The following is a 72089-nucleotide window of genomic DNA, read 5'->3' on the forward strand; positions in this document are numbered from 1 at the left end:
CTGGAATGATGATGAACGATACACAGTCACAGGACACTACTAACACAGCACCCTACAGCAGCAAGATGCAGCACAAGAGAGACACTGTACTAGTAACTATTACTGAGCAGCACAAAAGCACTCTGGAATTGTCACCCCCCAGATACCACTGTGACTGGAATGATGATGAATGATACACAGTCACAGGACACTACTAACTCAGCACCCTACAGCAGCAAGATGCAGCACAAGAGAGACACACTACTAGTATTACTGAGCATCAATAAGCACTGATACTGAGCACTGATATTGAGATTTGCCACTGAGAGAACGTAGCCACGTCCTCTCTGTACCCTCTACAATGCACGAGTGAAAATTGCGGTGACGCGCGGCTCTTTATATGGAATCCGAATCTCGCGAGAATTCAACAGCGGGATGATGACGTTTTGCCTCGTTCAGGTTTTCCAAGTCAGGCCGGAACAACCGAGCCTTCCTCGGATCCATGTAAACCACTTGGAGTTCGGGGAGTTCGGTTCCTGAAGATCCGAACCCGCTCATCTCTAGAAAGAACTTTGGGTTCTTTTTCTTAGAAGCCTCAGCATGATAGCACCAATTGATATCTTTAGTAATAGGGTGTGCAGTCCAGGCCCCCCACCTCTTTCCACAATATTTGTGTATATATTGTATACTGGAAGGCTAGGCTTCCTTCCTCTTGTATTGGCACCCCTCCCATTCACCCTCAGGTGTTTTAACAATCTGGGTCCCTGCATTTCAGATCACACATTGATAAAGCCCTATTTAGAGGTAAGTCCTGGATACATTTATAGAATGTGATAGTATTAGGAATGTTAGGGACCCTTGTGATTAAGTGACCAGGCCACTGCACATGGGCCCGCATATTTGCGCAAATGTGTGATAAGAACTTCAATTATACTCCATGTTAATTGTGAGGGTTTATATAAATTATTTTTACTATCAGTGTTCTTAGTGCTAGGAGTTTGCATCTGCATCTCTCTTCCTTAAGCATAGTATTAGAAGCTTCAGCATGATAGCACCAGTTGATATATTTAGTAATAGGGTGTGCAGTCCAGACACCCCCACCTTTTTCCCACTATATTTGTGTATATATTTTACACTGGAAGGATAGGCTTCCTTCCTCTTGTATTGGCACCCCTCCTATTCACCCTCAAGTGTTTTAATTAGCTGGGTTCCTGCATTTCAGATCACACATTGATATGGCCCTATTTAGAGGTAAGTCCTTGTTAAATTTATAGAAAGTGATAGTATTAAGAATGTTAGGGACCCATGTGATGAAGTCACCTGGACGCGGTACATGGGCCCGCATATTAGCGGAAATGTGTGCTAAGAACTTCAATTATACTCCATGTTAATTGTGAGGGTCTATTTAAATTATTTTTACTATCAGTGTTCTTAGTGCTAGGAGTGTGCATCTGCATCTCTCTTCCTCCAGCAAGCTTTTCACAAAAGCCAGAGAAATCCTGATAATCCTCCATGATATGAAGCTTTCCATTGTAGGTATCCTAGATGATAAGAGGAAATTACCATCTTATTTTTATATCTTTTCATTTGACTTCCCCTGTGAGGGGGTAAATAATCCTTATTTGTTGTAGGGTCCTTCTGGAAAGGTCTGTAAGACCTGGATAGGTGGACCATTGAATTCTAGGTTCACAGTAGATCAGCCTTTTTAAGGATTTCCTTTTTATTTTTTAGTAGTGAAGGTTAAAGATGACATTTCAAGGCTTTTCAAAAGGGGAGGCACCAAGGTTGGAGGGCCCTATGCTTAATGTCAAAGTGTATTTGAGAATCTGGGTCAGCATCCAAGAGCTCGCTGAATATATTTATGAGAGTGTGATCAAGACTTCAAGATTGGACATTTTCTGGAATGCTCCAAACTTGAAGATTGTTTGGTGAACTAAATTATTGAAATGATCTAAATGCCTGTGAGTCTCAACTATTTGCTGTGCCTAGAGAATAAATAGTTCCTGCAGTTCATCAAGGCACATACCTTGATGAACATAGTTCTTGTAGTTCATCAAGGTGGATACCTATTCTCTATGGTCCTCCAGGGAAACCACTAAATCCGCAATTTGAGAAAGAACAATTTGGAGTGAATAAAAATCTGTACTACAGAGTCTGTACTACCTCTTGTACATGTTTCTCTAAGGTCTAGAGCTCTATTGGATATTATGTCTTGTTAGGGGAGAGCAAAGTTGGTGCATAATTGCTACCAGGTCCTCCTCCCTGTCCACAGAGGGGGAGAAGGGTGCTGGAGACTAAGGTATGGGGTGTCTCTCAATACCACCAGTGGTCCTTAGCAATGTCTGTAAGGGTTTATCAGGTGAAATAAAGGGAGAGAGGGTACAAAACATGGATTTAAAGGCCTTGTTGGAGGGGTTTCTTATTTGTCAGTGAGCTTCTTGGAGATCACCTTTTTAATTAGTAGAGAGCAGACCTAGTCATAGAAATCAATCAAGTTGAATTAGTGCTCAGATCATGTAGATATCATGTTACATTCTCTCTGAGGATGTTTATGCTAAAACGTAGAGAAAAACAGTCACAGAAGCATGACCAGTAGTGTTAGAGGTTTGTGTAGGGCTTGACGTCAGTGGCAACAAAGAAACAAAGATAGCATTAGCAGTGTAGGAGACCCCAATTCACATGAAGAAGTATGGCTTCAGCAGAGGCTATATGTCCAAGAAGGTAATACTGTATGTCCTATTGAGTATAGTTGCCCAATATTCAAAGGTATGGTGGGGATACAGTGCACAACAGCAGGTGGGCAAGACATCAGGGGTAGTGCAAAATGAGCTACTAGAGGAAAACTACTTAACCCCTATGCCAGAATAGGTCTTTTATTCCAGTTCAGGGATGTGGGCAGTGATGCTGGCAGCAGCTGGAGTGCAACTTGAGTGGACTTCCTGAGCAGCAGGAGGCTGAAGTGGACCATAGGATCCTTGATGGACCTCTGCAGGAGAGGACCAGGGTGGAAAGACTGGTAAATGACTGCCCATAGCTACTTTGGCTGAGAGATGCAAGGGGCCATGTTTCCACAGGCAGATGATTTCAGATTCACCCACTAAGAAAGACATGTATAAAGTCATGGAGAGAGACAAAGGGAAGAAGTTGCCTAAATAATCTGCTTCTGTCATTTACTGTGTCTAGCACAGTCTATGAAATGACAGAAGCTGATTTTTTGCTTTGGGCAACTACTCCATTTTATCTCACTCAGAGGCTTAATACATCTCCCCCTGTTTGAGGCCATGGTTCTGGACTATGTGCAGACCGCTACTGGGGAGATGCAGGAGTATGTTCCATCAGCGTGAAGCACAACTGCCAGGTTCCTCAGGAATGCTGGTATTCAGGATGCTAGCGGTCACATGACCGACCAAGGTATCCTGATACTGAAAATCCCTATATCAGAGGGGGTAATTCTTTTTACTCCCCCTGTCCCCTAGCCCTTCCCCTCAGGGGATGGCAGCTAGGGCTAACCCTCTGGGGTATCAGTTAAGGCTAACCCTTGGAGGGGGGGTGTCTTTGGTTAACCCCCCTAGTGCCTAACCCTAACCCCCCTTGTGTCTTACCCTAACCCTACCCCCCAGGCCATACTACTCTGAACCCCAATACTCACCTTCGGGATATCCTGACAGCTGGGATGCTAAATTCATCCCTTCAGGAATGAGAGGCAGCTGGATAGATCATCAGGAGAACCCGGTTAGGGTCCTTAAGTGACAAAAGGGCTTTGGCAAGCAGGAGCTCTACAGAGAATAACTGTCATATTTGGCTTTTAAACCCTGCCCTACATTAGGTGTGAATGTTTCAGTTATAGTACATTGCTTGAAATGTACCTTTCCACAAACAGCTAACTGCAACTATAGGGATGAGGTTTTCTAGACAGAAATTTGCAGTCCATACCCAGTTATAAAAAGCTGTATACAGTATCTACAGTACCAGTGGTGGTTCTAGAGGTTTGGCTGTAGCACAGTCCAAGATTCAAGTAGGGAAGCCGCACCAACTGCCACTCCAAAGACTGTCAAACATTGCCATCCGGTACTTAATGCAAGTTGGTGTGGCTCATCTATTTAAATTTTTAACTGCACTGCTGCTCTACCTCTGGAGCTGCCACTGGTAACTTCCAATATATCAGGGAACATAACCTTAAAAGCACCATCTTCACTCCTGCCAGCTCACTTAAGTAGCCCAGTAAATGAAAATTAAATCGCATTTTCACACCTAAATGTGAAAGTGGGTGAACTCATGCAAACAAATTAAAAATAGCAAGGAATGCAGATGATCTGGTCTGTGTCTTCCATTAGATACTGTATGCAAATGCATGTGCTTAGCAATAACAATATGTGCATTTCTGAAAAAGCTGGTGCATGATATCACAAGATAACATTTCCATTGCGCTACAATATTACAGTTTTATAATGTGCAAAGTGTTTATAAAAACCAGTCTTAGCAAGAAGAAATAAAATTGACCAATAACTGCCCTATTATCGCTTTTAATTTTGCTCTAGATTTTGCTGTTATGTCTGCAAATGGCATTGATATTTGTCATTTCATTTTCATCTCTAATGCAATTTTTAGAAGAATGACAGTCTCTGGAATTTTACACTGATTGATATGCAAATGTACCAGTTCTAATAAAATGAAATATAAAATAGTTTATGCATAAATCTCGATTAACATTTCTACTTTGACTTATGAAAAAATAATTGAATCTGACCGATCTTTATAAAAATTGAAAATTGAGATTGTGCCTGAGAACTGCAACCTGATCCCCATTGTGTCTGAAATGATTGTGGCTTCTTGAACAAGATTATTCAATTAAACCATACAATACATTAATATTTTATGATGACTGAAAGAATGGAACTTTAATATAGCATAATGTGACCTAGAAAATAAGTAGGTCTAGTTTTTAAATTACAGGACTAGCTCCTCTGAACCCAACTTGTTACACATATCATTAGCACATTAGTGGAGTCAAAAGGTTTTTAAGCCATTGCATTGCATATCACTTCAGCAGACACATCAAGTTCTCTTGAGGACTTATTACAACAGTACTCTATATGAAGTAATGAAAGGTGAAGTTTCTGAGAAAATAACTTTATAAGCTAGGTTAATTCCATGTATAACTACATTAACAATAATGAGGCTGAGATCAAGTACACTTTATATCTCCCTATAGCATTTTAATACATGACCCACATACTTAAACCTGTCATATCGATAAAAAATATTTTTAAAATGATTCCACTGTAGCAAAAAAAGTATATTAGATTAAAGAAAAACAGGATTTTAAATAAATAAATATATATATATACATATATATATATATCTCCAACGGCGGCACTCAGGACTAAATTCAGGAATAAATCACTGACGCATAAAGTAGCTATTTTAACGTTTCAGTGCTTGCGCACTTTTATCAAGATGTATCACAATAACCATACAAACAACACTTACCCCCTAAATAGACCCAGTGTACGGGTGTCTCTGAAGCCGTTTCCCGCCACGCCTTCCGAAACTCAGGCAGCGCTGGAGAGTGACGTCAGACAAACCAAACATGTTGCATAGTAACCACAAACCAATCAACTTTGTAGCTCATATCCCCGCACAAACAGCAATGAAAAAATGCATTTTCGTGACACTTAATGCAGCACAGATAATATAGTAAAAATGAGTATCATACACCACCGCATATTATAAAGCATATATAAACAAACAGCACATACCGGCTTGCTGAAAGTTAATGACATAAATTAAAGCGTTTCAATCTAAATACGTTTTTACCATAAAGAACAGACATTGGCCATATTAACAACCCTGACAAGCAGTAGATAAAGACAGGAAATGTAACAGAAACAGCATTAATCAAAACATCTAAATAAAGCAACTTAAGCCTAGCATTTCATTTAGTCCCCTTGGGGACAAAGTACCTAACCTATCAATCCATTGAACCTCACGCTGTAATAACATTTTCTTCCTATCACCTCCTCTAGGGGGCATTGGGATGTGATCAATAATACGGTATCTAATGGATGTAAGGCTATGTCTAGCAGCTGCAAAATGCCGCGCCAGTGGCTGATCACTGGAACCTTTAAGGATGGCAGCTTTTACAGCAGAGCGATGTAATGCCATCCTCTCCTTTAATTGACGCTCCGTCTTCCACACATACTGCAGAGAACATGGACACGTGATGACATAAATCACATATTGGCTTGTACAGGTGAGGTGATGTTTTATAAAAAAACTTTTTTCCTGAAAAGGGATGAGAAAAGGTCGCTCCAGATTGCATGAACCCACAAGTTGTACAATTTGGGCAACGAAAACATCCAGGTTTAGAGTTACCCAAAAATGTAAAAGCCTTATCTTTACCCATATTGGTAATGTCTGTTTTTACCAGATGGTTTCTCAAACTTCTACCTCTACGAAAATAGGGCATCAGTGCAGTATCACTCAAATGTAGATCAGTGTCAGTGCGTATTAGAGGCCAGAATTTTTTATCCGTCTTAATAATCTGAGGATTTATGTGTGTATAAGCATTCGGTCAAGCAAATTTGTTCCCCTTATCTTTAGATTTATGGCTCACTAATAACTGGTCAATAGGAACAGATAATGATTTATCCTTCATAAGGTTTAGTTGTTTAACACAATACCCCCTTTCCACAAATTTCTTAAACATCTGGTCCACTTTAACCAATGCCTCTGATCATTTGCTGGTTACTCTCAGCGCTCTTAAAAACTGACTGTACGGTAGTGAATCCTTTAAGGCCTTACGATGTGCACTAGAGGCTAACAGCAAATTATTTTTGTCAGTCAATTTGGTGAACAACTAAGTCTCTAATCTAGTACCTGCCCTAGTTATGGTAACATCAAGAAAATTGACGCTTTGTTTACTCAAAGTATATGTAAACTTTACAGGGCTGTCAGTGTTATTATGAGACTCTATCAAAGAAATTAAATCGTTGTCTTCACCAGACCAAAACAATAGCACATCATCTATATAGCGAAAATATGCAATTACATGTTTGGAAACCACTGGAATAGAAAAATACAGATCCTCCTCAACCATAAACATAAAACAATTTGCTACACATGGTGCTACAGAAGAACCCATAGCAACTCCATCCATTTGCAGGCAGTATCGCCCATCGAAAAATAAATAATTTTTAGACAAGGTAAGCTCCAACAATGTCATAAAAATTTCAATATTCGGCCCATCATAATTAGCATTGGCCCTCATTCCGAGTTGTTGGCTCACAAGCTGCTTTTAGCAGCATTGCACACGCTTAGCCGCCGCCTACTGGGAGTGAATCTTAGCTTAGCAAAATTGTGAACGAAAGAGTCTCAAAATTGCGAATAGAGATTTCTAAGCAGTTTCTGAGTAGCTCGATACTTACTCTGCCACTGCGATCAGTTCAGTCAGTTTCGTTCCTGGTTTGACATCTCAAACACACCCAGCGTTCGCCCAGACACTCCCCCGTTTCTCCAGCCACTCCCGCGTTTTTCCCAGAAACGGTACACTCCCATAAAATGGACAGTTTCCGCCCAGAAACACCCACTTCCTGTCAATCACACTACGATCACCAGAACGAAGAAAAAACCTTGTAATGCCGTGAGTAAAATACCAAACTTCTTAGCAAATTTACTTGGCGCAGTCGCAGTACGAACATTGCGCATGCGCAATTAGCGGAAAATCGCTGCGAAAAAGAAACGAGCAAACAACTTGGAATGAGGGCCATTGTTGGATATCAGCCTCCTTACTGATTGCAAACCTAAGTCATGGGGTATACAAGTGTAAAGGCTGCATACATCAACCGTGCTGCATTAAGTGTCACGAAAATGCATTTTTTCATTGCTGTTTGTGCGGGGATATGAGCTACAAAGTTGATTGGTTTGTGGTTACTATGCAACATGTTTGGCTTGTCTGACGTCACTCTCCAGCGCTGCCTGAGTTTCGGACGGCGTGGCGGGAAGCGGCTTCAGAGACGCCCATCCACTGGGTCTATTTAGGGAGTAAGTACTGTCTGTATGGTTATTGTGACACACTTGATAAAAGTGCGCAAGCACTGAAACATTGAAAAAGCTACTTTATGCGTCAGTGATTTATTCCTGAATTTAGTCCTGAGTGCCGCCGTTGGAGATACATGTATGGAGCTGTATGCAAAGTGCAGCTTATTACGGAGGGCACCAGGCAAGTTATCCGTGGAGATGATCTGAGTGCCGGATATTTGCATTCTATATATATATATTAGAGATGTGCGGCGGACACTATTCGGGTTTTGTGTTTTGGTTTTGGATCTGGATCCCCGCTCTTGTTTTGAATCTGGATTGGTTTTGACAAAACCACCCCTTCGGGTTTGGTTTTGGATCTTGTTTAGTTTTTAAAAAAAACATAAAAACAGCTAAAATCACAGTATTTGGGGGTAAATTTGATCCTACGGTATTATTAACCTCAATAACATTAATTTCCACTCATTTCCAGTATATTCTGAACACCTCACAATCTTGTTTTTAGGCCAAAGGTTGCACAGAGGTAGCTGGATGACTAAGATAAGCAAAACAAGTGGGCAGCACCAACACGTGGCCCATCTAAGAGTGGCACTGCAGTGGCAGACAGGATGGCAGTTTTAAAAACTAGGCCCCAAAGAGCACATAATGCAAAGAAAAAAAGAGGTGCAAAATGGAATTGTCTTGTGCCCTCCCACCCACCCTTATTTTGTTTACACAGGACATGCACAGTTTAATAAACCTCATCATTTCAGTGACAGGTGTCCCCTTGGAAAAAGCTTGCCAAGTTCTCGGAATCATAGCTAGCTACAAACATACCACCTCCATATTTGATGACTTTTCACATTTTGAGAAGAAGCAAGAGGAAGAGGACAGTGTCAAGAAGGTGAATAAAAATTGAAGAGGCACATGCAATCAGGAACAACACACAGGCTTTCACCTCCACTCCTATATTGTTGTGGAACAGAAAGGACTTCAATCAAGCAAATATTAAATTTTTAATTACCACATTACTGGACAAACTGAAAAACTAGGGGACAAAGCCTCCTTCTCAATTTTCAGGGATTAAGATAATCTCGGATTTAATGATGGGATGCAAATAAACTGGATCAAGATTGGATATTTTCCCCACCCCGTAGTCTGCAGACTTACAGTATTTTGTGAAAATCTTGAGGGGTTTCCTTTTTTCCATTTTTTATTGCATTTTTATTTACATATTTTGTGGTAGATGCCTTATTTTTGTTTTTCACAGCTCCCAGTTACACGTATGTGAGCATAGCTGTGTGTCCCAGTTACACGCATGTGAGCATATCTGTGTGTCTTGTTTATTTTTTTCAAATTAAGTACTAAGCACGACTGTGCAGTAAATATTTTGTTACTGAGCCCCTGCCTTAGTGGATCATACCACTTTACAGTCCAAACTCATTTCATTCTATGTATAGGACTGTGGGAGAAAATGCTAACCTCCATGCCCACAGCATGCCTCAACCTGGCAAACCAGACATCTTCCTGGCTGTAGCCACCATGAGACTCCATACTGGGCCTTATTCAGTAACTGTTTGTGCCTCACAGGAGCTCCTGGCCCATATAGTGCTGCAGAGCAATGGAAAACTGATGCAATGCTAGATCACTGAAACTCTGTACTTCTAACACCACAAGGTCTTGCGATAATCCTACGCAGCCTTTATGAAAACAAGATCCCTGTACAACAAATGTGCATCTTCTAAATAAATTATCCCACAATGTGGATCATCAATAATAAATCAAAATTAAGGTTGACTAATTGGAGCCATTCATTTGAGTGAGTCCCTAACATGAAATAATTGAGAAGAACCTCTCTCTAATGCTTAGGCAGAAAACATCATGTTTACATCTTCGGCAGTTGCGCTGGATTATGACTCAGTCTCTTCTGAGTCACACTGATTTTGGCCACAAATGTGGTCTCTCCCCACTTTATTTAAAAACACTTCAGCAATTTCCATTTCCACCTTTGTGGCTAGTTTTCACAAATCTATTTGTGATGTTTAAGCTTGTTTCATATCTGCTCTAGGATTGCATTTAAACCTAGGATCAAGTACAGCAGCACCCCTGGAGAACTACACAGCACAACAGACAAACAACATCACCCATGGACTTAAATGGCAGTGGGGCAGCAACCCTGGACTGATAGGGCAGAGGGGCAGCACATACTGTACAATGATTTTCACTGCACCCTAGAATTATTACAGCATACAAGACAGGGCCATGGTACATTGATTTTCACTGCACCCTAGAATTATTATAACATACAAGACAGTGCCAGTGTACATTGATTATCATTGCACCCTAGAATTATTACAGCATACAAGACAGGGTAAGTGTACATTGATTTTCACTGCACCCCTGAATTTTTATAGCATACAGGGCCAGTGTAATGTTATTTGAATAGTAGCACCCCTATATTTTACAGCATACAGCAGTTGCTATTAATTTTTAACAACTGCACCCTTGAATTTTTATAGCATACAGAGCCAGTGTAATGTTAGTTGAACAGCACCACCCCTAAATTTTACAGCATACAGCAGTGTGAATTATTTTTTAACAACTGCACCACTGAATTTGTATAACATACAGGGCCAGTGTAATGTTATTTGAACAGCAACTCCCCTATACTTTACAGCATACAGCAGTGTCCTTTTAATTTTTAACAACTGCACCCCTGAATTTTTACAACATACAGGGCCAGCAGCACCCCTATTTTTTAAAGCATGAGCAATGTGCTTTTAATTTTTGACAACTGCACCCCTGAATTTTTATAGCATACAGGGCCCGTGATTGAGACGCACCCCGTTCACTAGAATGGGAGAGCGTCTCCATCATGCACCTGTACAGAGATGCTCAGAATATGAGCATCTCTGTGCACTCTCAACGTGACTAGGCGGACGATCGCCTAGTCACACCGGGAGTGCACACCTGCGATGGAGCTGCCTCAGATGATTGCGGCTCCTTCTGTATGCAAGGTCTGTGACACAAAATGTAACCTTGTAACCTTGGCTAATCACTTACAACTAGAGATGTGCACCGGACACTTTTGTTAGTGTTTTGGATCTGGATTGGTTTTACTAAAACCACCCTTTCAGGTTTTGGTTTTGGATCTGGATTTAAAACAAAAACAAAAACATAAAAACAGCTAAAATCATAAAATTTGGAGTGTTATTAACCTCAATAAAAATAAATTTCCACTCATTTCCAATCTATTCTGAACACCTCACATATCACAATATTGTTTTTAGGCCAAAAGGTTGCACAGAGGAAGCTGGATGACTAAGCTAAGCGACACAAGTGGGTGGCACAAACACGTGGCCCATCTAGTAGTGGCACTGCAGTGGCAGACAGGATGGCAGTTTTAAAAACTAGGCCCCAAAGAGCACATAATGCAAATAAAAAAGAGCCAAGATGTCGTCCTCATCCTCCGATTCCTTACTCATTTCAGTGTCCACATCCGCACAGAGTATTAATTTGTCAATACTGGAATCAACCATCACATGTCCCTGTGTACTTACTGGAGGCAATTGCTGGTAAAGGTCTTCCTGGAGGAATTTATAATTCATATTGTTGAACATCATCTGCTCCACATTTTGTGGAAGTAACCTCCTATGGCGATCACTGACAAGGTTTCCGGATGCACTAACCAATCTTTTTCGGAGTACACACTGGAGGGGGAGGCAACTTTGGTAAAATAAAGCCAGTTTGTGCAAGGGCCTCCAAATTGCCTCTTTTTCCTGCCAGTATACATACGAACTGTCTGACATGCCAACTTGGATGCTGTCACCGATATAATCCTCAACCATTCTTTCAATGGTGACAGCATCATATGCAGTGACAGTAGACATGTCAGTAATTGTTGGCAGCTACTTCATTCCTTAGCAGATGTTAACACTTGCTTCTGACTGCCCTGCATTACAGCCAGTGGGTCGGCTAGAAAATTTTATTATTTTCCTCACAGTCCCAGTTGCGGGAGAAAATGAAGGAGGAGCTGTTGATGTGTCATGTTCTGCTTGATGTTATGATTCTGTTGGTGCATATATTCCCTATGTTTAAGATGCACCTGGTGACAGCTGACTAACTATTCAGTTTGCACCTGGTGTCAGCTGGCATGTAACAATCCATCACTGTCTTTCCTGTGTGTTCTGTTCCTTAGGCTCTCTGTGTACATGCAGCTCTGCAGGTGCACAGGGTTTGTAATTAGAATTAACACTCCCTGCCTGGCTTTTTTCATTGGTTAGTGTGACTGTTATAAACCAGCCAGCTGAGTCCTCCCATGCTCATTTTCCTCACCAAACGCTCTACGTCCACCTCTCCTCTCTTACTAGACCTTCACTGGCTACCCTTCCCTTTCAGAATCCATTTCAAGCTTCTCACACTTGCTTACAAAGCCCTCACCCACTCCTCTCCCATCTACATCTCTGATCTTATCTCGCTTTACACTCCCACCTGTCCTCTTGGCTCTGCTAATGCTCGCCGACTCTCCTGCCTACGGATTACTTCCTCCCACTCCTACCTCCAAGATTTTCACGTGCTGCACCACTTCTCTGGAATTCCCTACCTCTCCCCCTCAGACTCTCCACCTCTCTACAAAACTTCAAACGGGCTCTCAAGACCCACTTCTTCACCAAACCCAGCCAAATCTCATCCTAAACCTCTGTTCTACGCTCTCTATGTACCCTATCTGTCTCACCCCTGTCTGTCTACCCCTCCCCTTTAGAATGTAAGCTCTCACGAGCAGGGCCCTCTTCCCTCATGTGCTTACCCTTTTCTTACTTTAATAATCTTCAGCTGCACCAAATCCAGCAGTCTTCTGCCACCTGATATTTATTCCAGTGTCATCTGCTGATGTAGCTATGTTTATTTACCCTGTACTTGTCCTATATTGTCGTCAACTGTAATTTGCTGTTTTCCTGTTTGATTATTTGTTTATGTACTCTGTAATTGGGCGCTGCGGAACCCTTGTGGCGCCATATAAATAAAGGATAATAATAAAAATAATAATGCCGGTTATATTAAAATTATTTTCTGCCAAGAACTACCTGGATTGCCTTGTTCTCTGAGTCCAAGCTTTAGTTCATACTGAAAGTCTGGATTGCCGGTCAATGTCCTCCTGCTACACCTGTCTCTGCCTGATCATGTTTCCAGGACTACTTTAGTTAAGTATTGTGAACTTTACCTATGCCTTGTGTATTTTTAAAGTACTCCCTTTATGCTGAGAACACTGCATTTATTTGGTTACTGTGGACTTGAACTATGCTCTGTGGATTCTCAAGATATTAACCTCTGCAAGCTCTCATTTGACTTTTGTGCTTTATTTGCTTTTGCCATGTTATGAAGGATCACTACTTGAGAATAGATTCTGCAGTTAATAAAATCATCACAAACTTCATCATTGCTGTGGTGGGTCATTATTCAGAGCAGGAGATATTGTCTTTACTTTTGTGCAGCATCCATATTCTAATTCAGATGTGGGCACTAATTCCCCAGCTGCAGTCACCTGTGTTTTAGTTCTTAGCATTTGCACTGCTGCTAAAAGCAGCTAGCGAGCGATCAACTCGGAATGAGTGCCAATATTGGTGGCATTGTCAGATACCACAAATCCCCAGGAGAGTCTAAGTGGGGTAAGCCATTGTGCGATGATGTCCCTCAGTTTCTGCAAGATGTTCTCAGTGATGTGCCTCTTATTGAAACTGGTGATACACAGCGTAGCCTGCCTAGGAACGAGTTGGAGTTTGTGAGATGCTGTTGCTGGTGCCGCTACTGTTGTTGCTGCAGAAGCCAATACATCTCCCCAGTAAACTGTCAGTCATGTAGTCCTTAGTTTGCCCTGCTACAGTTGTCCACATATCCGTGGTTAAGTGGACAGTGGGTACAACCGCATTTTTCAGGACACTGAGGACATTTTTCTTAATGTCCCTGTACAGTCCGGGAATCGCTTGCCTATTAATGTGGAATCTAGATGGGATTTGGTACCAGGGACACAGTACGTCCATCAACTGTCTAAATCCCACTGCACTAATGGCAGATACCGGACGCACGTCTAACACAAACATAGTTGTTATGGCCTCAGTAATCTGCTTTGCAAAAGAGTGACTGATGTCATATTTAATCTTCCTCGCAAAGGACTGTTGGACAGTCAATTGCTTAGTTAAAGTAGTGCAAGTGGTCTTCCCAATTCCTCTCTGGGATGACGATCAACTCCCAGCAGCAACAACAGCAGTGACAGCAGTAGGCGTAGCACTCTAGGATCCTCCGGAGGAATGCTGGATAGGAGAAGACTCGTCATTCATGCCAGTGACATGGCGTGCAGGACTACTTCCATTCCTGACTGAGGAGGAAATTGATGTTGATGGAATTGATGGTGTGTATTGCAGGAGCTTGGATGCATCAGGAAAAAGGATTTAGGTGGTTAACGTCCTTACCCTACTTATTATGGAATGAAAAAGGCAACACCTGGTGTCCAGATTTGTGGAGAAATCGAAGAGGTGGCTTTTTTGGTATTTTGCCCAGGCATGACAATGGGCTTTTTCATCCCATGGATGGCAACTGTCTCCACTGGTGCCTTATTCAAATAAACCACATCACCATCAGAATCCTCATCGTCAACATCCTCCTCAGTGCCAGCTACACCAATATCCTCCTCATCCTGGTGTATTTCTACAGTGACATTCTCAATATCAGCAACTGGACTGGCGTTGCTCCTCCCAGCACTTGCAGAGGTCATGCAAATGGTGGTAGGTGCCTCCTCTTTCCATACAGTCTTGAAAAGGTCAGGCCTAGACATCGCAACCACTGACACACTTCGACCATCAATTTGTGATACTGTATCTCTGAGTCTGAATGCACAGTTGTTTTTCCTGTGCTTTAACAAGCTTTTTTTTTTCTAGAGGGAGGATGACTTCCATTTTCATGAGAAGCTAAACCACCATTCATGAACATAGGCCAAGGCCTTAGCCTTTCCTTGTCACTTCATTGTCGTGAATGAAATGCCAGATGTGTCTACATACATCTTTGCTATATCCCGCCATGTATGGCATGGTTTTGCATGCCATAGACTCAGAGATTTAGCCATTCCTTGTGATTTTTCTTAAGTTGCTTCTTTAATATTTTATACATATTCTATTATGGCAAACAAAAATTTTAAATTCCATCCACTCACTGCCCGTGAAAAACAGCTTAGCCGTATTTTGCATGTTGTGTCAAATTGAGCAAAATAGCAAAGATGTAAGTGGACAAATCTGTAATGCCAATTTTATGTTTCTCATCAGATAATTTCTTCTTTTTTTTTTGGTTATTAATTTTTGCTTCTTGGATTTTACATGCCCTCTATGACATTGGGCATCGGCCTTAGCAGACGCCGTTGATGGAATTGCATCATCAATGTCATGACTGATGGCGGCAGCAGCAGCTTCAGCACTAGTAGTAGGAACTGGAAGTGGTTCCTGATCTTTCACAGTTTTTTTCCTCTAAATTTTTGTTCTCCATTTCACAGGACAGTGCCCCTTTGTATTTACAGCAAACAGAATAGTGCCCCTTTATATTTACAGCACCCTTGAATTTTTACAGTATACATGACAGGGCCACAGTACCCCTGTAATTTGTTTTTTACAGCACCCCTGTAATTTTACAGCATACAGGACAGGGACAGACTACCTTATTTTAACAACACCCCTTTATTTTTACAGCATACAAGACAGGGACACAGCACCCCTGTGTTCTCACAGCACCCCTGTATTTTAACAACACCCCTATATTTTTACAGCATACAAGATAGGGACACAGCACCCCTGTGTTTTCACAGTACCCCTGTATTTTAACAACATCTCTGTATTTTTACAGCATAAAGGACAGTGCCAGTGTACCTTTTATTTCAGCAACATCACTGTATTTTTAAAGAATACAAGACAGGGACACAGCACCCTTGTTTTTTACACCATACAGGACAGGGCCACAGTACCCCTGTATTTTTTTACCGCACCCCTGTATTTTTACAGGACAGTGACAGCACCCCTGTATTTGAACAATTCCCCTGTATTTTTATAGCATATACGACAGTGCCAGTGTACCTTTACTATTACAATGCCATGGCATTTTTACAGCATACAAGACATGGACACAGCCCCCCTGTATTTTTACAGCATACAGGACAGGGCCAGCACCTCTGTATTTGAACAATACCCCTGTGTGTTTACAGCATACAGAACAGGGCCAGTGTACATTTATTTTAACACCACTGTCTTTTTACAGTATACAAGACAGTGACACAGCACCCTTCTATTTTAACAACACCCCTGTATTTTTACAGCATACAGGACAGGGCCAGCACCCCTGTATTTTAACAACATCCCTGTATTTAAACAGCACACAAGAAAGGGACACAGCACCCCTGTATTTTTTTAACAGCACCCTTGTATTTTTTCAGCATACAGGACAGGGCCAGCACCCCTGTATTTTTTCAAAATACGGTACAGGGCCAGTATACATTTATTTTAACAACACCTATGTATGTTTACAGCATACAAGACAGGGACACAGCACCCCTGTATTTTAACAACACCCTTGTATTTTTACAGCATAAAGGACAGGCCCAGTACCCCTGTATTTTTACAGCATACAGGACAGGGCCAGTGTACCTTTATTTTAACAACACCCATGTATTTTTACAGCATCGAAGACAGGGACAAAGCACCCCTATATATTTACAGCATACAGGACAGGTCCAGCACCCCTGTATTTTAACATACATGTATTTTTACAGCATACAAGACAGGGACATGGCACCCCTGAATTTTCATAGGACCCCTGTATATTAACAACACCGTTGTATTTTTACAGCGTACAGGACAGGGCCAGTGTACCTTTATTTTAACAATGCCCCTGTATTTTTACAGCATACAAGACAGGGACACAGCACCCCTGTATTTTTGCAGCATACAGGACAGGGCCAGCACCCCTGTATTTTAACAACACCCCTGTATTTTTAAAGCATACAAGACAGGGACATAGCATGCCTTTATTTACACAGCACCCCTTTATTTTTACAGCATACAGGACAGGGCCAGCACCCCTGTATTTTTACAAGATACAAGACAAGGCCAGTGTACCTTTATCTTTACAACACCCCTGTATATTTACAGCATACAGGATAGTGTCCCTCTACAGCACAGAACACCACAGGACAGCACCCCTAATAGCACACAGGACAGCACCCCTAAAAAGCACCCCACCTGATGTTACCACCCACAGAGAGACAGAGGTCTGTCTATCTCACTCTCCAAGCCTGGAGTGAAAATGGTGGTCTTGTAGTCTGCCCCTGTTACCTCATTCTGGGATCCGATTCTGGCAGGAAGCCCCAGGCCAGACTCTGTTCCTGGGTCGGATCATGATATTTGGGTGGTTCAGATCTCTGAGATATGAACCTGCTCATCTCTACTTACATACAACACAAAGTAAACACACAAACAGACATTTTAATTAGACTTAACTAACACACATTGCAAGCCTTACTAGTATTATTTCAACTCTGCACCAGTCTCTTGTCTGTATCTCTTATACAGACACATCCTTCGCACTGAAGGATGTAGAACTTTTATGTGGTAGTGTTTTTTCCCTGACCTTGATCCCCCCTAGAAGATGATCTATAGACATTACTACTACTGTACCTCATTTCCACCTATTATTATGCAAAGATGTATGGAAAGGCACCAAAAGGAGGGGGCACTAAGTACGTTGGCTTGCTGGATGGAGCTCTATGAGGGTTTGGGTCCTCCACCCCCTTACTCATGTATCAGCTTCAGAAGCCTTTCTCTCTATCCAGAGCCTGTAACACACACTGTTGTGTGCCTGGTTGCATGGGTCTGCAGAGGCTGCTGCTGATGAGCTACTGTAGAGCAAACGGGTCTGGGACTCCAGGTCGACAACAAAAAGGTCAACACACCTTAGGTCGACGCCAATTGGTCGACACACCTTAGGTCGACATGGACAAAAGGTCGACATGGACAAAAGGTTGACATGATCAAGGTCGACATGGAAAAAGGTCGACATGAGTTTTTTAAGTTTTTTGGTGTCGTTTTCTTCGTAGAGTGACCAGGAACTCCAATTAGTGCACCGCTTTCCATCGCATGGCTCGCTTCGCTCGCCATGCTTCGGGCATGGTGCCTTCGCTCCGCTCCGCTTCGCTCGGCACAGATTACCGTTCCAATCGTAGTCCACGTGGATCGTAAAGTATGAAAAAGTTCAAAAAAAAAAAAATGTGAAAAACTCATGTCGACCTTTTTCCATTTTGACCTTGTTCCTGACGACCTTTTGTCCATGTCGACCTTTTGTCCATGTTGACCTAAGGTGTGTCGACCAATTGGCGTCAACCTAAGGTGTGTCGACCTTTTTGTTGTTGACCTGGAGTCTGGATATCAGAGCAAACCTCCTTGCTACTTGAAAGGGGCTTGGAGGTATGTGATCACCCTGATTGTGCCCTCCATGGATCTGCCCCTGGCTGAGGGGCAATTGTAGTCCACCTGTGCAGGTATTATTTTTTTTTTTTAAAGTGGCATGGCCACAGTTCCCACTATTAGGCCTTGCCCCTTGCATGAACATGGCCAACCCTCTCTACACCCCTGGATATACTGTAGTCATTAAAATAATAAACTATAATGAGTGATGAACAGGTCTGAGAAGCATATATATAAGTCAGAAGAACACAACAATGTATTAAATCTTGTGAGAGGGACATCCAACACAATACAATAAGTTATACTATATGTAGGTAGATTACTAAACTACTACATTACCACTGCAACTGCTAAAATAATACTGTATATAGAATAAGGCAATGCTTACAAGAGATGGTAAGAAATTGTGTACGAGTTCAAAATCAATTTCACCAGTTTAAAGGCAACTAACATGTTCTTGGATCAATAGGGGGCATTCTGACCCATTTGCATGCTGCAATTTCTTGCAGCCGTGCAAACAGGTCTGAACTGCGCATGGGCGCGGTCAGCAATGCACAGGCACGTCGGGCGGCGGCCATCGCCATGGATTGACGGACCTTACAAAGAAGCGGCAGCGATCGCAAGAAGATTGACAGGCAGAAGGCGGAACTGGGCAGCAACTCACCGTTTTTGAGGAGTGTCCGGAAAAATGCAGGCATGCCCAGCCATTGACAAGGAGGGTTCCGGAAGTCAGCTTCAAGCTGGATCATTGCAGCGGGTGAGTAAGTCCTGAGCTGTGCAGAGACTGCACAAACTTTTTGTTTGTGCAGCTCTCTGCACAAGCAATTGCAGCCCTGCACAGCCCTAACCCCCTCCCCTGTAGGCGGCGATTACCTTGTCGCACCAGTGCAAAAACTATCCTGCATGCAACCAGGTCGGAATGACCTCCAATCACCAATTGACCCTGATTCAAATTGATAAGCCCCAACATTAAATGAATAGCTCTCGTATTTAACAGAACCGCATATTGAATAAATAGCACCTACATCATTATTTGTTTTGCTCCACAAACAGCACATTACTTTGAAATCTCATGCATTTCAAAAAATATCCCTAAGCATCTACATTAAATAATAATATTCCACATTATATCAATGCTATAGGATAATCACTAGTTTTGGGGTAGGTGAGAACATGATAGGATTCAATAGGGAAAGGGGAATGTAAGCAGGAGAGGAATAGATGGCAGATAGGATGCTCAGCACGTACAAGAGGTGTCTGGTTCTGGTGAAGAGACCATCCACTAGGAATGAAGATACAGGTGGCATTTAAACTATAATAAGGATGGCTACAAAAGCAACTGCTTAGAGAGTACCCCCTATACATATGCATCATGGTGTTTTTTTTAACCATATGGCACATTTCATGTGCTGTACACTTTTTCCTGAATTTTGCTTCTTCATTCATTGTTCTACCTTTTCCTCAGTTTTGCATCTTAATTCACTTGCTGTATAGTTTACTAGGCACTGAGATTTAGTGTTTTGATAAGGCTAAATCACAAGGTCATGACGCTAAAGGGGCTATGTTGCAAGATTTGATGAAAGGTTTTTGTTTACAACTTTCTCCTCCTGGAACATACAAAATGTGCAATATACACACAGTACAGATGGGAAAAAATGGTATATAGGGACTTCCTCTTGTAAGGACCTCATAAATTTCCAATCTAGCAGATACAGGTATTGGGGTACCATATCTTAAAATACAAACAAACTGCCTTTTATGTGATTATTTTGACCAATGTTTTTTCAAATTATTTTGCGCAATGGTCAATTCAATGAATGGCTTTTTGTTTTTGCAGAAAAATTTACCTATTTTCATGAAAAAACACACAGACTCTTGGATTAGTTCATAGATCCATGTGTTTTCGTGATTGTGACTGTGAAAAATCGGCACTTATTAGTAGAGATGAGCGGGTTCGGTTCTCTGAGATCCGAACACCCCCAAACTTCACCTATTTTACACGGTTCCCAGGCAGCCTCGGATCTTCCCGCCTTGCTTGGTTAACTAGAACGCGCCTGAACGTCATCATCCCGCTGTCGGATTCTCGCAAGATTTGTATTCTATATAAGAAGCCGCGCATCGCCGCCATTTTCACTCGTGCTTTGGAGATTGAACAGAGAGGACGTGGCTGCGTTCTCTCCCTGAAAAGCTCCGTAATCTGTGCTCAGTGTGCTGAAAATATCTGTGCTCAGTGTGCTGAAAATAATCTGTGCTCAGTGTGCTGAAAATATCTATGTTCTCTGCCTGAAAACGCTCCATATCTGTGCTCAGTGTGCTGCAAATATCTGATAAGTGTGCTGCATTGTGGGGACTGCGGACCACCAGTATATAATATATACTTTTCTATAGCTTCTATACTGCTTGTCAGGACACATAGTCACAGTTACACCGCTCTGTACTGATATATACAATAATATATATACTATTCTATAGCTTCTATACTGCTTGTCAGGACACATGTGTCACAGTTACACCACTCTGTACTGATATACAGTAATAGATATACTTTTCTATAGCTTCTATACTGCTTATCAGGACACATGGTCACAGATACACCGCTCTGTACTTATATATACAATAATATATATACTTTTCTATAGCTTCTATACTGCTTGTCAGGACACATGGGTCACAGTTATACCGCTCTGTACTGATATATACAATAATATATATACTTTTCTATAGCCTCTATACTGCTTGTCAGGACACATGGTCAGAGTTACACTGCTCTGTAATGATATATACAATAATTTTAAATACTTTTCTATAGCTTCTATACTGCTTGTCAGGACACATGCTCATAGATACACTGCTCTGTACTGATATACAGTAATATATATACTTTTCTATAGCTTCTATACAATAATATATATACTTTTCTTATTTTCTATAGCTTCTATACTGCTTGTCAGGACACATGTGTCACAGATACACTGCTCTGTACTTATATATACAATAATATATATACTTTTCTATAGCTTCTATACTGCTTGTCAGGACACATGGGTCACAGTTATACCGCTCTGTACTGGTATATACAATAATATATATACTTTTCTTATTTTCTATAGCTTCTATACTGCTTGTCAGGACACATGTGTCAAAGTTACACTGCTCTGTACTGATATATACAATAATATATATACTTTTCTATAGCCTATATACTGCTTATCAGCACACATGTGTCACAGTTACACCGCTCTGTACTGATATATACAATAATATATATACTTTTCTATAGCTTCTTTACTGCTTGTCAGGACACATGTGTCACAGTTACACCGCTCTGTACTGATATATACAATAATATATATACTTTTCTATAGCTTCTATACTGCTTGTCAGGACACATGTGTCACAGTTACACCGCTCTGTACTGATATATACAATAATATATATACTTTTCTATAGCTTTTGGTATTACAGTGCAGCATTTTGGTGACCAACAGTATACATATATAGTATAGTACAGTAGGCCATTGCTATTGATTTATTACTGGCATATAATTCCACACATTAAAAAATGGAGAACAAAAATGTGGAGGGTAAAATAGGGAAAGATCAAGATCCACTTCCACCTCGTGCTAAAGCTGCTGCCACTAGTCATGGCTGAGACAATGAAATGCCATCAACGTCTTCTGCCAAGGCCGATGCCCAATGTCATAGTAGAGAGCATGTAAAATCCAAAAAACATAAGTTCAGTAAAATGACCCAAAAATCAAAATTAAAAGCGTCTGATGAGAAGCTTAAACTTGCCAATGTGCCATTTATGAAACGGAGTGGCAAGGAACGGCTAAGGCCCTGTCCTATGTTAATGGCTAGTGGTTCAGCTTCACATGAGGATAGAAGCACTCATCCTGCCGCTAGAAAAATGAAAAGACTTAAGCTGGCAAAAGCACAGCAAAGAACTGTGCGTTCTTCTAAATCACAAATCCCCAAGGAGAGTCCAATTGTGTCGGTTGCAATGCCTGACCTTCCCAACACTGGACGGGAAGAGGTGGCGCCTTCCACCATTTGCACGCCCCCTGCAAGTGCTGGAAGGAGCACCCACAGTCCGGTTCCTGATAGTCAAATTGAAGATGTCACTGTTGAAGTACAACAGGATGAGGATACGGGTGTTGCTGGCACTGAGGAGGAAATTGACAAGGAGGATTCTGATGGTGAGGTGGGTTGTATAAGTCAGGCACCCGGGGAGACACCTGTTGTCCATGGGACGAATATGGCCATTGACAAGCCTGGTCAAATTACAAAAAAAAATCACCTCTTCGATGTGGAATTATTTTAACAGAAATGTGGACAACAGGTGTCAAGCCGTGTGTTGCCTTTGTCAAGCTGTAATAAGTAGGGGTAAGGACGTTAACCACCTAGGAACATCCTCCCTTATACATCACCTAGAGCGCATTCATCAGAAGTCATTGACAAGTTCAAAAACTTTGGGTGACAGCGTAAGCAGTCCACTGACAACTAAATCCCTTCCTCTTGTACCCAAGCTCCTGCAAACCACACCACCTACTCTCTCAATGTCAATTTCCTCCTTAGACAGGAACGCCAATAGTCCTGCAGGCCATGTCACTGGCAAGTCTGATGAGTCCTCTCCTAACTGGGATTCCTCCAATGGATCCTTGAGTGTAACGCCTTCTGCTGCTGGTGCTGCTGTTGTTGCTGCTAGGAGTCGATCGTCATCCCAGAGGGGAAGTCGGAAGACCACTTGAACTACATCCAGTAAGCAATTGACTGTCCAACAATCCTTTACGAGGAAGATAAAATATCACAGCAGTCATCCTGCTGCAAAGCGGATAACTCAGGTCTTGGCAGCTGCAGTGGTGTTAAACGTGTGTCCGGTATCCACCGTTAATTCACAGGGAATTAGAGAATTGCTTGTGGTACTGTGTCCCCGGTGCCAAATACCATCTAGGTTCCATTTCTCTAGGCAGGCGATACCGAGAATGTACACAGACGTCAGAAAAAGAGTCACCAGTGTCCTAAAAAATGCAGTTGTACCCAATGTCCACTTACCCATGGACATGTGGACAAGTGGAGCAGGGCAGACTCAGGACTATATGACTGTGACAGCCCACTGGGTAGATGTATTGCCTCCCGCAGCAAGAATAGCAGCGGCAGCACCAGTAGCAGCATCTCGCAAACGCCAGCTCATTCGTAGGCAGGCTACGCTTTGTATCACCGCTTTCCATAAGAGGCACACAGCTGACAACCTCTTATGGAAACTGAGGAACATCATCGCAGAATGGCTTACCCCAATTGGACTATCCTGGGGTTTGTTACATTGGACAATGCCACCAATATTGTGCGTGCATTACATGTGGGCAAATTCCAGCACATCCCATGTTTTGCACATACATTGAATTTGGTGGTGCAGAATTTTTAAAAAAACGACAGGGGCATGCAAGAGATGCTGTCGGTGGCCCGAAGAATTGTGGGCCACTTTCGGCATTCATCCACTGCGTGCTGAAGACTGGAGCACCAGCAAACACTCCTGAACCTGCCCCGCCATCATCTGAAGCAAGAGGTGGTAACGAGGTGGAATTCAACCCTCTATATGCTTCAGAGGATGGAGGAGCAGCAAAAGGCCATTCAAGCCTATACATCTGCCTACGATATAGGCAAAGGAGGGGCAATGCACCTGACTCAAGGGCAGTGGAGTCAACGTTGTGCAAGGTTTTGCAACTCTTTGAACTTGCCATACGTGAAGTCAGTTCAGACACTGCCAGCCTGAGTCAGGTCATTCCCCTCATCAGGCTTTTGCAGAAGAAGCTGGAGAGATTGAAGGAGGAGCTAAAGCGGAGCAATTCCGCTAGGCATGTGGGACTTGTGGATGGAGCCCTTAATTCGCTTAACCAGGATTCACGGGTGGTCAATCTGTTGAAATCATAGCACTACATTTTGGCCACCGTGCTCGATCCTAGGTTTAAAACCTACATTGTATCTCTCTTTCCGGCAGACACAAGTGTGCAGAGGTGCAAAGACCTGCTGGTGAGACACTTGTCAAGTCAAGCGGAACGTGACCCTTCAACAGCCCCATCTTCACATTCTCCCGCAACTGGGGCTGCAAGGAAAAGGCTAAGAATTCCGAGCCCACCCGCTGGCGGTGATTCAGGGCAGTCTGGAGCGAGTGCTGACATCTGGTCCGGACTGAAGGACCTGGCAACGATTACTGACATGTCGTCTACTGTCACTGCATATGATTCTATCACCATTGAAAGAATGGTGGAGGATTATATGAGTGACCGCATCCAAGTAGGCACGTCAGACAGCCCGTATGTATACTGGCAGGAAAAAGAGGCAATTTGGAGGCCCTTGCACAAACTGGTTTTATTTTACCTAAGTTGCCCTCCCTCCAGTGTGTACTACGAAAGAGTGTTAGTGCAGCCGGTCACCTTGTCAGCAATCGGCGTACGAGGTTACTTTCAGAAAATGTTGAGAAGATGATGTTCATCAAAATGAATTATAATCAATACCTCCGTGGAGACATTCACCAGCAATTGCCTCCAGAAAGTACACAGGGACCTGAGATGGTGGATTCCAGTGGGGACGAATTAATAATCTGTGAGGAGAGGGATGTACACAGTGAAAGGGGCGAGGAATCGGATGATGAGGAGGAGGTGGACATCTTGCCTCTGTAGAGCCAGTTTGCGCAAGGAGAGATTGATTGCTTCATTTTTGGTGGGGGCCCAAACCAACCAGTCATTTCAGTCACAGTCGTGTGGCAGACCCTGTCACTGAAATGATGTGTTTGTTAAAGTGTGCATGTCCTATTTATACAAAATAAGGGTGGGTAGGAGGGCCCAAGGACAATTCCATCTTGCAACTCTTTTTTTTTAATTTATCTCTGCATCATGTGATGTTTGGGGCTAATTTTTTAAGTGACATCCTGTCTGACACTGCAGTGCCACTCCTAGATGGGCCAGGTGTTTGTGCCGGCCACTTGGGTCGCTTAGCTTAGTCATTCAGCGACCTTGGTGCAAATTTTAGGACTAAAAATAATATTGTGAGGTGTGAGGTGTTCAGAATAGACTGGAAATGAGTGGAAATTATGGTTATTGAGGTTAATAATACTATGGGATCAAAATAACCCCCAAATTCTATGACTTAAGCTGTTTTTGAGTGTTTTTTGAAAAAAAAACACCGAAATCCAAAACACACCCGAATCCGAAAAAAAATAATTCAGGGAAGTTTTGCCAAAACGCGTCCGAATCCAAAACACGTCCGCAGAACCGAATCCAAAACCAAAACACAAAACCCGAAAAAAATGTCCGGTGCCCATCTCTACTTATTAGGGATTTTGTTTCTCCTGCCTCTGGGCAGGTGAAACAAAATACCTGATAATGCCTGCTATTGAATTACCTCACCGGCTTCAATTAGCCACAGTAATTTTCTGTGGCTAATTGAATTCCAATGACTTCATTCAAAATTGCATAGACATATCGGGTCTATTTACTAAGCCTTGGATGGAGATCAAGTACCAGCCAATCAGCTCCTAACTGTCATATTTCATACCGAGCCTGTGACATGGCAGAGACACTGATTGGCTGGTACTTTATCTCTTTCTACTTTATCTCCATCTAGGGCTTGGTAAATAGACCCCATAGGGTTACTGTATATCACTTTTGCACAATGCAGTTACAGCATTAGCTGTATGTTTAATAAGCCAGAAAGAGTTTTCCTATATTTAAATTGTTCATAAATAAACTTGAGATCTATATTTAATACTTTGCTATGTGAAAACCTGCCAAACTTTCATGTTAATTTTATTTTGTATTTGTTTACAGTAATAATTTTTAACTGTTGGTAACAAAATGTATAGTGTTGGAACCTGTAATAAATTATGTTGACTATTACATTTTCTTAATCATCATTTTAACAGACTCTTTTAATGTACATTAGACAGAGTAGCAGTACAGCATATGCCAAATAGGGGAGGAAATTAATTATAATGATCATTGATGTATAATTTAAACAGTATAGTCAAGCATTATGTTATTTTAAATTATTATGGTTGCATTATATTGTGAATTACAGGCCTCAGTAGTGAACCTGGATTAAGAAATGTTTAAATACAGTACTGTATGCAATAGCATAGAAAAAAGGAAAAGCCCTTACTGCTGTTAATGTTCAAAATGTAATTTATGAATGTGTAACACCCCGGGGTTGATGGGTATGTCTAAGTGGTTGAGAGAGGTATCACAGGTGTTTCCCCTAAAATGTGTCTCCCCATTCTTCTATAGTACTGTGTTCAGAGAGGTAGGCTAGACTGATATGAAACAGGAGTGAGTCAGCAATTCCAAAAGGATGTATTTTTATTCAGCTGCAATGAACTCTGGATTGAGAGTGATGACTAGTTAATTGGCATAAAAGATGAATAATCACATGAAGAAGTAGGCATCAAATAAGAATAAAGAAAAGACAATTGACTACAGTTCACATCTCAATGGATCATTCAAAAATGCAAAAGACAATCAATTAAATCACAGTCTATAATGTGGTCACGAGAAGAGTAATGAAAGACACACTTTTCAATAACAATTACTAAATTCCTAGCTTTCCGTAGCCAAGGTGTAATGATCTACACTGGCAAATAACATTGGAGATCTTGTAGACTTCTGTGGTGCCACAGCATTGCAATGGGGGAATAATGTAAACAAACATAAAGAATCCAGGGCTGTAATAATGTCAATGTACAGATGTGTCCCCATATATTGTTGCTGCGTACCGTGTAGCAGGCGCCATGCAACTCGCGCCAGCTACTTGCACTATAACTCCCGATATAAGTTGCGTTGTAAGTGTGACGTCACTTTATAATTTTAACGTGCATTCTACTTTCTGTCCACCAGATGTCACTTTTCCTAAACTCTACAGCGCATGCTTCAAATAGCCAATGGACCCTTCATAGCGCCGCCTGCTGATTGGCTGACATTTATTGTGACAATGATGAACCATTAATCACTTCTCTTTATGTGGGAATTATTTCAGACTAGCTTTGTGTTTCAGTTATTACCAGATGGTCTCCAGCAACACTGCCGCTCGATCACGCTAGCTATGGATATTGTCTTTACAGTGTGTACAAATTGCAGATAAGCATTAAAATAAGCAGCATTCATATTTCGGACTAGCTTTTTTTTTTTTTTTTTTAATGCACTCAGATACAACACATCACATATACACCCGGAGGGCCTGCTTGTACCATGGTCGGCAGTGGCCTAACGAGAACAGTGTCCGCCTGCAATGCTTGCACCCTGTTCGATACCCATTTGTGCTTGATCACTGTTAGGGATAACCAATTTTTTTTTTTGTATTTATTTATTCTTTTTTAATACAATAAAGTTTTTTGGGGTATTGCTATTTCTCTTTATATAAAAAAACAGTCCGCTTCTACAAAATACAAGGCCACGCTGCCGCCCTCTTCACTCAATTCATCTAGCCGTTACGTTGTGTACAAAATATCAGATAACATTAGCATAAGCAGCATTCCTATTTCGGACAGCCTTTCTGGTCCATTTGCTTCAAATGGCCAGAAATATTGAATGCAAAGTGTAACTGGGTAACTACAGTATCTCATGAATGTACAGTATGACTACCAGATGGTCTCCAGCCACACTGCCACCCAATCACGCTAGCTATGGATATTGTAGTTACAGTGTGTACAAATTGCCGGGTAGCATTAGCATAAGCAGCATTCATATTTCGGACTAGCTTTTTTTTTTTTTAAACAACACATCACATATACACATTACATATACACCCTGAGGGCCTGCCTGTACCATGGTCAGCTGTGGCCTAATGAGAACAGCATCCGTCTGCAATGCTTGCAGTCCCGGGTTCGATACTCAGTTCGGCGCCCATTTATTATTTTATTTTAATGTATTTTATTTATTTATTCTTATTTAATACAATAAAGTTATTTGGTGTGTTTCTACTTCTCTTTATATAAAAAAGTCAGCTCCAGGCCTACACATAAAAATAGGTCCATCATCATGGCAGCATGATGATCACTAGCCACCACCTGTACACATGGTCTGCCACAAAGCATAACTAATAGGCTTGCATTTCTATTTTTCTCTGAAATTATGCAATTTTTTATATTTTTACATATTTAGGGTGACATTGGAGCTGATAGTGTAGAGGGTGTATATGCCCATATGGCTTTTGCCACACCCACACAGCACTCCCCTGTTTTTCAATAGGCCCTTGAATATTTTCAGCTCCAGGCCCATGCGGCCCTTAATCCAGCCATGACAGTACATACTGTATAGCCAATCAGTATCCGCTGTAGTGGCATACTGTTTGGCTGAATGTGTGCTGTGGCCCAATTCACACTACAGTACTGTCTATGGATTTTATCTTTACAGTGTGTACTGATGCAGTACGTGTCATTTCTTAGCATAAACAGTTTTGGGGGCCATACTGTATCTGGCACTGTGGGGGCATACTGTATCTGGCACTGTGGAAGCCTTTACTGTATGTACTGTATCTGGCACTGTGGGGGCATACCATGTGTAGCTGGCACTACTGGGGGGCATATTGTGTCTATCTGGCACTGCACTACTGTAGACATTGTTTGTAAGGAACACTACTGTGGCTGTTACAGTATGTGTTAGGCTTCAAATTGTGTGCGTAGAGGGGGTGTGAAAATATATTTACAGTTTGATAATATGAAGTTACGAGGCCAAGCCCACTTTTCCAGGAGGCCACACCCATTTATTCAGGAGCGCACGCACATGCGGCGCACGCATGGGGGGGGTAGTGAGGGCGCTTTGACATTTTATCGCTCAGGGTGCTCGGAACCCTTGAGCTGACCCTGCTTCTGCACGTCCCCCCCACAGTACAGTATCACTCATTACTATTCATTCCCACTGAGCTCAGTGTACATGTACTGTATGCGTGTACCTAAGCACCTCTGCAGCCATTAATTACTGTTACTGTATTCAGTACTGTATGTGCAGGACTGTGTCTAAGGGCACTGTACTTATTTTTTGTACCCAGAACGTCGGAGGATAATACGGGACAGAGCCCAGTGACACGGCTTTACAGCCGTTCCAGGGACCAGTGCACCAACCAGTAAGTCCTGTACTCTCTTTATTGTGTCCTTTTTTTTCCATTTAAAGTAAAATGTTAATTTTTTTAAATAATAATAAAACGCATACTCACAGTAGGCCCAACACATTAGGCAATTTCACTGAAAGAAAGATACTGTACTGCAGAGATTCCCAAACGCGGTCCTCAAGGCACCCCAACAGTCCAGGATTTAGTTATATCCTTGGCTCAGCACAGATGGTTAAATCAAATTAACTGAGGTGCTAATTAAGTCACCTGTGGCCAAGCATGGATACATTTTAAACCTGGACCGTTGGGGTGGGCTGTATGAATGATCTCGTTAGTGATGAGCGGGTTCGGTTTCTCGGAAACCGAACCCCCCCGAACTTCACGCTTTTTACACGGGTCCGAGGCAGACTCGGATCTTCCCGCCTTGCTCGGTTAACCTGAGCGCGCCCGAACGTCATCATCCCGCTGTCGGATTCTCGCGAGGCTCGGATTCTATCGCGAGACTCGGATTCTATATAAGGATCCGCGCGTCGCCGCCATTTTCACACGTGCATTGAGATTGATAGGGAGAGGACGTGGCTGGCGTCCTCTCCGTTTAGAGTAGACTAGAGAGTAGTAGAGACACTTGATTTACTAATTTTGGGGAGCATATTAGGAGTACTACTTGCTGATAGTGTGACCAGTGACCACCATTTTAATTAATCCGTTCTCTGCCTGAAAAAAAACGATACACAGTGTGACACAGTCACATACCATATCTGTGCTCAGCCTCAGTGTGCTGCATCATCTATGTAATACTGTATATCTGACTGTGCTGAGTGCTCACTGCTCACACAGCTTAATTGTGGGGGAGACTGGGGAGCAGTTATAGCAGGAGTACATATTTTAACAGTGCACACTTTTGCTGCCAGAGTGCCACTGCCAGGGTGACTGACCAGTGACCACTGACCACCAGTATATTGTGATTGTCTGCCTGAAAAAGTTAAACACTCGTCGTGTGGTGTTTTTATTCTAAAAACGCATTCTGCTGACAGTGTCCAGCAGGTCCGTCATTATATAATATATACCTGTCCGGCTGCAGTAGTGATATATATATATTTTTTATATCATTATCATCCAGTCTATATTAGCACTGCAGCAGACGCAGTACGGTAGTCCACGGCTGTAGCTACCTCTGTGTCGGCAGTCGCTCGTCCATCCATAATTGTATACCACCTACCCGTGGTGTTTTTTTTTTTTTCTATCTTCTTGATACTAGTAGCTTACTTTAGGAGTCTGCAGTGCTGAGCTGACAGTGTCCAGCAGGTCCGTCATTATATAATATATACCTGTCCGGCTGCAGTAGTGATATATATATATTTTATATCTCATTATCATCCAGTCTATATTAGCAGCAGACGCAGTACGGTAGTCCACGGCTGTAGCTACCTCTGTGTCGGCAGTCGCTCGTCCATCCATAATTGTATACCACCTACCTGTGGTGTTTTTTTTTTTCTATCTTCTTGATACTAGTAGCTTACTTTAGGAGTCTGCAGTGCTGAGCTGACAGTGTCCAGCAGGTCCGTCATTATATAATATATACCTGTCCGGCTGCAGTAGTGATATATATATATATTTTTTATATCATTATCATCCAGTCTATATTAGCAGCAGACGCAGTACGGTAGTCCACGGCTGTAGCTACCTCTGTGTCGGCAGTCGCTCGTCCATCCATAATTGTATACCACCTACCTGTGGTGTTTTTTTTTTCTATCTTCTTGATACTAGTAGCTTACTTTAGGAGTCTGCAGTGCTGAGCTGACAGTGTCCAGCAGGTCCGTCATTATATAATATATACCTGTCCGGCTGCAGTAGTGATATATATATATATATTTTATATCATTATCATCCAGTCTATATTAGCAGCAGACGCAGTATGGTAGTCCACGGCTGTAGCTACCTCTGTGTCGGCAGTCGCTCGTCCATCCATAAGTATACTAGTATCCATCCATCTCCATTGTTTACCTGAGGTGCCTTTTAGTTGTGCCTATTAAAATATGGAGAACAAAAATGTTGAGGTTCCAAAAATAGGGAAAGATCAAGATCGACTTCCACCTCGTGCTGAAGCTGCTGCCACTAGTCATGGCCGAGACGATGAAATGCCAGCAACGTCGTCTGCCAAGGCCGATGCCCAATGTCATAGTACAGAGCATGTAAAATCCAAAACACCAAATATCAGTAAAAAAAGGACTCAAAAATCTAAAATAAAATTGTCGGAGGAGAAGCGTAAACTTGCCAATATGCCATTTACCACACGGAGTGGCAAGGAACGGCTGAGGCCCTGGCCTATGTTCATGGCTAGTGGTTCAGCTTCACATGAGGATGGAAGCACTCAGCCTCTCGCTAGAAAAATGAAAAGACTCAAGCTGGCAAAAGCACAGCAAAGAACTGTGCGTTCTTCGAAATCACAAATCCACAAGGAGAATCCAATTGTGTCGTTTGCGATGCCTGCCTTCCCAACACTGGACGTGAAGAGCATGCGCCTTCCACCATTTGCACGCCCCCTGCAAGTGCTGGAAGGAGCACCCGCAGTCCAGTTCCTGATAGTCAGATTGAAGATGTCAGTGTTGAAGTACACCAGGATGAGGAGGATATGGGTGTTGCTGGCGCTGGGGAGGAAATTGACCAGGAGGATTCTGATGGTGAGGTGGTTTGTTTAAGTCAGGCACCCGGGGAGACACCTGTTGTCCGTGGGAGGAATAGGGCCATTGACATGCCTGGTGAAAATACCAAAAAAATCAGCTCTTCGGTGTGGAAGTATTTCAACAGAAATGCGGACAACATTTGTCAAGCCATGTGTTGCCTTTGTCAAGCTGTAATAAGTAGGGGTAAGGACGTTAACCACCTCGGAACATCCTCCCTTATACGTCACCTGCAGCGCATTCATCATAAGTCAGTGACAAGTTCAAAAACTTTGGGCGACAGCGGAAGCAGTCCACTGACCAGTAAATCCCTTCCTCTTGTAACCAAGCTCACGCAAACCACCCCACCAACTCCCTCAGTGTCAATTTCCTCCTTCCCCAGGAATGCCAATAGTCCTGCAGGCCATGTCACTGGCAATTATGACGAGTCCTCTCCTGCCTGGGATTCCTCCGATGCATCCTTGCGTGTAACGCCTACTGCTGCTGGCGCTGCTGTTGTTGCTGCTTGGAGTCGATGGTCATCCCAGAGGGGAAGTCGTACTTGTAAGACCACTTTTACTACTTCCACCAAGCAATTGACTGTCCAACAGTCCTTTGCGAGGAAGATGAAATATCACAGCAGTCATCCTGCTGCAAAGCGGATAACTGAGGCCTTGGCATCCTGGGCGGTGAGAAACGTGGTTCTGGTATCCATCATTACTGCAGAGGCAACTAGAGACTTGTTGGAGGTACTGTGTCCCCGGTACCAAATACCATCTAGGTTCCATTTCTCTAGGCAGGCGATACCGAAAATGTACACAGACCTCAGAAAAAGACTCACCAGTGTCCTAAAAAATGCAGTTGTACCCAATGTCCACTTAACCACAGACATGTGGACAAGTGGAGCAGGGCAGGCTCAGGACTATATGACTGTGACAGCCCACTGGGTAGATGTATGGACTCCCGCCGCAAGAACAGCAGCGGCGGCACCAGTAGCAGCATCTCGCAAACGCCAACTCTTTCCTAGGCAGGCTACGCTTTGTATCACCGCTTTCCAGAATACGCACACAGCTAAAAACCTCTTACGGAAACTGAGGAAGATCATCGCAGAATGGCTTACCCCAATTGGACTCTCCTGTGGATTTGTGGCATCGGACAACGCCAGCAATATTGTGTGTGCATTAAATCTGGGCAAATTCCAGCACGTCCCATGTTTTGCACATACCTTGAATTTGGTGGTGCAGAATTATTTAAAAAACGAGAGGGGCATGCAAGAGATGCTGTCGGTGGCCAGAAGAATTGCGGGACACTTTCGGCGTACAGGCACCACGTACAGAAGACTGGAGCACCACCAAAAACGCCTGAACCTGCCCTGCCATCATCTGAAGCAAGAAGTGGTAACGAGGTGGAATTCAACCCTCTATATGCTTCAGAGGTTGGAGGAGCAGCAAAAGGCCATTCAAGCCTATACAACTGAGCACGATATAGGAGGTGGAATGCACCTGTCTCAAGCGCAGTGGAGAATGATTTCAACGTTGTGCAAGGTTCTGCAACCTTTTGAACTTGCCAGACGTGAAGTCATTTCAGACACTGCCAGCCTGAGTCAGGTCATTCCCCTCATCAGGCTTTTGCAGAAGAAGCTGGAGACATTGAAGGAGGAGCTAACACAGAGCGATTCTGCTAGGCATGTGGGACTTGTGGATGGAGCCCTTAATTTGCTTAACAAGGATTCACGGGTGGTCAATCTGTTGAAATCAGAGCACTACATTTTGGCCACCGTGCTCGATCCTAGATTTAAAACCTACCTTGGATCTCTCTTTCCGGCAGACACAAGTCTGCTGGGGCTCAATGAAATGCTGGTGACAAAATTGTCAAGTCAAGCGGAACGCGACCTGTCAACATCTCCTCCTTCACATTCTCCCGCAACTGGGGGTGCGAGGAAAAGGCTCAGAATTCCGAGCCCACCCGCTGGCGGTGATGCAGGGCAGTCTGGAGCGACTGCTGATGCTGACATCTGGTCCGGACTGAAGGACCTGACAACGATTACGGACATGTCGTCTACTGTCACTGCATATGATTCTCTCCCCATTGAAAGAATGGTGGAGGATTATATGAGTGACCGCATCCAAGTAGGCACGTCAGACAGTCCATACTTATACTGGCAGGAAAAAGAGGCAATTTGGAGGCCCTTGCACAAACTGGCTTTATTCTACCTAAGTTGCCCTCCCACAAGTGTGTACTCCGAAAGAGTGTTTAGTGCCGCCGCTCACCTTGTCAGCAATCGGCGTACGAGGTTACATCCAGAAAATGTGGAGAAGATGATGTTCATTAAAATGAATTATAATCAATTCCTCCGTGGAGACATTCACCAGCAGCAATTGCCTCCACAAAGTACACAGGGAGCTGAGATGGTGGATTCCAGAGGGGACGAATTGATAATCTGTGAGGAGGGGGATGTACACGGTGATATATCGGAGGATGATGATGAGGTGGACATCTTGCCTCTGTAGAGCCAGTTTGTGCAAGGAGAGATTAATTGCTTCTTTTTTGGTGGGGGTCCAAACCAACCCGTCATTTCAGTCACAGTCGTGTGGCAGACCCTGTCACTGAAATGATGGGTTGGTTAAAGTGTGCATGTCCTGTTTATACAACATAAGGGTGGGTGGGAGGGCCCAAGGACAATTCCATCTTGCACCTCTTCTTTCTTTCATTTTTCTTTGCGTCATGTGCTGTTTGGGGGGTGTTTTTTGGAAGGGCCATCCTGCGTGACACTGCAGTGCCACTCCTAGATGGGCCAGGTGTTTGTGTCGGCCACTAGGGTCGCTTAGCTTACTCACACAGCTACCTCATTGCGCCTCTTTTTTTCTTTGCGTCATGTGCTGTTTGGGGAGTGTTTTTTGGAAGGGCCATCCTGCGTGACACTGCAGTGCCACTCCTAGATGGGCCAGGTGTTTGTGTCGGCCACTAGGGTCGCTTAGCTTACTCACACAGCTACCTCATTGCGCCTCTTTTTTTCTTTGCGTCATGTGCTGTTTGGGGAGTGTTTTTTGGAAGGGCCATCCTGCGTGACACTGCAGTGCCACTCCTAGATGGGCCAGGTGTTTGTGTTGGCCACTAGGGCGCTTAGCTTACTCACACAGCTACCTCATTGCGCCTCTTTTTTTCTTTGCGTCATGTGCTGTTTGGGGAGTGTTTTTTGGAAGGGCCATCCTGCGTGACACTGCAGTGACACTCCTAGATGGGCCAGGTGTTTGTGTCGGCCACTAGGGTCGCTTAGCTTACTCACACAGCTACCTCATTGCGCCTCTTTTTTTCTTTGCGTCATGTGCTGTTTGGGGAGTGTTTTTTGGAAGGGCCATCCTGCGTGACACTGCAGTGCCACTCCTAGATGGGCCAGGTGTTTGTGTCGGCCACTTGGGTCGCTTAGCTTAGCCATCCAGCGACCTCGGTGCAAATTTTAGGACTAAAAATAATATTGTGAGGTGTGAGGTGTTCAGAATAGACTGAAAATGAGTGGAAATTATGGTTATTGAGGTTAATAATACTTTGGGATCAAAATGACCCCCAAATTCTATGATTTAAGCTGTTTTTTAGGGTTTTTTGAAAAAAACACCCGAATTCAAAACACACCCGAATCCGACAAAAAAAATTCGGTGAGGTTTTGCCAAAACGCGTTCGAACCCAAAACACGGCCGCGGAACCGAACCCAAAACCAAAACACAAAACCCGAAAAATTTCCGGTGCTTATCACTATATCTCGTTAGGGCTAAGCTGTGGAGGGGTTGTTAGGGTTAGGCTGTAGGAAAGGTGGGTTAAAGGAAGGCGGTATGGTAAGTACTGTATACTGTGTTATGCTGCAGGGAAGAGGGATTTGGCTAAGTTACCACCAGGGATGGTTAAGTGTAGGCATCGCTGGTGGAGGTTAAGGTTAGTCTATGGTGGGGAGGGTTAGGGTTAAGCTGTGGAGGGGTTTTTAGGGTTAGGCTGCAGAAAAGGTGGGTTAAAGGTAGGGGGTATGGTAAGTACTGTATACTGTTATGCTTTACTACCCCAAAAGTTACTGCTAGGCCTGTTTTTTTTGCTTAGAGTGGGGAACAATGTGTTTGCTTACTGTGGGGGGGGGGGGGATGTGATTTATTCCTGTGGGGGTGAATGCTTCTGTTTGATCACTGCTGGGGACAGTGTTAATGCTGTGGGCAATGTGTTTGATACAGTAACTACTGTACAGGGGCCAATGTGTTTTATTATTTTTCCACATTGACAGGCCTCCAGGCAGACCAGGGCCCACCGCGCCCTCCGGCTCCCACCTCCACCTCCACCACCACCACCAACACCCAACCAGGACAGGAACAGAGGGGATATGGGCCGGACAACCTTTTGAGGGGTACAGTAGTAATAATAATAATAATGTTATTTTACATGCATACTGTTCATAAACTTTGATGAAGTGCTGTACAGTATACTGTACAGTACTCAACCTGTATTACTGTTCTAATACTGTACATTGTTTTTTATTTTAACAGAGCAAGTCCGGCAATTGCTTCTGATCCTGTGGGCGGTGGTGAATAAAATTTTTGATTTAATTTTACGCAATCTTTAATTGACAGTATGTTTCTTTCTTTCATGTTTTTTTTTTATTAAAGTTTTTCTAGTTTACAGTTCTGTTTTGTGTTATTTTCCCCCTTAGTAGAGAGAGTCTACAGTGTACAATGTACTGTAACAATGTACAGTGCACTGTATAATGTAACAGTAACGAGCCTTGAACCCCCCCCCCCCTGATGTTATCACTACAAAGTCCATCCCATCCAGTTTTCCTGTCAGTCCATCAATTTGCGCTTGCCCAGAAGGTCTCTAACCAGCCCTGTGCAGCTGCATTCACATGGGTTGGGATCTTTAAGTTCAAGTCTCCTACAGGTCGGTGTTTGTGATGCTTGTATGAGTGGTGTAGTGTCGTGAAGCTCCAAAGGGTGAAAGTCCTCATCTATGGTACGTGACACATCCGTCACTGTGTGTGTTTCATCACAGAGAACTGTGTTCTCTACAGCAGCATTCATGTCTTGCACCAAATATTCATTGGTTACATTGCCAATTGTGTCCAACAAAAATTGGCATTTGGCCTTTGCATTTTTCCATACTTTGACAACAGGAACATTTTCCTTTCCTGCTTTCTTCTTTGTAATCCGTGGCACTAATGCAGCCAGTTTCTTGGGAAGTGACGGTGAACAGGCTCCAGAATAGAATGCTTTGGTTTTCACCATCTTCACACTATGCAGTGCACTCTACAATACACAAATATAAGACTCAAGTACAAGTACAGTACAGTAGTAACAGTACAGTAGCAAATTATGGTTCAAATGCAGTACTACAGGGCTTTGTATGAGGGGGTGCAAGCTTGTTCGTGAAGTACTGTAAATGTCTGGCGAGTGTTAAATTACAGTACATACTGTACAGTAGACGTGAGTCGCAGACATGGCCACATTCATTTACAATGCAAGGGGCTGGGATTTAATGTAGAACATACTGTAGCAGCATGTTAGGCAGTGAAAACAGTGGAGAAGTGAAGCAATCAGCATTGTGGTAACAATTATAAATTGCATACTATAGTATAAAATTATACAGAGAATCTGATTGGTTGCCATGGGTAACTTCTCCACTTCTTCATGTTTGTCACTACTTCATGACTAAGGGGGTAATTCTGGCCAGATCGCAGCCCTGCAAAATTTTGCAGGGCTACGATCAGGCACACAGATACGGTATACGGGGTGACTAGCCGGCAGGGGTGTATTTAGGGGTCCTAGCAGCTCTGGCAAAGTAAAGGACTGGTGCCCCCCATATTTGAAATAGGGAAGGCATGTGTGCCAAAAAAGGGGCGTGTCCACTCAATAGTACCCCAAATCAAATTACAGCACACCACAATAGTGTGCCTTACTCGCATAACGGAGCACAGTAATATACAGTACATTATTCACGTTATGCTACACAGTAGTACCATGGGCGTCTGTAGAGAGCAGGGGACCCGTGTGCAGAATCCATGTTTGGGCCCCCTCTTCTCTCGTAGCCGTCACCACTGCTGCTAGCGCTCTGAGTGCCAGAGTCTACAGCGCATGCGCAGGACTCAGAAAAATGGCCACTGCGCCATTTTTTCAAAGTCCTACGCACGCGCTGTAGACTCTGAGACTGTGCCACAGTCTCTAGTGCTCAGTTCAATAGCAGCGACAGTGACAGCTACAGGAGAGGAGGGGGCCCACACACAGTCAGCGATGGACTCATTGATATATGAGCCCAATGTACTGTATTTGCTTATCCCTTCTATTTTGGGTATACAGTATCTGAATGAGCCTAATAAGAAGTACAGTATACTGTTAGATGCAGTATGATCCTGCCTGTTCCAGGTGACACATTCACCCAATGTGACTGCATTCTGCCATGCAATCTTGGGTGATAAACTGATAATACAATATTTAATACACCAATGCATTTCATTGTGTTCTAGGACTAATGACATCCAAACAATGATATGAATTCAAACAAAATGCAGTATTTAAAGAAGGGGACATTTGTGGGTAGTAACTGGCCGTTTTCTCAGGAAAAATACAGGCCTTCCCAAACATTTTCTGGGAGAGTGTGTGACATCAGAGCTGGCCCAATCAGCCTGTTTGTATCACATTGTAGGAGTAAGTCCTTAAAAAATTACCAGCTGAGTGGATTGCAGTAAGGTGGTCATTCCGAGTTGTTCGCTCGTTGCTGATTTTCACAACGGAGCGATTAAGGCAAAAATGCGCATGCGCATGGTACGCAGTGCGCATGCGCTAAGTAATTTATCACAAAACTTAGTAGATTTACTCACGTCCGGACGAAGAATTTTCATCGTTGAAGTGATCGGAGTGTGATTGACAGGAAGTGGGTGTTTCTGGGTGGAAACTGACCGTTTTCTGGGAGTGTGCGGAAAAACGCAGGCGTGCCAGGATAAAACGCAGGAGTGGCTGGAGAAACGCGGGTGTGGCTGACCGAATGGGGGCGTGTGACGTCAAACCAGGAACGAAACGGGCTGAGCTGATCGCAGTGTAGGAGTAAGTCTCGAGCTACTCAGAAACTGCTAAGAATTATTTAATCGCAATTCTGCTACTCTTTCGTTCGCAATTCTGCTAAGCGAAGATAGAATCCCAGAGGGCAGCGGCCTATCGTGTGCAATGCTACTAAAAGCAGCTAGCGAGCGAACAACTCAGAATGAGGGCCTACTGTAAAGGGGGGTACACACAGAGCGATAATCTAAGCAATCTGACTAGATTGCTTAGATTTTCAGCAAGATCGCTCTGTGTGTAGCCCTAACAGCGATAGCGATGCGCAGCCCCGCGCATCGCTATCGCTGCTGCTAGATTGGCCTGCATGCAGGCCAATCTAGCAGGTCGCTCACTTCACCCGCTGGGTGAAGTGAGCGGCCCCCCCGTCTCCCCCCGCACGCTCAGCACAGATCGCGCTGTGCTGAGCGCCGGGAGAGATGTGTGCTTAGCGGTTCGCTCAGCACACATCTCTCCAGCATCGGGCCATGAGTACTGGCCCTAAGTCTTTTGGAGTGAAAGGAGAAGTCATCTATTGTTTAGAAATTCAGTATCTGCATATGGATGTGTATTCTGGGCAAAGTGGATTAACTCTTTTGGAGTGAAAGGAGACATCATCTATTGTTTAGAAATACAGTATGTTTGACTGGGGGGAGGGTTGCCATGCAATCTGATATAAATGGCATTTAGAGTATTAGCAAACAGGAAAAACACCTTTTTAACTGCTATCTACTGTATACAATATAACCATGAATAGTTAAAATTACATACAGTACAGGTACTGTATATAGAAATAAAAGTATAGTTTATAAAATAGTTGTCTTTCAATTAGGTGGACTTACAGTATAAACAGTACCCAGACATTATTACACTATTAGTTCAAAATAGAGATGAGCGGGTTTGTATTTACAGTTCCTGGTTCTTAACACCAGAATTATCGGAAGTTCAGTTTAATACTGAGTTTTCTTATTGGCTATCCAAAACACGTAACATCTGTGAGCCTTTCTCGTAGCCGTCACCTCTGCTACTAGCGCTCTAAGTGCCAGAGTCTACAGCGCATGCGCAGGACTCAGAAAAATGGCCACTCCGCCATTTTTTCAAAGTCCTATGCACATGCTGTAGACTCTGGCACTGTGCCACAGTCTCTAGTGCTCAGTTCAATAGCAGGGACAGTGACAGCTACAGGAGAGGAGGGGGCCCACACACAGTCAGCGATGGACTCTGGAAAGGTAAGCACAGGTACTGTATCGGAAAAATGGGTGCAGTGTGTGTGTACACACTGCACCCATTATAGATATACCACTGAGTACTACCCCTTATACACATTATGCCACACAGTAGTGCCCATACAGTATACTGTATATGGGAAGGCATGCATGCTCCTGGGAAAGTGGAGCAATTTTATATTATGATATCAAACTACAGTATACTGTAAATACAGTATACTGTATAATCACACCCCTACACATGCACACACACAATTAGCAGCCTTACACACAATACCCACAGTCCTGTAGTTCTCCTTACACATACAGTACTGTAATGACCCGAGTACTGTATACTGACAGATGCACATACAGTAATGTCCCCCAGTATAGTGCCAGTTACACATAATGACCCCAGAAGTGCAGTGCAAGATACACATAATGTAATGCCTCCAAGTATAGTGGCAAATACACATACTGTATGCCCCCACAATGCCAGATACACATACAGTATGCTCCCACAGTATCAGACACTCGTATGCTTCCATAGTGCTGGACACTCAAATGCCCCCATAGTGCCAGATATAGTACATGTATGCCCTCACAGTGCCAGATACGCATACAGTATGCCCCACAGTACCAGATACACATATGCAGGAAGGCAAAGCAACAGGGGGCACAACTACTGGGGGCAAATTTACTGGGGGCAAAGCAACAGGGGGCACAACTACTGGGGCAAATCTACTGGCAGCAAAGCAACAGGGGGCACAACTACTGGGGGCAAAGCAACAGGGGGCACAACTACTGGGGCACAGCTACAGGGGGCACAGCTACAGGGGGCAAATCTACTGGGGGAAAAGCAACAGGGGGCACAACTACAGGGGGAAAAGCAACAGAGGGCACTACTACTGGGGCAAATCTATTGGGGACAAAGCAACAGGGGGCACAGCGATGGAGCACAGCTACAGGGGGCAAATCAACTGGGGGGCACAACTACTTGGGGCAAATCTGGGGGCATAACTGTGGCCATGCCCCTCCTCTATGAAGCTATGCCCCTTGTTTTTTGACTAACTGTTTTGCCACTGGGGACAGTGGAAACTTTCGCACTGGGCTCCACAAGGTGTGGAACCAGCACTGCACGTATGCCCCCACAGTGACAGATACACGTACTGTATGCCCCCACAGTGCCAGATACACATAAAATGTGCACCCACAGTGCCAGACACACACATATAGTATTCCCACATGTTTATGTTACTATTAAAGGTAGCACTTTTAGGTAGATTTACATTTAGAGGTGGCAGCTACTGTATCCCCTATACTGTACAGAATGCTGTGTTCATGGACTTCCCTCTTAATTAATGCTAGCCATCACCTGTGGTGAAACACCTTCATTTTCAAATAACTACAGTACACTGTAGTTCCCCACAGGTAATTTAATCAGTCCAGGTATAGAGCATTTTGTCCCTCCAGTGGAGAGGGTCATTTTGGGAGGTACAGTATGATACAGTGCAGTAGCAGCAGGGGGCTTAGGGGTCTACTGTATTTACTAAGCCTTGGATGGAGATAAAGTGGTAGGAGATAAAGTTAACATGGAGTACTTATGCTAATGCTATCCGGCATTTTGTACACAACATAACGATAATATCCATAGCTAGTGTGATCGGGCGGCAGTGTGGCTGGAGACCATCTGGTAGTCATACTGTACATTCATGAGATACTGTAGGTACCCAGTTGCACTTTGCATTCAATATTTCTGCCCATTTGAAGCAACAGAAACAGAAAGCTAGTCTGAAATATGAATGCTGCTTATGCTAATGTTATTCAGCATTTTGTACACAACGTAACGACTAGATGAATTGAGAGAACAGAGCGGCAGCATGGCCTTGTATTTAGTAGAAGCTGACTTTTTTTTATATAACGAGAAGTAGAAACACACCAAATAACTTTATTGTATTAAAAAAGAATAAATAAATAAATACATTAAAATAAAATAATAAATGGGCACCGAACAGAGTATCAAACCCGGGACTGCAAGCATTGCAGGTGGACGCTGTTCTCATTAGGCCACAGCGAACCATGGTATAGGCAGGCCCTCCGGGTGTATATGTGATGTGTTGTATCTGAGTGCTTTAAGAAAAAAAAAAAAAAGCTAGTCTGAAATAGGAATGCTGCTTATGCTAATGCTACCCGGAAATTTGTACACACTGTAACAACAATATCCATAGCTAGCGTGATCGGGCGGCAGTGTGGCTGGAGACCATCTGGTAGTCATACTGTACATTCATGAGATACTGTAGGTACCCAGTTGCACTTTGCATTCAATATTTCTGCCCATTTGAAGCAAATAGACCAGAAAGGCTGTCTTAAATAGGAATGCTGCTTATGCTAATGGTATCCGGTATTTTGCACACAACGTAACGACTAGATGAATTGAGTGAACAGGGCGGCAGCGTGGCCTTGTATTTTGTAGAAGCAGACTTTTTTTTATATAAAGAGAAGTAGCAATACCCAAAAAAACGTTATTGTAGTAAAAAAGAATATATAAATACATTTAAAAAAAAAAAATGGTTGATGAACTGGCCACAGCTTTAACATTGTCCCTAACAGTGATCAAGCACAAATGGGTATCGAACCCACAAGCGCAAGCATTGCAGGCGGACACTGTTCTCGTTAGGCCACAGCTGACCATGGTACAGGCAGGCCCTCCAGGTGTATTTGTGATGTTTTGTATCTGAGTGCTCTAAAAAAATAAAAATAAACGCATTGAATATGCCAGCAATAGATACCATCTGGTAGTCATATTCATGAGGTACAGTAGGGACCCAGTGCACTTTGCATTCAATATTTCTGACCATTTGAATCAACAGAAACAGAAAGCTAGTCCGAAATATGAATGCTGCTTATGCTAATGCTATCCTGCATTTTGTACACGCTGTAACGACAATATCCATATCTAGCGTGATTGGGCGGCAGTGTGGCTGGAGACCATCTGGTAGTCATATTAATGCTATCCAGCATTTTGTATAGAACGTAACGAAAAAAATAATTGACTGAACGGGGCGGCATCGTGGCATTGTAATTTGTGGAAAGGGATTTTTTTTATAAAGGGAAGAACGTGATTGGCCATCCTCTCACAGATCACTGCTTACTGCCACAGCATTGTATTCAGCACTGTAGTCTCAACGTGGAGCATTCGCCACCCAGCGGTTAAGCTGTGTATTACATGGCATGGGACACAACGCACGCCATAACGTTATTTCCAGCTCGCGACACACCCTAAATAGTGCGCTATGAACAACGATGTATGAGGATACATCTGTATCTCATTACTATTCAAAAGAAAATGTAGCTAGTGAAAGGATTGCAGTGTCTCCTGACAAATATAACTCAACTGGCAAAGAGCGTCTCTTAAATAAACTCAGTCTCTTTCAGTTAAATTATCTTACTTTCACTTGCACAAATAACTCAGGGCTTAGGAGGTCATTCCGAGTTGGTCGCTCGCAAGCGGATTTTAGCAGATTTGCTCATGCTAAGCCGCCGCCTACTGGGAGTGAATCTTAGCATCTTAAAATTGCGAACGATGTATTCGCAATATTGCGATTACACACCTCGTAGCAGTTTCTGAGTAGCTCCAGACTTACTCGGCATCTGCGATCATTTCACTGCTTGTCGTTCCTGGTTTGACGTCACAAACACACCCAGCGTTCGCCCAGACACCCCGTTTCTCCGGCCACTCCTGCGTTTTTTCCGGAAACGGTAGCGTTTTTCCCCACACGCCCATAAAACGGTCTGTTTCCGCCCAGTAACACCCATTTCCTGTCAATCACATTACGATCGCCAGAACGATGAAAATGCCGTGAGTAAAATTCCTAAGTGCATAGCAAATTTACTTGGCGCAGTCGCAGTGCGGACATTGCGCATGCGCATTAAGCGGAAAATCGCTGTGATGCGAAGATTTTTACCGAGCGAACAACTCGGAATGACCTCCTTAATTCAGATCTGATCACAGCAGCAAATTTGTTGTCTAATGGACAAAACCATGTGCACTGCATGGGGGGGGGAGCAGATATAACATGTTCAGAGAGAGTTAGATTTGGGTGGGTTATTTTGTTTCTGTGCAGGGTAAATACTGGCTGCTTTATTTTTACACTGCAATTTAGATTTCCGTTTGAAGACACCCCACCCAAATCTAACTCTCTCTGCACATGTTATATCTTCCCCACCTGCAGTGCACATGGTTTTGCCCATTAGCTAACAAATTTCCTTCTGCGATCAGATCTGAATTAGGCCCTCAGTCTTTTTCAAATTAAGTATCTCACTTGCACAAATAGCTCAGTCTCTGGGGGTGATTCAGACATGTTCGCTGGGCTGCACACATTGCTGTCCTGCATTCGGAAAGTCGCCGCCTCCAGGGGAAGTTTAAATTTGCTGTGCAAGTTAGCGATTCCATGTGTAAGCAAAGTTGCAAACATCCACTTTGTGCAGTCTGTGCGCAGCCCAGGATTTACTCCTACAGTGTGATGAGAAGAAGAGGCTGATCGGGGCCAGAGCTGATGTCAGGCAACCTCCCTGAAAATGCTTGGACACGCCTGTGTTGTTCCGGACACTCCCAGTAAATGGTCAGTTACCACCCATGAACGGTTTCCTCCTGTCAATCACCTTGCGAACACACATGCAATCGGATTTTTCGCAACATTCCGCCACTGACCGGCGATCCCCTTTGTTGCTGTCCAATTCACGTGCACACTGAGGTGCATGCGCAAGCTTACTAACTAATCGCCAGCTGTGCAAAAATGCACAGCAGCGTTCAGGTCGGAATCACCCCCTCTAGTGTCCCAACAATGTTAAAGCAGGGGGTGGTTGCCTTTACTGGCCCCTTAACTGGGATTAATTTGTGGATATGGCACTATGCTGTCCGAGCCATTTACACTGCACAGTGTCTGACAACTTTGATTCTTGGGTGTCTAGTCACAATCAGTCTCAATGTACTCACTCAGAACTCTAGGACAGGTGAATTTAGTGCTAGATCAGTTTCAATGGTTCCTTACTGTTATAAGATGGGCGCCGCATCCGCGCCTTTCACCATGCATGGTGGTATCCGATCTACACTGCAGTGCTGTCCTCACCATCCAGAGTGATCCTGCAGTTGGCATACGTTCTCAGCTCCCGCTCTGCTCCTGGCTCAGCATGCGTTCAGCACCTCTAGTCACTCCTGCCGACTCCTCCATTTTCTTCCAACAATGCTCCTCCGCTCTTAGACTGCCTTGTCCAATCAGCCATCAGAATCCAGACCATGTGTTTGGACCAGGGTCTACACGTAATTTCTGCAATGCCAGATCTTCACCTTTCTTCTGTGGACCTGTAAGTAAAACTTTAAAGGGACACACACACACCATTTTCCAAGGTGCCACAAATACATGTAAATCTCAATTGTATAGGTACATACAATAGGACTGATGCAAAGTTGAACATAAATTTGTATAGAACTGTATACCTTGCATCTTTTTGCTCTGGTTGTGCTCCAGAGCTAAGTGGTTGGAGCAATAGTTGATACATGATATATGAGGCATTCACAATTCATTTGTATCTCCACTTGCGAATGGAGGATAGTAACTTGGATGAAGAGGGGCATTCTCTCATATGCAATATTCACTGAGAATTGTGAGCTATGCAGAGTTGTGTGGAAACATACTGTACATACATCTATTTTCAAATTGATATTTTGCATCAATTGTAGGTGTGGTATAAGTGATGGGTAAGTGATGAATTTGAGGACAGGAATCAAAACAAGCATTTGGATAAGAGCCATATGCAGGATTTCTAGAGAGTGTGTCCATGAAATGCAACCAGACTGGGCAAAGCAAGAACAGTATTAAACCACTGTCCAAATCCTTCCCATCTCCTTCAAATACTGTACGTGGACAAAGCTGCCTGCATTAGCATGCTAAGGACTCTGTTTGGAAAAAGGACAGATTCTTGAAAAAATAGAAAAGCTTCATTATGAATCTACATGATATTAAACACCAATAAGCACTGCTAATAAATCAATAACAGCCATACAGTGAAAAGACCCAAATTCACCCGGTATCCTTAAATGAATAGCCACATCACCATAAAATGCATACGCAGCCAGATCTACGTTCATCTCTGCACATGCTGGGGGCTGCCCAGCACAGGTCAAGGCCACCCAGGATGTGTAAGGCCGCCTCTTGATGCATGTGCAATCTAATTGCGAACGCATCGGATCTAAGGTTGACTCTTGGCAGCGCAGTCTTGCTGCGCTGTCAGATGTCCAGCAGCCATTTTCGTCTATTGGAGTGGCTGCATGGGATTTCACACGCAGCCACTCCCAAAACCATCCCAGTCCACCCCCCCCCCAATGCCGTGTTGCTGCCCCAAAAATGCCAGCTGCTGTCAATCACATTGCGATCGCATCCATCAGAGCGCAATTTGCCACCACCTTCAGACTGTGCTGCGCACCGTAAAAGCGTCTGAATGACCCCCTTTATCGTTATAATTTTAGGGATATAATAAAATATCTTGTACAGTATAAAATAATTAAAAATGATTAATGATTGTATGCAATTTTTATGTACTGTAGTATTCCTCACAATTACACCGGTAATGGTTGTTTCCAGAAGATAATCCCCACATTGACAAGTGTAATATTTATTATAATAATTATTATTATTATTATTACATTTTATTTATAGGGCGCCACAAGCGATTCACAACGCTGTACATACGGCAAACATATGAACAATACAGAGTGCACAGAACTTAACATTACAGTAAAAAAAAAACTAAAACAGAGCACAGGTAACAATTAGCAACACAGTTCTGAGTACACACTACAGCCAAGATGAAAGGAAGCAAATGAGTAGTCGTCATATTACTGGGGGCAGGCAGCCACTGGAAGAGATAAACAGTAATAAGCGAGAGGAGATGCGGGTATAGACATTCAGCACATAGGCTGTAACTAAAGTGTGAGAGAAGATGGTTGTGGGAACAGGACTTACAGTAAAGAGAATGATGGACAAGTACATGGTAGATAAATGTTGCTGCATTAGGGAACAGGACACTGAAGTAATCAGTAGGGTGGCAGAAAGCGAGGGTTAGGTGCTGTTGTTGGGAATATGGAGTAGAAATTAGTCATAAAGGGGAAAGCACAAGAAGGGAGAAGACCCTGCTTATTAGAGCTTACATTCTGAAGGGGAGGGGTAGGCAAATCAGGACAGGAGAGAGAGAATAGGAGAGAGAAATGAGTCAAGCAAGGATGATAAGGAGACGGTGTTGATGACCTTAATGTTATGCTTAGTGATGGTAGCCTTAGGAGGAAGTAGTGGAGAAGCAGAGCGGCAACGGTAAAAAAGATGTTAAGTGAGAGGGAATGCGGCCTTGGAGAAGTCAGAAATATCACGATGGTGAGTGAAGACCAGATCAAGTGAGTTCCCACTCACATGGGAGGGTGAGGAGGTCCACTGGGAAAGACAAAGTAATGATGTGAGGTTAAGGAGATTAGAGGCTGAGGATTATTTGACAATATTGATTGGGGTGTTGAAATCACTTAGGATAATGGAGGGAATGTTTGAAGAGAGGAAGTGAGTGACACAGGAAGCAGATTGATCTAGGAATTTGGTGGGAATGCCAGGGGGACACTATATGACAACTACTCAAAGGTGAACAGGTTGGAAGAGGCATAGACCTCAAATGTAGAAAATGCAAGGGATAGTTCTAGGAGTATGGAGTAAATGGAGGATAGACGGACCTCAACACCACTACCACATTGACCCCTGGGTCAGAGTGTCCGTGTGAATATGAGGCCCCCCTGTGGAAAGAGTAGTGGGAGAAGTGGTGTCAGAGGGGGAAATCCAGGTTTCTGTAATGGCTAGGAGAAGTTGGAGATGAAAAGGTCATTGGATGGGGACCAATTTGTTACAGACAAATCTGGCATTCCAGAGGGCTCAGGAGAGAGGGAGAGAGTTTGTATGACAGATCTGGATGAAATTATAAGGGTTGCTGAAGCATTGAGGTCAGATTAATTTAAAGGGCAGTGATCATGAGAGAGTAGTGATGGTATGGGTTCCTCAGCTAGGAAGGGACACTGCAAGAAGGGGACAGGTAGGGAGTTCAGTGTGATGAGGATATAGGTGAGGCTAGATGACAGGGAGAGGAGGGAGGGAGCATGATTGAATAATGGGGTAGTAGGACCATGATGTGGAAGGAGGTGAATGAAGGTGAGGTAAAAGAAGAGTAGGGGAAGAAAGCAGAGGGGTGGATGGGAAACAAAGGAGAGTTGAGAAGAGAAGGTGTAGGAGACTAGTGGGAAGGATAGAAGTGGGAACATGGGGTATGAAACAGGATTTGGTAGACACTGAGTGATGGGGGAGTTTATGAAAACCTGGACATAGCATGGAGTAGGTAAATAAGGGGAAGAAACTGGAATGGGTGTTGAGACTGTAAGAAAAATAGTGCAGTAGATTTGCAGAAATGCAGTGTTTAGTTTAAAGCAGTGACATGTGGTGTGGTCAATGGCTGGGGACGCAGATTTACTCCAAATACCACTCTATATATAGCTCGTCCCCCCTGCAAACAACACAGTAAAATGGGAGCAGTGGGGCAACAGATGGTACAAGGTAATACATAGCACGGAGGGCACAGGGTAACAGATGGCACAAGGGGTAGAGGGTAATGCATGGCACAGGGTATTACATAACATGGATGGCACAGGGTAATACATGGAGGGAGAGAGGCTGCTGATACTGTGCAGCTAGGTGATCCTCACAGGGTCTATTTTCTATGCAGCATTATTGGCTGCAGCTTGGCCTCACCCCCAGCTCCAGGCATTTCCTGATATACAGTATGGAGAGGAGGGAGAGCTGCTCACTGCCTCTACCTGGATTCTCTCTCTGCTGCACGGCATATTTGATGACATATCACTAAGAAAATTAGTAGAATAATAGAAAGAAAATATGTATAAGTTGTAAATATCTTCCTTTGTATTATTCCACTCATTTTTATAGTCAAAACTCTGGAGTAGTATAATAATAATAATAATAATTTTATTTATATAGCACTCTTTCTCCAATAGCACTCAAGGCGTTTAACAGATACATAGCATAATATAGTACAGAAACAGTGAAGTACAGAACAGCTTTTCAGAAAATACAGAAGCATGTAAATACTAAAGGGACATTATGGAAATGCTTGAGTAAACAGGAAAGTCTTGAGTCTACTTTTGAAGGATTCTATAGTTGGGGCTCTCGCACTGTGCGGGGAAGTGAGTTCCATAGAGTCGGAGCCGCATGACTAAAAGCTTGAACCCCAGATGAATTACGGGAGATTCTAGGTACTGCTAAAAGTCCTTCATCTACAGATCGCAGTAATCGCGTGGGGCAGTATGGAATCAGGAGCTGCTTCAGGTATGTTGGGCCCTGGTCATGTAATGCTTTGAAACTCAGTAGGCCAATCTTGAAGATGATTCGCCATCTTTCAGGCAGCCAGTAAAGAGAGTAGTGGATGGGTGTTATGTGGTCAGAACAGGTCTGGTTGGTTAACAGCCTGGCAGCTGTGTTTTACGTGCAATTCTTTTGCTGGGAGACCTAGGTAAAGGGCATTACGGGAGGCATTTGATATGCCGGCTGTCGGGATCCCGGCACTCACCATACCGATGATGGAATCCTGACAGCCACCATACCTACAACTATTCTCCCTCTTGGAGTGCCCACAACACCTCTGTAGGCAGAATAAATAGCATGCCCTCAAGGGTCTTTTTTGCGCTCACCACGCTGCCTGCATGCCGGCGGTTGGGATCCCAGTGCCAGTATGCTGGGCGCTGGGATCCCAAGCGCTGGCATAACATACTACACCCAGAATTACAGTAGTCTAATCGAGATGATACAAATGCATGTATGACTTTTGGCAGATCATCTGAGGGAATTAAGTGCTTGTTTCTGGCTATGTTCCTCATGTGAAAGAATGAGGATTTTATTGTGGCTGATATCTGATGTTTAAGTGTCAATTATGACTACACTATCTCCCCTGTCTCCCCTGACTGCACGTCCCTGGTTTGAAGTGAATTATAAGTGTAGATAATATAGATGCATAAATTGATTTTGATGGTGAAAGAAATGAAAGGATGTGAGTGAGGGCAAAAAAGCAATGGTAATTCAGACAGAACTTTAAAGTGTATAAAGGCAAAATTGCATTAGTACAGCCGTGCAATCTAAAAAGTGAAAGAACAAATATAAGCATTTGCTTGTGAAATGGAAAGTTTTCACAATGTCTAAAACTGAGTGCAATGTTCAATATCTAGGTTAAGCAAACGGGAGGTTAATCATGTGAAGAGTAAGTTGCCTTCCATTTTTTTAAAGTGGTCCTTCAGTATTCTGATTGTTGATAGATTGTTCTCCTTCTGTTCACTTCTATTTAACACCAGTATAACTCTAAAGTTAATGTATGTTTCAATTTGACCACACTTTGATAAATTTGGACACTTAGCTATAATATGCAGACAGAAGAATTACAAAGCGACTGGTTTACCCTGTAAAAAATCCCTGTACCTAGCAGCTGTGTCAGAGAGGGGAATAATCAACCCCTTAAAAGAAAACACAAATCAAAAAGAATTCAATGACACATGCGCTTGTAAAGTATTAAAAATCACAAATTCAATGTACTAAAATAATAGACGTCTTATGGCAGAGGAAGCCGCTGATTGAGCGATTGAAGGCGGGGAAATGCGTTACATTACAGCCCCTACAGTATCTGGACTACCAACAGAGAGCCAACCTGCATGTGCAGGAAACAGTCTTTGCCCTCCATTTCTAGCTGGAGCTCCAAGCCAGAGCTGTGCTTAAAGGATTCAACCAGCAGCCGGGAGAATCCTAATAAGGAGAGGTATATGCGTAGCACCTATGGACACTGCAAGATAAAGAGCCTTTATTATCACTATGCTGTGAGATTTACAGTTTGAATTCTTTCTTTCTGCACAGAGTTATAAAACTGCAGTGCTGCAGTCACAAGTGAACCATCATAATCAACATTAAAGTGATTAATATCTGCTGCTATATGGGCAAATCCTTGAATTAGCCTCCTGGGGAGTGGTGTTTTAAATAAAAGCTCATACTATATAGCACTTTATATGTTGTGGGTCTTTAATATGTTTTCTGTCCAGTCGACTGTGGGGTTTATGATATTATTATTTTAATAAATTGAATTTGTGATTTTTAATACTTTACAAGTGCATATGTCATTGAATTCTTTCAGATTTAATATGCACTAGAGATGAGCGGGTTCGGTTCCTCGGAAACCGAACCCGCCCGAACTTCAGTTTTTTTTACACGGGGCCGAGCGACTCAGATCTTCCCGCCTTGCTCGGTTAACCCGAGCGCGCCCGAACGTCATCATCATCCCGCTGTCGGATTCTCGCGAGGCTCGGATTCCATCGCGAGACTCGGATTCTATATAAGGAGCCGCGCGTCGCCGCCATTTTCACACGTGCATTGAGATTGATAGGGAGAGGACGTGGCTGGCGTCCTCTCCGTTTATAGAGAGTGAGACTACTAGAGTAGAGAGAGACACAGTATTATTTACTTTAGTAATTTTGGGGAGCATTAGGAGGAGTACTACTACTTGCTGAAGTGATAGTGTGACTGTATATCTGACTTGTGGCGGAGACAGTGGGGAGCAGTTAGAGTCTGAGAGCAGGAGTACATATTTTAACGTACAGTGCACACTTTTGCTGGCACTCTGCTGCCAGAGTGCCACACTGCCATTGTGACCACACTGACCACCAGTATATATTGTGATTGTCTGCTTAGGAGTACTACTTGCAAGTTGCTGATAGTGTGACCAGTGAACTGACCACCAGTTTAATTAATCACCACCAGTTTAATATATATATATATATATAATTGTATATAATATATATATAATTGTATATGTATACCACCTACCCGTGTTTTTTTTTTTTCTTTCTTCTTGATACATACTACTATAGTAGCTTACTGTAGCAGTCTGCGGTGCTGCTGAGCTGACAGTGTCCAGCAGGTCCGTCATCAGTCATTACATAATAAATATATATACCTGTCCGGCTGCAGTACTAGTGATATTTTATATATATATATATATATTCATTTCATCTCATTATCATCCAGTCTATATTAGCAGCAGACACAGTACGGTAGTCCACGGCTGTAGCTACCTCTGTGTCGGCAGTCGCTGGTCCATCCATAATTGTATACCACCTACCCGTGGTTTTTTTTTTTCTCTTTCTTCTTGATACATACTACTATAGTAGCTTACTGTAGCAGTCTGCGGTGCTGCTGAGCTGACAGTGTCCAGCAGGTCCGTCATCAGTCATTACATAATAAATATATATACCTGTCCGGCTGCAGTACTAGTGATATTATATATATATATATATATATATATATATTAATTTAATCTCATTATCATCCAGTCTATATTAGCAGCAGACACAGTACGGTAGTCCACGGCTGTAGCTACCTCTGTGTCGGCAGTCGCTGGTCCATCCATAATTGTATACCACCTACCCGTGGTTTTTTTTTTCTCTTTCTTCTTGATACATACTACTATAGTAGCTTACTGTAGCAGTCTGCGGTGCTGCTGAGCTGACAGTGTCCAGCAGGTCCGTCATCAGTCATTACATAATAAATATATATACCTGTCCGGCTGCAGTACTAGTGATATTATATATATATATATATATATATATATATTAATTTCATCTCATTATCATCCAGTCTATATTAGCAGCAGACACAGTACGGTAGTCCACGGCTGTAGCTACCTCTGTGTCGGCAGTCGCTGGTCCATCCATAATTGTATACCACCTACCCGTGGTTTTTTTTTTTTCTCTTTCTTCTTGATACATACTACTATAGTAGCTTACTGTAGCAGTCTGCGGTGCTGCTGAGCTGACAGTGTCCAGCAGGTCCGTCATCAGTCATTACATAATAAATATATATACCTGTCCGGCTGCAGTACTAGTGATATTATATATATATATATATATATATATATATATTAATTTCATCTCATTATCATCCAGTCTATATTAGCAGCAGACACAGTACGGTAGTCCACGGCTGTAGCTACCTCTGTGTCGGCAGTCGCTGGTCCATCCATAATTGTATACCACCTACCCGTGGTTTTTTTTTTCTCTTTCTTCTTGATACATACTACTATAGTAGCTTACTGTAGCAGTCTGCGGTGCTGCTGAGCTGACAGTGTCCAGCAGGTCCGTCATCAGTCATTACATAATAAATATATATACCTGTCCGGCTGCAGTACTAGTGATATTATATATATATATATATATATATATTAATTTCATCTCATTATCATCCAGTCTATATTAGCAGCAGACACAGTACGGTAGTCCACGGCTGTAGCTACCTCTGTGTCGGCAGTCGCTGGTCCATCCATAATTGTATACCACCTACCCGTGTTTTTTTTTTCTCTTTCTTCTTGATACATACTACTATAGTAGCTTACTGTAGCAGTCTGCGGTGCTGCTGAGCTGACAGTGTCCAGCAGGTCCGTCATCAGTCATTACATAATAAATATATATACCTATCCGGCTGCAGTACTAGTGATATTATATATATATATATTAATTTCATCTCATTATCATCCAGTCTATATTAGCAGCAGACACAGTACGGTAGTCCACGGCTGTAGCTACCTCTGTGTCGGCAGTCGCTGGTCCATCCATAATTGTATACCACCTACCCGTGGTTTTTTTTTTCTCTTTCTTCTTGATACATACTACTATAGTAGCTTACTGTAGCAGTCTGCGGTGCTGCTGAGCTGACAGTGTCCAGCAGGTCCGTCATCAGTCATTACATAATAAATATATATACCTGTCCGGCTGCAGTACTAGTGATATTATATATATATATATTAATTTCATCTCATTATCATCCAGTCTATATTAGCAGCAGACACAGTACGGTAGTCCACGGCTGTAGCTACCTCTGTGTCGGCAGTCGCTGGTCCATCCATAAGTATACTAGTATCCATCCATCTCCATTGTTTACCTGAGGTGCCTTTTAGTTGTGCCTATTAAAATATGGAGAACAAAAATGTTGAGGTTCCAAAATTAGGGAAAGATCAAGATCCACTTCCACCTCGTGCTGAAGCTGCTGCCACTAGTCATGGCCGAGACGATGAAATGCCAGCAACGTCGTCTGCCAAGGCCGATGCCCAATGTCATAGTACAGAGCATGTAAAATCCAAAACACCAAATATCAGTAAAAAAAGGACTCCAAAATCTAAAATAAAATTGTCGGAGGAGAAGCGTAAACTTGCCAATATGCCATTTACCACACGGAGTGGCAAGGAACGGCTGAGGCCCTGGCCTATGTTCATGGCTAGTGGTTCAGCTTCACATGAGGATGGAAGCACTCAGCCTCTCGCTAGAAAAATGAAAAGACTCAAGCTGGCAAAAGCACCGCAAAGAACTGTGCATTCTTCCAAATCCCAAATCCACAAGGAGAGTCCAATTGTGTCGGTTGCGATGCCTGACCTTCCCAACACTGGACGTGAAGAGCATGCGCCTTCCACCATTTGCACGCCCCCTGCAAGTGCTGGAAGGAGCACCCGCAGTCCAGTTCCTGATAGTCAGATTGAAGATGTCAGTGTTGAAGTACACCAGGATGAGGAGGATATGGGTGTTGCTGGCGCTGGGGAGGAAATTGACAAGGAGGATTCTGATGGTGAGGTGGTTTGTTTAAGTCAGGCACCCGGGGAGACACCTGTTGTCCGTGGGAGGAATAGGGCCGTTGACATGCCTGGTGAAAATACCAAAAAAATCAGCTCTTCGGTGTGGAAGTATTTCACCAGAAATGCGGACAACATTTGTCAAGCCGTGTGTTGCCTTTGTCAAGCTGTAATAAGTAGGGGTAAGGACGTTAACCACCTCGGAACATCCTCCCTTATACGTCACCTGCAGCGCATTCATAATAAGTCAGTGACAAGTTCAAAAACTTTGGGCGACAGCGGAAGCAGTCCACTGACCAGTAAATCCCTTCCTCTTGTAACCAAGCTCACGCAAACCACCCCACCAACTCCCTCAGTGTCAATTTCCTCCTTCCCCAGGAATGCCAATAGTCCTGCAGGCCATGTCACTGGCAATTATGACGAGTCCTCTCCTGCCTGGGATTCCTCCGATGCATCCTTGTGTGTAACGCCTACTGCTGCTGGCGCTGCTGTTGTTGCTGCTGGGAGTCGATGGTCATCCCTGAGGGGAAGTCGTAAGCCCACTTTTACTACTTCCACCAAGCAATTGACTGTCCAACAGTCCTTTGCGAGGAAGATGAAATATCACAGCAGTCATCCTGCTGCAAAGCGGATAACTGAGGCCTTGGCATCCTGGGTGGTGAGAAACGTGGTTCCGGTATCCATCATTACTGCAGAGCCAACTAGAGACTTGTTGGAGGTACTGTGTCCCCGCTACCAAATACCATCTAGGTTCCATTTCTCTAGGCAGGCGATACCAAAAATGTACACAGACCTCAGAAAAAGAGTCACCTGTGTCCTAAAAAATGCAGCTGTACCCAATGTCCACTTAACCACGGACATGTGGACAAGTGGAGCAGGGCAGGGTCAGGACTATATGACTGTTACAGCCCACTGGGTAGATGTATGGACTCCCGCCGCAAGAACAGCAGCGGCGGCACCAGTAGCAGCATCTAGCAAACGCCAACTCTTTCCTAGGCAGGCTACGCTTTGTATCACCGGTTTCCAGAATACGCACAAAGCTGAAAACCTCTTACGGCAACTGAGGAAGATCATCGCGGAATGGCTTACCCCAATTGGACTCTCCTGTGGATTTGTGGCATCGGACAACGCCAGCAATATTGTGTGTGCATTAAATATGGGCAAATTCCAGCACGTCCCATGTTTTGCACATACCTTGAATTTGGTGGTGCAGATTTTTTTTAAAAACGACAGGGGAGTGCAAGAGATGCTGTCGGTGGCCAGAAGTATTGCGGGACACTTTCGGCGTACAGGCACCACGTACAGAAGACTGGAGCACCACCAAAAACGCCTGAACCTGCCCTGCCGTCATCTGAAGCAAGAAGTGGTAACGAGGTGGAATTCAACCCTATATATGCTTCAGAGGTTGGAGGAGCAGCAAAAGGCCATTCAAGCCTATACAATTGAGCACGATATAGGAGGTGGAATGTACCTGTCTCAAGCACAGTGGAGAATGATTTCAACGTTGTGCAAGGTTCTGCAACCTTTTGAACTTGCCACACGTGAAGTCAGTTCAGACACTGCCAGCCTGAGTCAGGTCATTCCCCTCATCAGGCTTTTGCAGAAGAAGCTGGAGGCATTGAAGGAGGAGCTAAAAGGGAGCGATTCCGCTAGGCATGTGGGACTTGTGGATGGAGCCCTTAATTCGCTTAACAAGGATTCACGGGTGGTCAATCTGTTGAAATCAGAGCACTACATTTTGGCCACCGTGCTCGATCCTAGATTTAAAACCTACCTTGGATCTCTCTTTCCGGCAGACACAAGTCTGCTGGGGTTCAAAGACCTGCTGGTGACAAAATTGTCAAGTCAAGCGGAACGCGACCTGTCAACATCTCCTCCTTCACATTCTCCCGCAACTGGGGGTGCGAGGAAAAGGCTCTGAATTCCGAGCCCACCCGCTGGCGGTGTTGCAGGGCAGTCTGGAGCGACTGCTGATGCTGACATCTGGTCCGGACTGAAGGACCTGACAACGATTACGGACATGTCGTCTACTGTCACTGCATATGATTCTCTCCCCATTGAAAGAATGGTGGAGGATTATATGAGTGACCGCATCCAAGTAGGCACGTCAGACAGTCCGTACTTATACTGGCAGGAAAAAGAGGCAATTTGGAGGCCCTTGCACAAACTGGCTTTATTCTACCTAAGTTGCCCTCCCACAAGTGTGTACTTCGAAAGAGTGTTTAGTGCCGCCGCTCACCTTGTCAGCAATCGGCGTACGAGGTTACTTCCAGAAAATGTGGAGAAGATGATGTTCATTAAAATGAATTATAATCAATTCCTCCGTGGAGACATTGACCAGCAGCAATTGCCTCCACAAAGTACACAGGGAGCTGAGATGGTGGATTCCAGTGGGGACGAATTGATAATCTGTGAGGAGCGGGATGTACACGGTGATATATCGGAGGATGATGATGAGGTGGACATCTTGCCTCTGTAGAGCCAGTTTGTGCAAGGAGAGATTAATTGCTTCTTTTTCGGTGGGGGTCCAAACCAACCCGTCATTTCAGTCACAGTCGTGTGGCAGACCCTGTCACTGAAATGATGGGTTGGTTAAAGTGTGCATGTCCTGTTTATACAACATAAGGGTTTGTGGGAGGGCCCAAGGACAATTCCATCTTGCACCTCTTTTTTCTTTCATTTTTATTTGCGTCATGTGCTGTTTGGGGAGTGTTTTTTGGAAGGGCCATCCTGCGTGACACTGCAGTGCCACTCCTAGATGGGCCAGGTGTTTGTGTCGGCCACTAGGGTCGCTTATCTTACTCACACAGTGATAAAGCTGAATATTTATCGTATATAAAACACTTTAAGAGGTCTAAGAACACTGTACGCTATCTACGTAAGAAGTACCGTAAGGGTACGCAAGTTGCGTAGCGATCGCTCAGCCGTAGTCGAGACGCTCAAGCGTCACGTTCGCTTACGGCCCAGTGATCACAGGCAGGCACGCTATTGGCTGCCGACTAACGTGATGATTCGCTATAGCGTAGCGTACGCTCGGGACCACGAGGAGATCACCAGCGGTGCAGACGCTTACAACGTTAAACCTTTATATCTATACCTTTAACGATGAGATACACAGTATACCTTAGTGTAGAGACAGAGTGTAAGTGCAACCTGGTGTAACCTGATTAACTATAAAGCTGCTTGAGCGTCACCGACGCTCAGAGAATACTTAACACTATAAAGAATACACAGATACCTGGGCTTAGGGTCCGAAACCTATTATGTGTATTATAACTATTATACTTGCAAAAAGGAATCACAGTACAAATGATACACTACAATATAACATAAACCAACTAACCAGATAAACTACACAGGAAATACAATACAATACAATTAAAGGAAAATACGAGAGAGATAGAGAGAGAGAGATAGAGAGAGAGAGAGAGATGGCTCACAGTAAGACAATATGATTACGGAGAAAACTTACGCACAAGGGGAACGATCGCATGCGCCTCGATATCCAGCTCCCGATTATCAGCAATGAGAACCGTTGAAGAGAGAGAGCTGGATACGGTCGGCCTGCCTATTTATGCCCCACACACAATACAATTCAATGGTCCCTACAATCTCATTGTTCATTGGACATAGGAATTCGGCTTCGCATCATAACAAAAGGTCATAGGTTGATTCATACAGGTGGGCTGTGACTATTTCCAACTGCTCAGGTGGGAGGGAAACGGGGTTTCCCTCCGCATGGGTAATAAAGTGCAAATAAAGTAAATGTTCATAAACTTCTTATGTCCATAACTATTCGCACGAGCGATTGATCTGCTTCAAACCAACACCGGAATATTTCTAATTAAATATTCTTCCGATGGATACTAAACACCACTGTATTACTCCTGTCTGACCCTTCGTATCAAACAAAGAGGGATTCCTCTGTTCATAAACATTCTATATTAACCAAACTTTCAGAATCTATCAAAGGGACCATGATCTACAAAATACATTATTAGTGAAAATATGTAATGATTGAATCGCACGCTACGATCGCATAAACTCTACCGTAAATACGCATACCATGCACCTGCGGGTGCCCGCGACTGTGAGTATGCGCACGTACGGGAGAGCGTACGCATGCGCAGCACGGACCTGTGTGAGGTGCAAATATGGTAGTGTGCATAGAGATATTTTTCTGACTTTGACAGTCCACCCTTTTGCAGTCAATAATAACTGCCACTTCCTGAAAACATTTCAAAAGGAGAAAAATATATGTTAGGGGTTAATTCATTTCCATGGTTGGGTAAGGGAGGAGAGAGGAGTAGGTGTGAAGAGGGTATGACCTAGTGAGATAGCAGAAGCATGTGTGTATGAATCCGTGTTTGGGGGGTCATGTATCATCGTGCCGTACGTGTTGTAAATCAAGCTTCGAGGTATTGCGAAGTATACATTTGAATTCCTTCTTATCCCGTGGTACGGGTCTGTGGATGGGCTGTCAAACTTTACCGAGCTCTTTTCGGGTTTTGAACAAAATGGGGAGCACATTTTAGTTGATGATACATGAATGGGGGAATATGTGATTGCTGATATCTGTGCCTGTATTCCCTATACTATGTGTGTCATTACCTGAGGGTTGTAGAAATGAAGAAAAGACATAATTACGGTAAATGCGGTGGTATTCTATGTCAGGTTAATGTACATCTGTCAGTTGAAGTTTTGTTCGGTATCAGTTGAAAGTCGTCTTCTTTGCGCTGTGTTGCTCATTAGGTGTGAGCAAAAAGCTTTGTCAATGCCATTAGATTTACAAAAAATGTTGGGCTAGCGTAAGTTTAAGAATTCTAGGGAAACTGGGGATCCATGGCAAAGTTCATCAAGTGTCCATATCTCAAGTGGTCAAAACTTCTTCTTTGGTCTATCCGTTGTCTGTATAGCGTCTCGTCGACTTCCTCGTCCAAGGGGTTTTTTTTATCTTGGAGAAAAGCAGAAAAACAGGTGAAAGAAACGGACCGTAGAAATCGCATTTTCATCACATCATTGTTTCTATCATTGGGTCATAAATCAAATCCAGGTTAATTACAGTTTCCTCACTCCTCAAACTCATTACCCTGGTACGATGTTTGCACTTCATTAAAGCCTGACCGCATCTAAATATCAAGCCAATTGATATGACAACACCTAAGATACATAGGAGAAACTTCCCAACATTCATTATGACTCCTTGAGCCCAGTCTCCCAAACCGGAGAACCAATTTCGCGGGTTCAACCATGACACCCAACCAGTCAGCTCATTACCTACAGCAGCAAGAGTGAGATTGTGTTTTCGGCGAAATTCCCACTTCAATTGGAGAATATCGTCCATCTTTTGGTCTATGACCTCGACCGGATCCTCGGTGCTATTCGTGATATACGTGCAACATTTCACGCCGTACTGTGTTGCTAATGTAACACAATATCCGCCTGTCACTGCTGTGAGGTAATTAAGAACCATTCTATGCTGCACCAGTTCTGTTTTATAAGCTTGAAGTTCCCTTCCAGTATATCTAAACGTGTCATCATACATTTCAGTGATATTATCTAACAAATTTGCGAGCGCCGATATGTATTTATAATTTAGCACTCCTCTAGCGGTGCGGGTGAAATCTAACGCGATTAAGAATTGAATCCCGGTGGATTCACTTATCAGATCAGAGGCCGGATGCTCTGTCTTCTCTATCAGGTGTCTTTTAACAACGTGCTCGTAGTGGGTGTGAGTATAAGGAGCTTGGGCACCACGATGTATGTCTTTCATTTTATCATGTGTTACAGTCATTACTTCAGGCAATACTTTTCCAATATAACACAATCCTTCAGAGTTTGGGGCAAGCCACTTGTACGCCTTTCTCCCGCATATGAAATATGCATCATCGGGGAGAACATATGGGACGGAGAAGGACATAACCATATTACACACCTTCCAGGTGAAATCTCCTAACCCTAATTCTTCCATCTGCCTAATACACGTATCAGGTTGTACGATATGTGCACAGTATCCTGGTGATACTTCTCCAACTCTCGTAATCCTATTTCCTAAGGTGTACCTATACCGGAAAGATTTTCCTCTACTGGCTATGTGGCGTACAAGCTCTGTATCTGTAGGCATTCTATCTGCTCTATGCGAAAAGGTCATGGTGTGGTTACTCCATGACACTTCCCAATTTCCCGGCTTTCTGGGATTGGAGATGTTGAAACATAATAGGGACCTATCCACATGGTATTGGTGGAGCTTCAAACTAGGAGGGCTGGAGATATTAAACCTCCTGCCCACCGGTCTCCCACCATTTAACTCAAGTACCTCCCCTATCGTTAAAGGAAATGGCACTAGCCCTGATTTGCTATGACCTTGAGGTACTTGAGAGCATACCCAACAATCTGTTTTGTTTAACACATTACCCACTAAGGAGTGATAGTCACTCAATGGATGCCGGTCCATATGGATATTAAAACTGGATTGGCATTTCTTAATGCACCCATCTTCAATGACATTGTTACAGAGCCTACAGATACAGTTTTCTTCAGCTAACAATCCGTCACAATTTCTTCTATGGTCAATGCTATCGGATCGTTTTCTGATACTCGCCTTTGCTTGTTGGTTAGGTTGATCTTGGAAAACTACGCCTCCATCTTTATCATCAGAACCCATTCCAGAACCTCTATCGACCTCCATGGTACTCTCGCCGGAACAGACTGCTCTGGTCAACATCATGGTCAACAGGAAAATCCGGATCACAGTCTCTTGGGGCAAGTCCATCTTATAGGAGGAAACGGAGAAGAATGAGAAGGAGGAAAAATAAATTTGAGGGAGAGGGGATGGGAAGTGGAGAAAAACAATAAAAGGGAGTGGGGAGTCGACAACAGCTCTCGGTCTTCAAGGCTCAGGTGCCGCCTCAGTCCTCCTGGAACAGACACTCCAGTGATACAACCTCTACCGTCTGTTCCTTATCACGGGACTTCTCTGGATCAGCAACCTTCTTGCAGTGGGATGAATGGACCCAAGTCTCTCTCTCAGCAACCTTCAGTGCTGTAGTGCTAGTCAATAAGACCTGGTATGGTCCTTCCCATCTGTCAATAAGGCAACCTGAGCGTAGAAAATTCCGTATCATTACATAATCCCCAGGTTCAATGTCATGAAAATTACTATCAGGTAGATCAGGAATCACCAACTTCAGACTATCATTTTGATTCCTTAACTGTTTACTCATGTTAATCAAGTACTTTACAGTCACTTCATTGTTACATTTCAAATCATCCTGAGGGTTAATCATGACATGCGGTTGTCGACCAAACAAGATTTCAAAGGGAGACAGATTAAGAGGGGACCTGGGAGTGGTTCTGATACTGTACAGTACAATGGGTAAAGCTTCTGGCCATGTCAATCCTGTCTCTGCCATCACTTTACTCAATTTATTTTTAATAGTGCTGTTCACTCTTTCGACCTTCGCACTCGCCTGTGGACGGTACGGAGTGTGCAGCTTGCTATCAATTCCCATCAACTTACACATTCCTTGAAAGACATCACCTGTAAAATGGGTACCCCTATCACTTTCGATTATTCTAGGGATACCATATCTACATACAAATTCCTGCACAATTTTCTTAGCAGTAAACATAGCGGTATTTGTTGCCGCTGGAAATGCTTCGACCCAATTTGAGAAAACATCTATACAAACAAGTACATATTTCAAATTCCGACAAGGGGGTAATTGTATAAAATCAATTTGTATTACCTGGAAAGGGCCGCCGGCAGGTGGGATATGGGATGGTTCTGTAGGTATTGCCTTTCCAATATTCTTTCTCAAACAGGTAAGGCATGATATTGCTCTTTTACTCGCATGAGAGGAGAATCCTGGGGCGCACCAATATGCTCTCACCAATTTGCACATTCCTTCCTTGCCTAGATGAGTCAGCCCGTGAGCTGCTTCAGCCAGACATAGAAGATATGCTCTGGGGGCCACTGGTTTACCATGTCCATCCGTCCAGAGTCCTGAGGACTCCTGGCCACATCCCTTTGCCTTCCAGACTGCCTTTTCCTGTGTGGAACACAAATTTTGCATTTCACACAACTTCTGTGTGTTAATGGTATTAAATACCATTAATTGTGTGGTGTCTGTCTGTATGGGGGTAGCAGCTGCTAACTTAGCAGCTTCGTCTGCTCGGCTGTTACCAAGTGATACCGGGTCTTGGCTATATGTGTGTGCTTTACATTTGATAACAGCCACTCTGTCGGGTTCCTGTATCGCTGTTAGAAGCCTTTTTATGTGAGCTGCATGCGCTACCGGTGTACCAGCTGCCGTCATGAAATTTCTGAGGCGCCATAGGGCTCCGAAATCATGGACTACCCCGAATGCGTATCTAGAATCGGTGTAGATATTGGCTGACTTACCCTTAGCCAATTCACATGCTCTGGTTAGGGCGACCAGTTCAGCAACCTGGGCTGAGTGAGGTGGGCCTAGCGGTTCCGCTTCTATGGTGTCTTGGTCATCTACGACTGCGTATCCAGTACACAAGTCTCCCGAGTCTGACTGTCTATGGCAACTACCGTCCGTGTAGAACGTGAGTTCTGCATCTTTCAGTGGGTTGTCACTGATGTCAGGCCTTGCGGTAAAATTTTGGGTCAAATATTCCATACAATCATGTGTATCTTCCTTTGTGTTAAATCCTCCTTCCCCATCACTCTCACCTTCCACCCTTTGTGCCTGACCAGGCACACTTGGGAGATACGTTGCAGGATTTAATGCACTGCATCTCCTTATGGTGATGTTTACGGGGGCCATTAGTGCCAATTCCCATCTTGTAAATCTCGCTGATGAGACGTGTCTGGTTTGGGCAGAATTCAATAAGGCTGATACTGCATGTGGCGTATGGATTGTGAGGTTGTGGCCTAGCACGACGTCTTCGCTTTTTGTCACTAGCAATGCTATCGCAGCAACGCTTCGCAAGCATGTGGGGAGGGATCGCGCTACCGTGTCTAGCTGAGCGCTGTAGTATGCAACTGGCCTGCTGGCATCACCGTGTTTTTGGGTTAGTACACCTGCCGCGCAACCAGCACTTTCTGTTCCGTATAGTTCAAAGGGTTTCCCATAGTCTGGCATACCTAGTGCTGGTGCCTGCGTTAGGCACTGTTTGAGTCTCTCAAATGCTGTTTCGGACTCGTCTGTATGCGAAATCCTATCAGGTTTGTTTGAGGAGACCATTTCCTGCAAAGGTAACGCCAAAATGGAAAACCCTGGGATCCAATTACGGCAATACCCACACATTCCTAAAAACGTTCTGATCTGTTGCTGGGTTTGTGGCAGAGTCATGTCTCTAATTGCTTGGATTCTATCAGCGGTCAGGTGTCTCAGTCCTTGTGTTAGACAGTGTCCCAAATATTTTACCTTAGTTTGGCATAATTGTAACTTGTCTTTGGACACCTTGTGTCCGGTGTCTGAAAGATGAAACAGGAGCTGTTTCGTATCCTTCAGAGATGCTTCCAGTGAATCTGAACACAGTAATAAATCGTCCACATACTGTATCAATACTGATCCACTGTCTGGTTGGAAAGACTGTAAACAATCATGCAAAGCCTGAGAAAATATACTTGGACTATCTATGAAACCTTGGGGTAATCGAGTCCACGTGTATTGGACTCCTCTGTATGTGAATGCAAACAAATATTGTCTGTCAGGGTGTAGAGGTACCGAAAAGAAAGCGGAGCAGAGGTCAATAACAGTGAAAAATTTGGCAGTGGGAGGGATTTGCATTAGGATGACAGCTGGATTTGGCACTACGGGGAACTGACTCTCAACTATTTTGTTAATCCCCCTTAGATCCTGCACTAGTCTGTAACCCCTCCCCCCACTCTTTTTCACAGGGAAGATGGGACTATTAGCAGTGCTGGACGTTCTTACCAGAATGCCCTGTTGCAGCAAGCGCTCTATTACTGGGTAAACTCCTAACTCCACCTCTGGCTTCAGAGGGTACTGTGGGATTTTTGGAGCTATCCTACCATCTTTTACTTGTACAACTACTGGAGCTACGTTTGCCATTAATCCAGTGTCTTGTCCGTCTTTTGTCCAAAGTGACTCTGGTATCTGAGATGTCATCTCTTCTATTTGGGATGGATTCCTATTTGTCATAATGGTATGTGACATTAATTTTGATGGGGAGTCTAACATGTCTCGCACTTCCTGAGCGTGTTTCTCAGGTATGTCCAAGAATACACCTTCAGGAGTACAATAAATGACGCACCCCATTTTACACAGTAAATCTCTTCCCAGGAGATTAGTTGGTGCCGATGCAGCCAGCAAAAAGGAATGCTTGGTATGCAAAGGCCCTATTGTAATCTCGGCTGGTTTGCTAACAGGGTAGTGCTGGACTACTCCTGTTACTCCCATGGCTGGAATTGTCCTACCAGTGGTTCTCATGCCCACTGTCGAATTTATCACTGACTTGGCCGCCCCTGTGTCTACAAGAAAGTTTAAAGTTTTACCAGCTACATTAATTGCGATCTCGGGTTCACTTCCAAGATTGGCAATTAATTTTACTGGCTGCAGATTACAGGTATGGCCACACCCCTATTGGGTATGGTGACCTCCCTGAATCCCGCTGGCAGCAACTACTTGTGAGGGAGATAGTTGGGAACTACCAGAGGCATGCCAGTCTCTGTTTGGGGGATATCTTTTTGTTTCCCCTGTATGTGGCTCATAACTCCGTTTCTGCGGACCTTGCTCCCAATGTCGTGTGTCGTGTCGTTGTCTAGGGGGTTGGTATGAGTTTCGTGGATTCTTTACTCTACAATCTCGTGCCATGTGTCCCTGTTTGTGACAAGAATAACAAGTAACCATACTTGACTTTCCCACAGGATTTGGTGATACAAACAAAGGCTGCCTTGTGGTCAGAGCCTGTATACTTACTGACATTAATTTGTCACCTTGTTGTTCCCTGTGTCTGGTGATGTTTCTGTCGTGATCAATAGCAGCCTCTCTCAAAGTAGCCACAGACAGACCTCGCCAACATGGTTGCGTGGTCTGTACCCTAGTCTTCAATGACTCTTTTAAACCATCCATCAGTACCGATACTGCTACTTCCCGATGGTTTGTGTCTGTTTTAATGTCCTCTATGCCTGTGTATTTTGCCATTTCTAATAATGCTCTGTGAAAATACTCTGCAGCTGTCTCTGACTCCTTCTGTTTAATGGAGAATATCTTATTCCATTTAGCTACTGCTGGGAAATACTCTTTTAGCTGCAAGTTTATTCTTTTCACATTATCTTGGTTGTACACATCTGTAAGAGGTACATCATGATCTAGTCCGCAATCAGCTAAAAATTGAGTTGCGTCGACATTTGAGGGTAAACATGCTCTCAGCAATATCTGCCAGTCTTTATTGTTGGGCTCTACAGTGTTACCTAAGTCTCTGATGTATTTTTGACTGGCAACTAAGTCTTTTCTAGGGTCAGGAAATTCAGACACTATGGTCCTTAATTCCATTCGGGAAAATGGAGTGTACATGGCAATGTTCCTAATGGGAGTGGCTCCTGATGCGTCTGTTTTCCCATTTGGCACTGCTATTACTCTAACAGGTGTAATTCTAACAACCTCATTCTGTGTAGATTCTACAGGCTGTGGTGAAATAGTTTCAGCATAATGCATGGTGCCGTACTTACCAGTTGATACGACCTCACCTATCCCTCCGCTAGGGGCCTTTACTAATCTCGTGGGTGGAGCTGTGCCTACTGTGGTCTCTGCTATGGTGGCTGCTAGAGAGAGCGCTGAAATTGTTGCCGATTCGTCCTCTTGATCACACTCCTGAGGAAAGTTCAAAACAGGGTACAACTTGCACGGGTTAATACTTGCATGGGTTAATGGGTTAACATTATCATTAACATTTACACAGTTACTAAGTGATTTTGTGTTACACCTTAGTGCGTCTTTCTCCGCAATCAACTTCTCTCCTGATATGTATGGTGGCGGCGGGGCCGTGGCAATCAGTTTTCTGTTAGAGCCAGATCCCGCCGCCTGAGCCAAACCTCTCTGTATCTCACCTTCCTGTTGCCACAACTGTAAATAATCATAATGCTGGATTCGTCTCTTTGTTGATTTTATGAGACATATCCTCCTCCTTAAATTTTGTAACACTTCTGAGCTGAAGCTCCCTATTCTTGGGAATTTCTCCCCGTCATGTACAGTCATTCTCTCCCATTCATCACATAAAGTTTCTGTGTGACTTCCATATTTCTCACACATTATATACCTGGCCGACCCAATTGGTCGGACCACTGAATCAACCCGAACCGAGGTTGATCGCCCCCTACCTGAACAAGTGGCCCCCATAGTTCGAAAGTGTTGCTTTATTTAGCCAACCCTTTACGCAAAACCAAATGCCAACAATAGGCTGACGGTGGCGGTTTACCGAGTACCCCACTCACTCGCCCACGCCGACCAATACGACCTGATCACACCGATATGGTGCTGGCGTACTCGACCTAGGGCCCCTGCGACCTGAACCTCTATTTACTGGAACCTGCGAGGGTTATCCGAAGAACACTTACTCTTTCCAGTAACTATTGGTTGCTGGATAGTTCCTGAGTGAGCAGCGAACTTCCCTTAAAATAAAAAAATTACACAAATCACGTTAGAGTGTACAGATAGCGTTTGTGACCCCTTTACTCTAATGGTATTAGGTCAGATTACTAACTACTGCACACACTTACGTGCGGTCCAGTCGTTCAGTACACAAACACCTAAGCTTATGTACGGAAAGACCAATGGAATCGAAACTTACGACTGCGAATTCCTTCAGCCAGAGCTTATATGGCCTATATGGGTGTTGCACCAACCCTTTTCGGTGTTGTGCCTGTGAACTGTATAGCGGACTTCCTTGTCGGCTGTACCTGGACCTCCTGGTCTGTTATGACCTCCTGGTCTTGTTACAGTATGACCTCCTGGTCTTGTTACAGTATGACCTCCTGGTCTGCTATACTCTAATGCTCAAAATTGTATATTTAACCAGAGATGCCTCCCTAGCCACCGTGCACGTCACTTTACACGCATGTACCTCACGAGTACTCGACTTTTCTTGTGGTTCAACCTTTAAAAATTGTAAAAACACTCACTCATCACATGTACACTTTTGTTTTCTATTTCTATTTCTGCGCAGAAATTTTTCTTCAGATCAGGTGTGTTACCAATTAGGAGCAGGATCTGTTAATTAAAATTTCGGACACCCAAAAATAGACTTGCGTTATTTCTCGCCTCACGTTATTTATCGCTTTGCGTTATTTATCGCTTTGTGTTATTTATCAACTTATCGTGACTTGAGCTACGTGGGCGTAACCGGACGCTCCGTTGCGTAACGTACGCTGCGTGCGTCGGCCCTTGGATTGCGTACGCAAGTCTTTGTTAGAGACACGTATACGCAAAGCAAAGATCCACCGTAACACAAATTTATACTTTTATCAATGTAGATGATCCTTGATCATCTACCACACAAACACACTGACTTCGCCTTATCTCCCAGGCAAAACTGTGTGTTTGTCTATCTTTTAACTATATTATCTTTACTCTTAAACTATGAAATAACGGCAAATCTCTTTTAGCACTTCTATCAACTATAAAAACTGGCAGACAGGAGAGTGATATACGAAAATGAAAAAGAAATGCAGATATATATATGTGTGCGTGCGTGTGTACGCAAGACAGAAAAATAAACAGTTTTAAAAGACACTAGCGTTTTGTTCTTACCTCCGGTTCCCGGATTCCTTCAGCACTCTTTACCTAAGCGAAGCAGACGCTTATCCTGTCAGCATTACGAGGGATACAACCTCCCGCCCTTTGCTGAGGGATAATGTCTGCTGATCTACCTAGTGCAGATATGTGAAGGACGGACGAGCCCCCAATTGATAAAGCTGAATATTTATCGTATATAAAACACTTTAAGAGGTCTAAGAACACTGTACGCTATCTACGTAAGAAGTACCGTAAGGGTACGCAAGTTGCGTAGCGATCGCTCAGCCGTAGTCGAGACGCTCAAGCGTCACGTTCGCTTACGGCCCAGTGATCACAGGCAGGCACGCTATTGGCTGCCGACTAACGTGATGATTCGCTATAGCGTAGCGTACGCTCGGGACCACGAGGAGATCACCAGCGGTGCAGACGCTTACAACGATAAACCTTTATATCTATACCTTTAACGATGAGATACACAGTATACCTTAGTGTAGAGACAGAGTGTAAGTGCAACCTGGTGTAACCTGATTAACTATAAAGCTGCTTGAGCGTCACCGACGCTCAGAGAATACTTAACACTTTAAAGAATACACAGATACCTGGGCTTAGGGTCCGAAACCTATTATGTGTATTATAACTATTATACTTGCAAAAAGGAATCACAGTACAAATGATACACTACAATATAACATAAACCAACTAACCAGATAAACTACACAGGAAATACAATACAATACAATTAAAGGAAAATACGAGAGAGATAGAGAGAGAGAGAGAGATAGAGAGAGAGAGAGATGGCTCACAGTAAGACAATATGATTACGGAGAAAACTTACGCACAAGGGGAACGATCGCATGCGCTTCGATATCCAGCTCCCGATTATCAGCAATGAGAACCGTTGAAGAGAGAGAGCTGGATACGGTCGGCCTGCCTATTTATGCCCCACACACAATACAATTCAATGGTCCCTACAATCTCATTGTTCATTGGACATAGGAATTCGGCTTCGCATCATAACAAAAGGTCATAGGTTGATTCATACAGGTGGGCTGTGACTATTTCCAACTGCTCAGGTGGGAGGGAAACTGGGTTTCCCACCGCATGGGTAATAAAGTGCAAATAAAGTAAATGTTCATAAACTTCTTATGTCCATAACTATTCGCACGAGCGATTGATCTGCTTCAAACCAACACCGGAATATTTCTAATTAAATATTCTTCCGATGGATACTAAACACCACTGTATTACTCCTGTCTGACCCTTCGTATCAAACAAAGAGGGATTCCTCTGTTCATAAGCATTCTATATTAACCAAACTTTCAGAATCTATCAAAGGGACCATGATCTACAAAATACATTATTAGTGAAAATATGTAATGATTGAATCGCACGCTACGATCGCATAAACTCTACCGTAAATACGCATACCATGCGCCTGCGGGTGCCCGCGACTGTGAGTATGCGCACGTACGGGAGAGCGTACGCATGCGCAGCACGGACCTGTGTGAGGTGCAAATATGGTAGTGTGCATAGAGATATTTTTCTGACTTTGACAACAGCTACCTCATTGCGCCTCTTTTTTTCTTCTTTGCGTCATGTGCTGTTTGGGGAGTGTTTTTTGGAAGGGCCATCCTGCGTGACACTGCAGTGCCACTCCTAGATGGGCCAGGTGTTTGTGTCGGCCACTAGGGTCGCTTATCTTACTCACACAGCTACCTCATTGCGCCTCTTTTTTTCTTCTTTGCGTCATGTGCTGTTTGGGGAGTGTTTTTTGGAAGGGCCATCCTGCGTGACACTGCAGTGCCACTCCTAGATGGGCCAGGTGTTTGTGTCGGCCACTAGGGTCGCTTAGCTTACTCACACAGCTACCTCATTGCGCCTCTTTTTTTCTTCTTTGCGTCATGTGCTGTTTAGGGAGTGTTTTTTGGAAGGGCCATCCTGCGTGACACTGCAGTGCCACTCCTAGATGGGCCAGGTGTTTGTGTCGGCCACTAGGGTCGCTTAGCTTACTCACACAGCTACCTCATTGCGCCTCTTTTTTTCTTCTTTGCGTCATGTGCTGTTTGGGGAGTGTTTTTTGGAAGGGCCATCCTGCGTGACACTGCAGTGCCACTCCTAGATGGGCCAGGTGTTTGTGTCGGCCACTAGGGTCGCTTAGCTTACTCACACAGCTACCTCATTGCGCCTCTTTTTTTCTTCTTTGCGTCATGTGCTGTTTGGGGAGTGTTTTTTGGAAGGGCCATCCTGCGTGACACTGCAGTGCCACTCCTAAATGGGCCAGGTGTTTGTGTCGGCCACTAGGGTCGCTTATCTTACTCACAGCTACCTCATTGCGCCTCTTTTTTTCTTCTTAGCGTCATGTGCTGTTTGGGGAGTGTTTTTTGGAAGGGCCATCCTGCGTGACACTGCAGTGCCACTCCTAGATGGGCCAGGTGTTTGTGTCGGCCACTAGGGTCGCTTATCTTACTCACACAGCTACCTCATTGCGCCTCTTTTTTTCTTCTTTGCGTCATGTGCTGTTTGGGGAGTGTTTTTTGGAAGGGCCATCCTGCGTGACACTGCAGTGCCACTCCTAGATGGGCCAGGTGTTTGTGTCGGCCACTAGGGTCGCTTAGCTTACTCACACAGCTACCTCATTGCGCCTCTTTTTTTCTTCTTTGCGTCATGTGCTGTTTGGGGAGTGTTTTTTGGAAGGGCCATCCTGCGTGACACTGCAGTGCCACTCCTAGATGGGCCAGGTGTTTGTATCGGCCACTAGGGTCGCTTATCTTACTCACACAGCTACCTCATTGCGCATCTTTTTTTCTTCTTTGCGTCATGTGCTGTTTGGGGAGTGTTTTTTGGAAGGGCCATCCTGCGTGACACTGCAGTGCCACTCCTAGATGGGCCAGGTGTTTGTGTCGGCCACTAGGGTCGCTTAGCTTAGTCATCCAGCGACCTCGGTGCAAATTTTAGGACTAAAAATAATATTGTGAGGTGTGAGGTATTCAGAATAGACTGAAAATGAGTGGAAATTATGGTTTTTGAGGTTAATAATACTTTGGGATCAAAATGACCCCCAAATTCTATGATTTAAGCTGTTTTTTAGTGTTTTTTGAAA

The sequence above is a fragment of the Pseudophryne corroboree genome, chromosome 8 (genome assembly GCF_028390025.1).
Source record: "Pseudophryne corroboree isolate aPseCor3 chromosome 8, aPseCor3.hap2, whole genome shotgun sequence".
Taxonomy (NCBI): Eukaryota; Metazoa; Chordata; class Amphibia; order Anura; family Myobatrachidae; genus Pseudophryne; species Pseudophryne corroboree.